Here is a 72,089-nt window from a genome sequence, read left to right on the forward strand (position 1 = left end):
CTGATTAGGTTGGCCAGAGGTTTATCTATTTTATTGACCTTTTGAAAAAACCAGCTTTTTGATTTATTGATCTGTTGTATTGTTCTTTTGTTTTCAATTTCATTTAGTTCTGCTCTGATTTTGGTTATTTCTTTTCTTCTACTGGGTTTGGGGTTGGAATGTTCTTCCTTTTCCAGTTGCTTGAGATGTCCCGTTAAGTTGTTAACTTCCTCTCTTTCCGTTCTCTTGAGGAAGGCTTGCAGTGCTATAAATTTCCCTCTTAGAACTGCCTTTGTGGTGTCCCAGAGGTTCTGATAGTTTGTGTCTTCATTGTCGTTTTGTTCCAAAAAATTGGCGATTTCTTTCTTAATCTCATCTCTGACCCAGCTATCATTCAGCATAAGGTTATTTAACTTCCATGTTTTTGTATGAGTATGCAGATTCCTGTTGTTACTCAATTCAAGTTTTATTCCATGATGGTCCGAGAAGATGCATGGAATAATTTCTATTCCTTTAAATTTACTGAGGTTAGACTTGTGACCTAAAATGTGGTCAATTTAGGGGTAAGTTCCATGGGCTGAAGAGAAGTATGTGTATTCAGTTTTGTTGGGATGAAATGTTCTGTAGATGTCTGCTAAGTCTAAATATTGGATGGTTAGGTTTAAATCTAAGATTTCTTTGCTCAGCTTCTTGCTGGAGGATCGATCCAGCACTGCCAAAGGAGTGTTGAAATCTCCGACGATTATGGAGCTGGAGGAAATCAAGTTACTTATGTCTGTTAGAGTTTCTCTTATAAATTGAGATGCGTTCTGGTTGGCTGCATAGATATTAATAATTGAGATCTCATCATGTTGAGTATTACCCTTAACAAATATGAAGTGACCATTCTTGTCCTTCCTTACTTTTGATGGTTTAAAGCCTACTGTATCTGCAAATAAAATTGCAACACCTGCTTTTTTCTGATTACCATTTGCCTGAAACATGGATGACCATCCTTTCACCCTGAGTCTGTATTTGTCTTTTAAATTAAAATGTGACTCTTGTATGCAACAAATTTCTGGCTTGAGTTTTTGTATCCAGTCAGCTAACCTATGCCTCTTTAGAGGACAGTTTAAGCCATTCACATTGATGGAGAGTATTGATAAGTCTGGTGGAATTTTGGGTATCAAGTTTTTCAAAGTTCCAATGGACATTTTTAATCCTTTCGCCAGTGTGAAAGTTGGAGTTTGATCTGAAGTTTCTGAGTGAGTTTACTTTTGTGGTATAGGATTGGGTTGGTCATTGTGGAGGATAGGTCTGAGAACATCCTGAAGAGCTGGTTTACTTATGCAAATTTTTTCAACATATGAATGTCATTGAAGTATTTAATTTCTCCATCATAGATGAAACTCAGTTTAGCTGGATAAAGATCCTGGGTTGAAAGTTATTTTGCTCTAGGAGATTAAAAGTTGATGACCACCCTCTTCTGGCTTGAAAAGTTTCAGCAGAGAGATCTGCAGTTATTCTAATATTCTTATCTTTGTACGTAATAGTTTTCTTTCGCCGGGCTGCTTTGAGAATCTTCTCTTTCATGTTAACTTTAGTGAAGCTAATTATGATATGTCTGGGGGATGACTTATTGGGGTTGAATCGTGCTGGGGTTATGAAGCTGTCTGCTATCTGAATTTCAGATTCTCTAGGCATGTCTGGAAAATTTTCTTTCATAATTTCATGCAGAAGGGCCTCTGTGCCCTTCGAGGCCACTTCATCATTCTCAGCAATCCCAATAATTTGTATATTGCTTTTTTTTCGAATTATCTGAGAGCTCTCTGAGTGAGTGATCCATTTTTGCTCTCCATTTCTCTTCCTCTTTGAGAGATTGGGAGCGTTCGAAGACTTTATCTTCAATGTCAGAAATCCTTTCTTCTGCTTGCTCCATTGTGTTGCTGAGGGATTCTACTGTATTTTTCATATCTTTGAGGGCTGTAAATTCTTGCTTCGGTGTGTCTAAGTCTTTGGTGTTTTTGTCTTTAAATTCGTTAAATTCTTGAGACAATTTTTGAATTTCTCCTCGAATTCCTAATTCCATTTTATTAATCTTGTCTGCAATCCAAATTCTGAATTTGATTTCTGACATCTCAGCCAGTTGTTTATGAATGGGATCTTCAATCACATCTGCCGTATCTTTTCTTGGGGGGGTTGACCTATTCTGGTTATTTATGTTACCAGAGTTTTTCCGCTGATTCCGCCCCATGGTTATTTTACTCCCTTTGATTTTTCCCCTGGGGCTTTATCAAGGGCCCGTACAGTGTTGTGTCCTGAGAAACTGGGGCCCTGTCTTGTGTGGTGGAGCTAAGTGGTTCTGTCTTGTTTTCAGCTGGTTTCTGTTCGATCCTATTGCAACTTCTACTCTGGCTTGAAGTCTCAGCTGTGTGGAAAAATCAGCAATTAAGTCACCCTGCCTGCCCCCCTCTGGCCCCAGTTGGAAAAGGAGAATCAAACCTTCCTACAGCCGCACACCCAGGGCACTGCCTGAAAAGTTCTCAGTCTATTAGCCCAGTTCAAAAGGTCCAAATCAACTGTCTCAATCGGCACCTGTCTCGGGTGGGAGAGTTCAAGAGCTCTCTGGGAACTGGATCACAGGGGCCTGGTGACTCCTCTGACACGGCTCATCCCAGTGCAGCTTGGAGTCAGGAGGAGCCACCCAGCAAACAGAGTAGTCTGGGAAGGTTGACATCTCCTTCCCCCCTTTGCCCCTCCGTCGGACCCAGTCACTGGTATCTCTGCAGATGGCTAACCCAGTTGCCTGCAGTGAACAGACACTCCAGGGGTTTGCACCTGCCTGAATCGCAAGGAAGTCTGCCAGGCCCCCGCAGACTGCCGCTATCTAGCGGGAGGAGATGGGGCCTGACATCTTTGAGTGCTTGATGCAGGTGATGGGAAGGAGGTGTTCACTCAGGCTTAGCCCCGTCCCTGATGGATGCTGCTAACAGAACAGAATAGAACAGACAACTTTGTTGGGTTCTGTCTCTGTTCCTGCCAAAATCGCCTACAGAGGACAGGCTGTTCTGAGTTCAAACGTCTTTGCTGCTGGAGGTTTGTGTCCTCTTTGCTGCTGAAGGTTTGCGTCTGATCACCTCTCTGGGTTGGCCCTGCCCTGGAAGCTTCCCGGGTTTGTGAACAGTGTCAGGAAATCCCCCGCTCACCGGTGGCCTCCTCTGGTTGCCCAGGGAGACAGGGGATATTCTCTGTGGCCTCAGAATATCCAGAAGTGAGCCATTCTGCCGTTAAAGAAAAAACGGCTGTTGCTCTGCCTCCAGGGAACTGCCACTCTGGTGTGGGCACTCAGCCGACCCTTTTCACCTCTGTCTTGCGCCCCAGAGTCAGCACTGAGTAGCCGCAGTTTATGCTGGGTCCACATCCCTCGAGAGATCCCCCAAGAATCTGAACTCTTGGGGGACAGGCCCCCAGACCCCGAGTGGGAGTGGGGGGGAAGCTAGAGTTTCATTCAATTTTATGCCCGGCCGTATTGTTGCCCGGGGAGGGTTGCTGCACCGCACCGCAGGGAAGTGCTGCCAAGGCTTGATTTCCCCTCAGCAGAGTGCCCTCTCCTCGCTCACAAGTCTCAGAGTCAGCGCTGACCTGACGCAGCTCGGGCACTGTGCACTCCCCTCGAGAAATCACCCAAGGATCCGAACTCCTGGGGGATAGGCCTCCAGTCCCCAAGTGAGAGTAGGGGCGCTCAGTGGGGAAGCTAGAGTTTTATTCAGTTTTGTGCCCAGCCGTAACGTTGCCCGGGGAGGGCTCCTGCACCGCACCGCAGGGAAGTGCCGCCGAGGCGTGACTCCCCCTCAGCCCGGTGCCCTCTCCTCGCTCGCGTGTCTCAGAGTCAGCGCTGACCAGTCACGGCTTGGGCACTGTGCGCTCCCCTCAAGAAATCACCCAAGGATCCGAACTCCTGGGGGACAGGCCCTCAGACCCCGAGTGAGAGTGGGGTGAAGCTAGAGTTTCATTCAGTTTTATGTCTGGCTGTATTGATGCACGGGGAGGGCTGCTGCACCGCACCACAGGGAAGTGCCGCCGAGGCGTGACTCCCCCTCAGCCCGGTGCCCTCTCCTCACTCGCATGCCTCAGAGTCAATGCTGACCAGTCGCAACTCGGGGACTGTCCACTCCCCTTGAGAAATCACTCAAGAATCCGAACTCCTGGGGGACAGGCCTCCAGACCTCAGTGGGCGGTAGGGGAGTGTTGGAGATTCAGGGTTGCCAGCAAAGGATTTTTAAAGTTTTATTCAGTTTTATGCCCGGCAGGAGAACGCCACGGCACCCCAGTAGGGGAGGTAGGTCCAGTTTTTAGAAGGTCTATCCCGTGGAGTGTAGTGGAAGGGCCTTTAATTTCTGCCCGTTTGTTTAATTGTGGGGCTCTTGAGCCGGTCTCATGGGGGAGGGGGACTCCCGTCTGCTTGGTGGTGGATTTTGTACCTTTTGTTTGCGTCCTTGTGATCACAGCTTGCCTCAGCGGTGTTGATGTGCGTTCTTCAACCTTCTCTCTTGGTGTGGCTCAAGTCCACCAGGATACTTACTAAATTCCTGTCCCTTAACTCTCCTTCTGGACGGTAGCCTCTGTTGAAAGCTGGCTTCAGTCCGCCATCTTGTCTCCTCCTACATCATTGTATTTTAAAAAGACTTCTGATTCCCCACTGAATTACCTTGGCAGTTTGTGAAAAGTCAACTGACTGCACATGTATGTCTCTGTTTCTCTGTTCTTTTCTGTTCCATTGATGTTTCTGCTTATCTTTACACCAGTACCACACTGTACTGATTACTGTGGCTTTGTAACAAGTCTTGAAACAAGTAATATAAGTCCTCTCACTTTATTGTTCTTTTTCGAGTGTTTGACTATACAAATCTTTTGAATTTTCATACAAATTTTAAATCAGCTTCGCAATTTCTACAAAAGAAAAAAGACTTCTAGTATTTTGATTAGGATTTCATTGTATCTATAGGTTCATTTGAGGAGAAATCTCACTTTGAAGACTCAATGTTGAGTCTTCCAATCCATGAACATGGACTATTCATTTATTTAGTCCTTATTTAATTTCTCTTGGAAATGTTTATAGTTTTTAGTAATTAGGCCCTCCACATCTTTCATTAAATTTATTTTTAGATATTTATATTTGTTGATGTATTGTGACTGGTGTTGCTTTTTACAATTTTATTTCCCAATTGTCCTCAGCTGATATGCAGAATTAAGTTGATTTTTGTGATTGACTGATCCTCTAATCTTGCTAAATGTACTTATTAAGTCTAGTAATTTTAACTTTAGATTCCTTAGGATTTGCTTTACATAATTATACAGTCAGAGTGCCTGCAAAAGTTTAAGAGCTTTACTTCTTCTTTTCAACATTTTTTTGCCTTTTGTTTTTCTTGACTTGCTACAATAGCTAGGATACCCTGTACAGTGTTGAATAGAAATGGAAAAGACAGCTACTCTTGATGTTTGTAATTTTATGCAAAGTTTATTGACATTGGCACTACAGACGTTTCGGGCACGATGGTTCTCTGCTGTGTGGCGGTACCGCGTCGCAGCTTGTTTAGCAGCATCTCCGCTTCCTGCCCACTAGAGACTGGTAGTGTCCTCTCGTCCATTGTCTTAGGAAGAAAATGTTTAATACATTATGATTAAGTATAATATTCATTGTAAGGATTCTATTTTTAAAATTCTATTATGAAAAATTTCAATGATAGAGAATATTACATTGAACATTATTATACCCATCGCCATTCTACAATAAATATTTTACTATATTTGATCTGGTACATATCTGTCCATCTATCTATTCTTCTGCACATTCATCAAACTATCTTATTTTTAAACTTATTTCAAATTAAGTTCCAGGCACCAGTATTTAAATACTTTAAAATACTGCAGCATGCATATTATTCCATGAAGTTCAATATTTATATAGTATTTGCAGATTTTTTTCTTTTTAGGTAACATTTACATATAGTGAAATGCATAAATATTAAGTGAATATTCTCATTTCTTTTTTAAAAAATTGATACATAATAGTTGTGCATACTTATGGGTGTATTTTTTTTTTTTTTTTTGTAGTTTTTGGCCGGGACAAGGTTTGAACCCACAACCTCTGGTATATGGGGCCAGCGCCCTACTCCTTTGAGCCACAGGTGCCGCCCGGGTGTATATGTTTTTTATACATGTATACAATTTATAATGATCAAATCAGGGTAATTGGGATATCCATCACCACAAACATTTATAATTTCTATTTGTTGGAAATATTGCAAATCTTCTCCTTTAGTTACTTTGAAATATACTATAAATTCTTGTTAACTATGGTCCCACTACTGTACTACTGAACACTAGAATATATTCCTTCTATCTATTTTTGTGACCATTAACCGAACTCTTAATATCCACCCTCCCCTCTACCCTCTGGTAACCTCCAGCCTCTGGTAACCATCATTCTACTCTCTACCATGAGGTCAGGCATTTTTTAGCTTCCACATGTGAGTGAAACATGCAATATTTGTCTTTCTGTGTTGGCTTATTTCACTTAACATAATGGCCTGCATTTCCATCTATGTGGCTGCAAATGACAGGATTCCATTTTTTTATGGCTGAAAATTGTTCCATTGTGGATGTATTCATTTCCTCTTCATCCTCACCAGCATCTATTATTTTTTGTCTTTTTCTTTTTTTTGACAGTTTCTCACTATGTTGCCCTTGGTAGAGTGCTTTGGCATCACAGCTCACAGCAACCTCAAACTCTTGGGCTTAAGTGATTCTTTTGCCTCAGCTTCCCAAGTAGCTGAAACTACAGGTGCCCACCAAAACATCCGGCTATTTTTGTTGCAATTGTCCTTGTTTAGCTGGCCTGGGCTGGGTTTGAACCTGCCATCCTCGGTGCATGTGGCCGGTGCCATAATCACTGTGCTACAGGTGCAGAGCTGATTTTTTGCCTTTTTGATAATAGCAATTGGGATGAGGTGATGATCTCATTGTGGTTTAGATTTGCATTTTTCTGATGATTAATGATGTTGAGCATTTTTTATGTTCCTGTTGGCCATTTTTATGGCTTTTTTTTTTTTTTTTTGAGACAGAGCCTCAAGGTATCACACTGGGTAGAATGCGTGGCATCACAGCTCACAGCAACCTCCAACTCCTGGACTCAAACAGTTCTCCTGCCTCAGCCTGCCAAGTAGCTGGGACTACAGGTGCCCACCACAACACCTGGCTGTTTTTTGATTGCAGCCGTAATTGTTGTTTGGCAGGCCCAGGATGGATTTGAACCCACCAGCTCAGGTGTATGTGGCTGGCGCCTTAGTTGCTTGACCCATAGGCACCAAGCCATTTTTATGTCTTTTGAGAAACATATATTCATATCTTTTGCCTCTTTTTTTCCTGTTGAGTTCCTAATATTTTCTGGTTGTTAATCCCTTGTTGGATGGACATTTGCAGATGTTTTCCTTCATTCTGTAGATCGTCTCTCCACTCTGCTGATTGTTTGCTTTGTTGTTCAGAAGCTTGTTAGCTTGGCATAATTCCATTTGTCAATGTTTGCTTTTGTTATCTGTGCTTTTGAAATCTTATTCAAAAAATCTTGCCCAGACCAATGTCCTGTAGTATTTCCCCAATGTTTTCTTCTAGTAGTTTTAGGTCTTACATTTAAGTCTTTAATCCATTTGTTCTTTGATTTTTACACAGGGTAAGAGATAGAGATTTAGTTTCATTCTTCTGTATATGGATATTTAGTTTTCCCAGCACTGTTCATTGAAGAGGTGTCCTTTCACCAGGTATGTTCTTAACACCTTTGTCACAAATGATTTGGCTATAAATGAATGGATTTATTTCTGGGTTTTCTATTCTGTTTCACTGGTCTAGGATCATTCATTAAATTTTGACAGATGTATATGTCTGTATAACCCAAACACCTACCAAAATATAGAACAGTACTTTCCCATAGACATATCATGCAAGCCCCGTACATCATTTCAAATTTTATAGTAGGCACATTAAAAACTAGAAAAAAAAACTGCAAAAATTTATTTTACTAATATGTTAGTTAAGTCAGTTTTCTAAAATATATTAACAGGTAATCAATAGTAAAATAATATTAGCTATTTTACACTCTCTTTTCCCTAGTAAGTCTTCAGAATCTAGTGTGTTTCATACATAGAACACATCTTAACTCAAACTAGTCATATTTCAAGTGCTCAAAGCCCATGTGGCCTATGGACCTTCACTGGACAGTGCATACATAGGACATTTCCAACTCCCCAGAAAGGTCATTTGAGCACCTTAAGTGATTCTCTTGCTGCAGCCTCCCAAGTAGCTGGGACTACAGATACCCACCAAAACGCCTGGCTATTTTTGTTGCAGTTGTCATTGTTGTTTAGCTGGCCTGGGCAGTTCCATCTATGTTGCTGCAGTTCCAGTCAGTCTCCAAATGAACCCCACAGTGCACCTGTTGTTCTGGTTGCCCCTCCCGGTATTGTCTAGCTTTTCCTGACCTAGCATTCCATATAGATGGAATCATGCAGTAGGGAGCCTTTTGGTCTGGTTTATTTCACTCAATACAGTGTTTCTGAGATTCATTCACGTTGTTGCCTTTTTATTGCTGAGTCATGTTGCATCGTATAAATACAGCACAAGATATACATAACACATTTAATATCAAAACCATAAAGGGTATTGCATTTTGTTGAGTGTCTTTTCTGTATTTATTTTTAAAATCTTTGACTTATTCTACCTCTAAGTAAGAGATATGAACAGAATCTTCTCCAGTAAAGACAGATGAATGGCTAACAAGCATTTTTTAAAAATGCTCATTGTCCCTGATCATCAGAGAAATACAAATCATAACCACCCTGTAATATTACCTAACCCCAGTGAGAATATCCCACATCATAAAATCTCAAAGCTGCAGATGCTGGCGTGGATGTGGAGAGAAGGAAACACTTTTACCCTGCTGGGGGACTGAAAACTACCTTTTGAAATGCAGTGTAGAGAATCCTCAAAGAACTCAACTTCGACCTCCCATTTGATCCTGCAATCCCATAACTAGGCATCTACCCAGAAGAAAAAAACCATCATTTTATTATAAGGACACTTGCTCTAGACCGTATGGCAGCTCAATTTACAATTACCAAAATGTAGAAACAGCCTAAATGCCTACTAACCCAGGAATGGATTAACAAGCTATGGTATATGTATACCATGGAATACTATTCAGCCATTAAAAAGATGGAGACTTTACATGTTTTGTATTAACCTGGATTGAGTGGAACACATTCTTTTTAGTAAAGTATCACAAGAATGGAGAAGCAAGAATCCAATGTACGCAATTCTGATATGATGGCAGTATATGAGCTAATACATAACCTCGTAAGAGAAAAACTCAATTGAAGGTGGGGGGCAGGAAGAGGAGAGGAGGGAGGGAGATGGGGGTTTATGGTGTATGGCACACTTCTTGGGTGTGGGACACAATTATAAGAAGGACTTCATCTAACAAATGCAATCAGTGTAACCTAATTCTTTGTATCCTCAGTGACTCTTAACAATGAAAAAAAAATAACTTTGGCTTATTTACATATATTTTTTAGAGCATGCTCAAAGCAACAATTCAAAACAAATTTAAGAGTCTTTGCTTATTCACTTTAATTTACCCACAGCCATTACCATGGCACCAAGTGGTTTTTGCACAAGATCACCATCTGGTTCATAAATGGCAGAGATGGACTCAGCCACAGACCTTCTACTTTAAAGCTCCTATTCTTTTACCAGCCACCACTGTCTCCTTGGACTAGTCAAATAGAAGAATTCTCACATGTTTTTAGTTTTTTCTCTTTATTTTTATGGAAAAAATGGAATGTACATATTCTACTTAACAATAGGGAGGATGGGCGGAGGGTAGGTGACAGGTGGGATTACACCTGCAGTGCATCTTACAAGGATACATGTGAAACTTAGTAAATGTAGAATATAATTGTCTTAACACAATAACTAAGAAAATGCCAGGATGGCTATATTAACCAGTGTGATGAAAATGTGTCAAACTGCTTATAAAACCAATGTATGGTGCCCCATGATCACATTAATGTACACAGCTATGATTTAATATTAATAAAAAAAAGTAAAAAAAAAAAAAACAATGCAAGATGATGGGACAGACCAACCAATATTAACTTTTGAGACCAGATAAAACGTAAAACAATGACATTTTCTAGTGACATAATTTTTTAATCAAATTAGTTTAAGTAAACATTTGGAAAATGCTGTTAATTTTAAATTATGTGTGTGTCAAACTCTTGAAAATACTTGTCATATTATTTTTTATTAAGTGACATTTTACGGCAAGCAGTTAAAAATTGCCCATCAGTGGAACTATCTAATCCCACAATATATAGTCTTTTAAGGCATGTGGACCATTTGTGAAGAATAGTTGAAATGTGCCTTCTAGGAAGAAGGGACATTTTAACCTCATGTGACTTTCCAGTCAAGTATATCACATGGACAGCAGTGGGAAATACCCAAATGAAAAGATGAGTTTTAATTTCTATTCCTAAAAACCTACATCTCCACATGGTTAGAAACACAACGACTAAGGGACATGAATTCTATCAGCGTATACCCCAGATCACAGTTACTGAGTATTTTTGGTTTTAAAGCTTTGGCTAAAAATATTTTACATCATTAAACGCATATTATTAAATTACATTAAAAGCTAACTTAAATAATAAAAGACAGTTTGTAACAAAAATTGTTAAAGTTTATTAATTTTTTTCCCAAGAAAAGCAAGTGAGATAGTTTATACTGTGTATACATTGTCAAGTTGATAATCCAGTTTGTTCAAGGAGTGTTGACTCCAAGAATCATATTCCCAAGTGAGCTGCTTAACAAAGGGGTCCTCTTCTGCAGTTTAGAGGTAAAAATGAGCCATCTCTAGGACTTTTTATGAATAAATGTTTCTAAATACTTCCTCCAATACTTCTCTGGGCACTATTTTCCCAGTTGTTTATGCAGAGCACTAGAGATGAGAGAACGAGAAACTAGGATAGCATGCGGAAATACGGCATCTGCCCTTCTGTTTGCAAATGTATGATTCATTTTTGTGGATTATCGAACTTTTAAAAAACGAATCTTGATAAGGCAAAAATTCCTTCAATATCTAGGTGATAGGCATATAAAATTTTTTATTTCAGGAGTTTGTTTATTCTTAAAAATGAAGTTAGTAAAAATAGCTTCTTTAACCACACAAATGAGTCCATGTGTCTATTAATTTTTTTCTCTAATCAATTAGGTAACCCTATGACTAAGAAGAGTAGTTACATCCAAGATTGGTATTGACATAGCCTTCCATATTTTATAGTTATATAAAAGTTGTCACACTCGAATAAACCAAAGTGATTATAGTTACTGACTCAGTTAAGTCAGTGAAGAAGAGACAGTGGAGAATAAATATGCATTTATTTGAAAATGGTGATAAGTTGCAGTAAATCTTAAAACCTTTAGAACTTATGAATAGATTCTAACATATTTTGTCAATAGAAAAACCCTCAAAAAAGTAAACGGATCTATGAAATTTTGATATGAATGCAAAAATATTTTACTGTTTGAGATAATATATGAGAAAAATTTGTTGGTTTTTACATAGAAGTATAAGGTGGCTATTCAAAGACTTTCTTCCATATATGGGCATAAATTACTGCCATCATATAGGTTTGGCAACTACATAAAGTAAACTGTTGTTGTTTAAATGGAAAAAATGATAAAATCATTCTTTTCAGACTCCAGAAATTCATTATGTAAACTCACATGCCACAAAATAGCCATTTATTAAGAAGTGATGAAATGTATGAATAAATAGAAACCTTTTAATGAGTTTTCAGGCAAAGAAATAAAAATAATCAAATAAATCCAATAAATGGATCTTTGTGTTTTATATAAAAAATATATCGAAGTCCTAGAGGTCAAAACCACAATTATCTACATGTTGAATATAAGCAATGTTTTGTATGGACATCAAAGCGTAATCTAGCATACAAGAGATTTTTTTCTACATATAGACTTATAGTGTTATCACATTATGTTTGGAGGCTTGATAAGTAGACAAAAGATGTATTCTGGATTTGTGAGCAACTTTGTTATTTGAGTTGCAAGAGAATCATTTGGGCCTTGGATCTCATTAAATGTGACATAAACTTATCAAAACCTGAATCTGTGGATTCCAAGCTGAAGTATACATCAAGGGTAAATGAGAGCTCTGTCCCTGCTTCTAACTAACTGTATCTGTAGTCTCAATCCCTCGGCACATTTTGTATTTGCTCTAAATTAGAAATATGAGGTCTATGTGTTCTGGCTAATTGCAGGTCTAGAGAATGTCTCTGTAGGGTTTGACAGCAACTTGGTTTCAGCTTATCCAACATGCATCTGATTTTAAAGCCTGATACTAATCCACAGCAGTTAGCCATGTGGATTTATGGACAAAAGCTTGGATAGAACAGTATTTTTCAGCACTCTTGGATAAAACAGTTCTGCTTTTTAAAATTGGGGCTGAAGAAGTAAATATTCTACATTTATGAAATACACACAAAAAATGACACATTTGATGGGAAAGGAAATCTGTGCCTGGTCGATGGAAAGACAATCACTGAGCACCACAGCTGTGATGAGAAAATAGAAGCTCTGTGAAAGCTGACTGCAGCGGAGGTCAGGAGAACACAGGGCACCCTTTGTCAAACTGAGCTTCACTGGAGGGACCTGTGAGAGTAGGTTTTTAAAAATCCCAATTGTCAATGGGTAACAGAGACAAGTCCCTTTGCACCAGAATGCTCATAGTCATAACAGTATGATGCACATTTTCTTTACACAGAAGTTCTTGCTCCTCTAATTCAGGAGTGAAAGCATAAATGCTGTCGGTTTCATTCTAGAAACCGTCTGATTCTCTTTGGAAAGCAGATCCAGATTATTCTGCAGGGGAGAAGTTAAGGCTATTCTGACATTCTTGCTCAAGAAGGTCAATATATGCATATAACATAAGCATAGAAAAAGGGCCTCTTTCACCTCTAGTGTTCACAGCATTGGCTATAGAAAGAAGCATTGCTGATCCCCATGTATATGGGGCCAAGTTCATTTCTGCTATGAAGTCAAAATACTAGAAATGATTAGAGTTCCATGTTCTAGACTGGCCTTTCTTTTGGAAAGACCAAGTCCTCTTTACTTTTATCGAAGAAATGACACGAGGAAACTTCAGTTGTAATGGAGAACCACGGTGCTCCCGTTCCATAGTTTACGTTGGCGATGCCACCACGGAGGGCCAGAAACAGGGAGAGGGCCTTGGGGACAAATGGGCCAAAGCAGTGCTGTCTTCTCCCCACTAAACGGAGGAGAAGTGGGCATGCAATCCATGACAGCTGCCATTGTGAGGGTGTTTCAAAGACTTGCTTGGGGCTTAATCACCCACTCTGCCTGAGGATTTACATGATATACATCCAATATATAAGCGTCTGGATCCAAGCAATGCTGTCCTAAAAGAAAGACAAAAATCAATATTTTGAAGAATGTACGTCACTTTGTGTTTGCACGTGAGCACACAGTTTCTTTAAAATTTTTTTTTTTTTTAGTTTTTTATCTCAAAAAATAAGGGGTAAAAGTGTTTTTTTGTTGCCTGGATAAACTGATCATGCTGAACTCTGAGCTTTCAGGATACCCATCATCAGAATAGCATACATTGTACTCTTAATAAAAGTTTTCCTCCCCTCCCTCCCTTCCTTCCCCTTTCTTTCTTGTTTCCCTAGCTTCACTATGTCAATTAGAAAAGAACTGTTTTGGGTACAAACTCATCACATTAATGCAAACACATCCTGGAATGGTTTTACAGACAGTAACCTGACCGCTTACAGATGACCCAAGTCAAGCTCATTTTAGGAATGGTCATTTGTTTCTTTTTGTTTACTATGGATGCAATATATCTAGGGAGGAGATCCAAAATGTTAACAACAAAAAGACCATTCCAGAGGACAAGTATATTTTGAAAGCCTTCACGTGTAAGCGCACTTGAAATGTAAAGTCTCAAACAAAACTACCCAGATTTGCTTGCTTGATTTATTAATGTATCAAAAATAAATTTTGTAACTTACTATATGCCAGGCCCTATTCTTGGGGCCAGAGCTACAACAATGTATCAGACAGTCAAAAACATTCTACAGGGACTAAAGGCTAATACACATGTATGATATAAAGTAAGTCCAGCAGTTGTAAGGATGGTAGAAAAAGCAAAGGGAGGTCTCACCAAGAAGGTGACCTACTGAAAAAGACCTAGAAGAGGAGTGAGAAATGGGGATATCTAGAGGCAGAGCATTCTGGGAAAAAAGAGCACATGCAAAGGCCCTGAGGCCTAATGTGCCTCATGGCTGGGTCTGGAGGTGTGGTGTCTTGAGAGAGCCAAACATGCCCAGTGGCTGGGTCTGGAGGTGTGGGGTCTGAGAGAGGCATCAGTGCGCAGGAGGGTTTAGGGAGAGCAGTGAGATGCACTGAGCCCACCATGGGAGCTAAGTGTAAAGAGGAGGGAAGTCCACGGACTCAACCCTACAGCTCAACCCTCGTCCTCTCAGCCCAGCGGTGTGAGGCTGAGAGGACGAGAGGCAGTGGGCATGAACGGCTCTCAGGGAGCAGCAGTGAAGTGGAGCAAAGGCAGAGCTCAGGGTGTCCCTGAAACCAGGCAGAAGGATGTTGTTTCATAAAGAGGGGAATGATCCACTCAGGCAGCTCTAAAGACACCTGAATAACAGGATTTCACAACATGGGAGCCTGGTGACCTCGACAAGAAAATGGTTCTTGTGTGAAGGGGGAAATCTCAGCTGGAGTGATTTCCAGAGAGAAAGCCCAGAAAGTGGAGTGTAGACAACTGAGTCAAGTTTCGGTTCAGAGTGAAACAGAGAATTGGAAGTAGACTGGAAGAGGGGGTCAGGAGAGAGTTTTGTAAAGATGGCAGAAATTACCGGAATTTTTTTTGCAGATAAAAACACTGCAGTTGAGAGAGCAATGGAGGGAGTAGAGGCCCTGTCTGGGCAGGGGAGATCTGAGGGGAGGCAGGGCCCTGGGCAGCAGCACGGGGAGTGCGGGCACTGGGAGGGCTTTCACGGATGGGGAGAGCTGTCTTGCACTCCTACCCCCACCCCTCATCAGGGATACACGAAGAATGAACTTAGGGTGACGGTAAAAATAGAGAAAGTAAACAAAAAGACTGGCACACTTGTGGAAGTTCTCCTAACGTCCTCTGCTTTGCTTTGCGTGTGTCCCTGGGAAGAGCCTTTCCAACTTAATGGTCACACTGAAAAGGCCCCATACTCTACTCCATTACACTAAAATATTCTCATTTAAGTTTTGAAAATATTTTAGAATAGTCATGTAACTATTCTTATCTCATATTAAAAATATCTGAAATGTATTGATTTTGAATTATCTGAGAAATATGTAAAATATATACAGCATTTTTAATAATAGAAGCATTTTTTTTTTAGGGTAAGCAGAAACTTTAGGAGTGGAAGCTACTACAGAAAGCTTACCTATATTTCCTCCAATCTCATAGAGCCTGTGGTTCTGAATCTTAATACAGTCTGATGGACCATGACTAGAACAAAAGAGAAAGCATGTAATTTTAATCCTCTTTCATGATCTGCAACAATTCATTCTGCCTTAATGAAATACTCTCCACAAACTTTCTTATGACTGAAGTTAGGATAAACACAATTGTCTTTCCTGTTTGCCACAGGTAAGAAGCTGAGGTCCAAACAGGACAGGACGGTTCCACATGACCTGTGGTGCTACAGTGCTCCATGACAACCTAGGGCCTGTTCAGGCCACGCCATCAGCTCCGTCTGGGGAGGTAATTGTTACTTATTCATCAAGGCCAGCCAAGGAGCCTTGTTTATTTGTTTTGATTTTTTAAAGAGACAAGGTCTCACTCTGTTACCCAGGCTGGAGTGCATTGGCCTAACAATAAGTCATTGCTGTCTCCAATTTCTGAACTCAAACGATCCTCTGCCTCAGCCTCCCAAGTAGCAAGGGCTACAGGTACATGCCACCATGTTTGGCTAACTTTTTTTTTAATGTTTTTGTAGAGACAGGATTTTCCTATGCTGCCCACCAGGCTGGACTTGAACTCCTGGCTTCAAACAATCCTCCAGCCTCAGCCTCCCAATTGTCAGGATTACAGGCTGAGCCACTGCACCTGGCCGACAGCTGCATATTTAATATTGCTTCGTCATTGGACACATTACCCTTAAGTTTCATTTCTGCATTTGCCAAAATGTTGAAAGGAATTCTCTCCTCAGCCGCTGCCACATTTCTAAGTTTACCTAATGCTTTGCAAACTGGCCAAGGCTGACTTCATCTCAAGTCTATGCTCTACAGAAAAAGCAAGTCAGAAAAAAAAATTGGCCAATTTAATTTGTCCATCCCAGACTAGAATGCTGGGGTAGGAGAAGCCATCACTAATTTCAATTCCCACGACTTTCAATGTGGGTCTTCAAAAAGATTATGAGGAAGAAGCATGTGTGCCCCTCTTTTTTTATTCTTTTTTTAATGTTTACCATTATTCTATTATTTTTTAAGTTCAATATACAAATATCCATTGTATACCATTAACAATTAGAGAAAGTCGCCATGACAACACAAAATATGAAATACAGATATAGTATTTTATAGGGTGAGTAACTTTTTTTTTTAGTTTTTTGAACCAGATTATGTTGCTTACATTTGTTAGGTAAAGCCCCTCTTATAATTTTGTCCCTTCCCCCAAAGGTGTGTCACACACTGTGACCCCCCTAACCCCTCCCTCCTTCCCTTTCTCTACTCTCCCCCCCCCGTGTACTAGGTCATTAATTTTCCTCATATCAGAATTGAGCACATAGGATTCTTGCTTCTCCATTCTTGTGATGCTTTACTAAAAACAACGTGTTCCACTTCCATCCAGATTAATACAAAAGATGTAAAATCTCCATCTTTTAAATGGCTGAATAGTATTCCATGGTATACATGTACCACAGCTTATTAATCCATTCCTGGGTTGGGAGGCATTTAGGGTTTTTCCACATGTTGGTGATTGTAAATTGAGCTGCCATATGGTCTAAAGCAAATGTCCTTATGATAAAATGATGGTTTTTTTTTTTTCTTCTGGGTAGATGCCTAGTAATGGGATTACAGGATCAAATGGGAAGTCTAAGTTGAGTTATTTGAGGATTCTCTAATAAACTTGCTTCCAAAAAGATCGTATTAGTTTGAAGTCCCACTAACAGTGTAAAAGTGTTCCCTTCTCTCCACATCCACGCCATCTTTTTTTGTTTAGTTAAACTTCTTATTTTAGATAACTGTAGATTCACAGGTAGTTGTAAGAAACAATACATGCAGGAAATGTGTGTCCCATCTTGCAAAGCTCTAGTGCAGGGTCAGGACCAGAAGGTTGGTGCTGATTCAGTCAAGACACAAAGTGCTTCTGTCACCACAAGGGTCCCCTGTGGTTGTCATGTAGCCACATCTGCCTCCCCTCACCCAACCCTGGCCCCATCCCTAAGCTCTGGCAACTATTACCCTTTTCTGAGGCTTTTCCCCAACTCAGCATAAATCCCTAGAGATTCACCCGCATTGCTGCATTTTATTGCTGAGTCATGTTCCACAGTATGGATGGACCACGGTTAGTTTAGTCACTGACCTGTTGACAAGCACCTGGGATATTTCCTCCTCAATTTTTGACTCTATAAATAAAGCCACCATAATCATTTGTGTACAGGTTTTGTGAGAAACTAGTCTTCATTTCTTTGGATAAATGCCCAGGAGTATGAATATGGTAGCTGGATATTTACTGTCATAAAAGAAACTTCTCACCTGTTTTATGGAGTGACTGTGCTATTTTCCATTCCCACCAGCAATGAGGGTTCTGGTTTCTTTATGCATTCACCAGCACTTGTTATCTCATAAGGTTTTCTTAATAACAGCCACCATAATTAGTGTGAGAATTCTCTCTACCCTCAGTTCCTTGAATAAAAATCACATGCATTAAAGGAGGACCACTGGTGCATGTACAGATTTCATTTTTAAAGTAGAAAAATAATCCTGATATTCTAGTATAACTAAAATTTATCTATTTTTCTCTAAAATTATTTTTACCATTGAAAAGTAATTATTATTATTATTATTTTCAGTTTTTGACCAGGGCCAGGTTTGAACCCGCCAGCTCTGGTATATGGGGCTGGCACCCTACTCCTTTGAGCCACAGGCACCACCCATAAAAAAGTGATATTTTTTTTTAATTGTGGGACCCTATAAAAATGTTTTAAACAAACTTTTAATTTTAGAATGCTTTTAGATGTACAGAAAAATTATAAAGATCAGTCAGGTAGTTTCCATACACCCCACACCTTGTTCCTCCTATTATAAACATCGAACATCAATGTGATTAGAATTAATGAACCAATATTGTTAACATTATGCAGTAAGGTCTACATGTTATTTGATTACTTTCATTTTTACCTAATGTCCATTTTCTGTTCAAGGGCTCCATCCAGGGATTCCGTATTTGGTAACCACAGCAGGTGAACAGTAGCTCCTGAAATTACACCCACCTGGAAGTTCATAACTTGGCTATAGTTTGAAATGGGGTATTTGTCACATATTAAGTATCCTGAGATGAAATCATCCTGGAATTAGCGGGCACCTAAGATGAATACAGGTGATGATAAGGTGGAGGGACAGAATTGGAGTCTTCAAGTCATAGCAAATGCCAAGGTCACCAGCAACCACCAGAAGCTACAGGACAGCCACGGAGATCCTCCCTCAGAGCTTCCAGAAGGAACCCACCCCGCCAACACTGCTATTTCAGATTTCCGGCCCCTGAACTGTGAGAGAAAACATTTCAGCTGCCCAGTTTGTGGGGAAACTAACACTGTAGTCATGTGTCCTGAGACTGCTCTTGGCTGCCACCGTGTCTCACACTGACCTTGGTTTTTGTGACCTGGATAGTTCTGAGGAGCATTGCTCAGGTAGGTATTCAATGTTCTTCATTTGGGGGGTTGTCTGCTGTTCTTCTCATGTTTAGGTTGGAGTTATGTGCTCTTGGGAAGAGGATCACAGAGACAATTTTCATCATGTCTTATCAGAGGCACCAGAATCATCAGACTTGCCATTGGGAATGTTAACGCTGACCACCCGGCTGAGGTTAGAATTCTTTAATAGAAAGTTATGTTTCCCCTTTATACATACTGTGCCATAGAAGAATGTCATTCTGCACGGGCTACTTGTTAGGACTGGGGGCCCCACCCACCATTTAAAAATGTAATTGTCAAACCTACAATACTAGCATTTGGGGGCTGAGGCAGGAGGCTTGCTTGAGGACAAGAGACTAAGACCAGCTGGAGCAACATGGTGAGACTTTGTTCCCACAAAAACATAAAATAGAAAACAGTAGCTGGGTGTGGCAGCATGTGCCCATAGCCCTGGCTATTGGGTAGCTGAGGCAGCAGGATTGCTTAAGCCCAGGAATTTGAGGTTGTGTTGAGCTATATGACAAAGCCACTGCAGTCCAGACCAGGCAACACAGCAAGGCCTTGTCTCAGAAAAAAGGCAGTTGTCTCAAGTGTGTCTTCACATACATTGAGTTCCAAATATTACTAAATGGTACAATTTTTGCTCTACAATCAAATGATTTAAGATATGAATGCAAAGTAAGATGGTTTGTTGTATTTAGACCTATTTTTACCCATTCTGAAATTCTTTTCTTTTTTTAAAATAGTACCTTGAGTTCTTCCCTGATGTTCCAAGGCTTGCTGTCATCTCCTTTCTGTTTAGAGAACTTTCTTCACCCATTCTCTACAGGTAGTTTTGTTAGCAGCAAATTTTCTTAGTGTTCCTTCATCTGAGAATGTCTTTATCTTCCTTCCATTCTTGAAAAATTATTTCTGCTGAATACAGAATTCACAGTTGACAGTTCTTTTCTTTCAGTACTTGAAAAATGTTGTATTATTTCCTTCTGCTCTTCATGGTTCCAGATGGGAAATTCACTGTAATCGGAATTTCTCTGGATGTTTTGTCTTTAATATTTACAAGTCTAATGATACTATTTTGGGCATGGATTTCCCATGTGGGTTTGCTTAGCTTCTCGATTATGTCGGTTTATATATTTTCCTGACTTGGTTAAGTTTTCAGTCATTAGTTATTCAAATTCGTCTTCAGTTTCACTCTGAGTTTCCTCTCCTTTGGGGGCTCTGATATGAAATTTAGCTACCTTGTTACCGCCCCACAGACCCCTGAGGCTGTGTCCATATTTCAAGTGTAGATTGTTTCTGTTGTTCAGGATATTCCATTGAAATGTCTGAAGTTTGCTAATTTTGTCCTTTGTTCTCTCTACCCCATTACTGAGCCTGTTCAGCAAGCTTTGTCTTTTGATTTCTGCTCAGTTCCATGGTTTCCATTGGGTTCTTTTTATACTACAATGAGATTGTGCACGTTTTCGTTTGTTTCAGAATTCATTATTGCTTATGGAAACTTCTTTTCTGTCAGATAATTCTAACATCTGATTGAGATGAGTGTTGGCATCTGTGGATTGTCTTGTCTCATTCATATTGTGATTACTCTGCCATGAGGGACTGTACATTGTACCCTGGACAGACATTTAGCTATCATGAGACTGTAGGTTTTATCTCCTCTGCATTTCAGGGCATGTGGGGCTCCTGCTGAGGATAAGCACGTGGTCATGTATGTTTAGCTTCTTTCTGGGCCCTGGTGAAAAGGGGGCACCAGCTGGTGCTGCCTCACTGCCTTCAGCTGGGGGCATGACATCAGCTCCCTGCCAGGCTCTGCTGCCACCAGGTTGGGGAAATAGAGGCTGATTGTCACTGTTGTGTGGCTGCAGGGTGAGGATGAAGCTCATCTCCTCACTGAGTCCCACTGATCACAGAAGAGAGGAGGGAAGGAAGCAGTGTCAGCTGTTACTGCCTCCTGCCACCACCTCCAAGAGGTAGTGTTAGGAGTTAGCTGGATACTCGACTCCCTGCTGAGCCTGACTGATCCCGGGGGGAGAGACAGAAGCTCCACCTTGTTCAGTTTTGCTCATGGGGGTGTAAGCTCAGCTTGCAGTAATAGCCTGCACTGTGCTACCTCACTGCTGCTAAGTGTCACTGCTGCTGGGCAGAGGTGGAGACTCAGCTCACTGAGTGGGACCCTGCAGTCACCACCCAGGCTGGGGATCAGATCACCACCTGGTTTTACTGGGAACCAGATGGCAGATACATTCCCTGCTTGGTCCCCCTGAAAACATGGGGATTTTTTTTTCCATTGGTATTTGGTTGGAGCAAGGAAGTAATTGTCACAAAGGTTTGTATGGTTAGGCCATACCTTTTCCTAATCCTTTGGCTGGTGAGAATAGACGTTTCCAGAGCTCTTTTTTCACCCCTGTCTGTTGTCAGTCACAGGGTGGAAGTCACTTTGTCAGGGATAAAGGGGAGATGACAAGGAAGCTCCCAGGTCTCACCTGCATCATTTCTCAATGTCTCTTCTCCCTCTCAGAGTCTCTCTCTGCTTGTTGTTGTGTCAGCGGGAGGTTTTTAGTTTGTAAGAGGGAGGACCTACAAAGACTAGGATTCTCCCACCCTTTTTTTTAGAGACAGAGTTTTAAGCTGTTGCCCTGGGTAGAGTGCCGTGGCCTCACAGCTCACAGCAACCTCCAACTCTTGGGCTTCAGCTATTCACTTGCCTCAGCCTCCCATGTAGCTGGGACTACAGGCACCCACCACAACCCTCAGCTATTTTGGTTGCGGTTGTCATTGTTGTTTGGCAGGCCTGGGCTAGATTCAAACCTGCCAGCTCCTGTGTATGTGGCTGGTGCCCTAGCTGCTTGAGCTACAGGTGCTGAGCCACTTTCTTTTTTTTTTTTTTTTTAAACTTAAACTCAAGAAGCTATGAGCAGGTGGCCAGAGAACAAGCCTCTGGTGAAATAGGCAAACTTGGGAGCAGTTTACATTTTAACTGAAGTAGTCATAGTTCTAACCAGTAAAGGGATCAGGCAGGGCAAGATCTCTCTAACTGTTATAAAGGATTTGGGTCTATCTGCCAAGTCATTGGTTCTAATTTATTTTTATTAGAAACAATTTCTTTCAACAAAAGATCTACTAGAGAGTACAGAGCCAGTTTCACAACACATTGTGAGCCATCTGCCCCGGCAAGCTCCGCCCTCAAGGTCGTAGAGCTAGAATCGGGTGGGAGCTGATAACCCAGTGACCGAGTAGCCTAAGGGTGGGGTCTAAGCCGCCTTACAGCCCTAACCCTCAGGGGCAGAGTGAGACCAGTTTTGGCACACTGGGTAAGTGGATAGCCACTTCAGCAGTGAGTCCAGCGACAAGCACTTTCCTGGGAAAGCTTCTGCTCAGCAAGTTTACAAGTTCAAAGTGCCTTTTAAGTGGGCTGAAGAGAGATTTAGGGTGTCTACCTGCTGGGGTTTGAGAAATCAGCAGCCTCTAGTCATATCAGAACTGTGATTAACATCTCATACCCCAGAAGACCACGTGTTGTCCAGACAATATTCAACAACACATACATACTGCTTTGTTTTTGGTTGTGTTTTGTTTTTTCTATTTTTTTTTTTTTTTTTGGTTTGGTTGTTTTCTTGTTTATTTTGATGTTGTTGATGTTGTTTTGTTTTTTAATTTCAACCTTTTCCTTACAGAACTTTTTCTTTCTTAATTTTTCTAGTTTAATTATAATTTCCCATTGCTGCCTTTTTTAATAACTAGAACTTCATTTTTGTTAGTGTTTCTACTGCTATTATTTGTTTTTTCACCCAATTTTATCCCATAAAGTTTTCTGTTTGCTTGTTTTGGTTTGATTTATAGCATTTTTGTCTCTACTTGGTGGAGGTGGGGTACTGTGTCTGATCAGGTTAGCAAAGAACTGCTGACCTCAAGGGAACCACCCAACAGGGCACCCCCAGAAGGTGGTTTTCTTTAAGGTTGTGTCAAAGTACCCTATTGTACACCTGTATCGCTCTGTCTCCCTCTTTCTGTGCCTCTCTTCTTTTTGTCAATATTCCTTTTACCCACCCCTTCTCCTTTCTCTATTTTTTTTTCTTTTCACTCGATCCTCCTTTCTTTCATCCCTTTCTTGCTCTTCAACCTTCTCACCCTTCTGGTCCTGTACCAAAAGGACTCATCTAACCCTTAATCCAGAACTTAAAGAGCAAGAGGAAGTAAAAGAAAACTTAGGGCAAGGAAACAGATAAAAGAAATCACTCATGAGGAAGAATCAGCAGAAAACTCCAGGCAACATGAAGAACCAGTCCAGAACAACCCCGCCAAAGGACCATGAGGTAGCTACTGCAGAGGACTCCACCTATAAAGAAATGTTAGGTGGGTGGCACCTGTGGCTCAGTGAGTAGGGCGCCGGCCCCATGTGCCGAGGGTGGTGGGTTCAAACCCAGCCCTGGCCAAACTGCAACTACAAAAAAATAGCCAGGTGTTGGGGCAGGTGCCTGTAGTCACCGCTGCTCAAAAGAATCATGGAAGCCCAAGAGTTAGAGGTTGCTGTGAGCTGTGTGATGCCACGGCATTCTAGCCGAGGGCGGTACAGTGAGACTCTGTCTCTACAAAAAAAATAAATAAATAAAAGAAAAGAAATGTTAGGAATGACAGAAAGGGAATGTAGAATACACATGTTGAAAACAATGAAAGAAATGATGGAAACAATGAAGGAAACTGCTAATAAAGTGGAAAATAACCAAAAGGAAATCCAAAAACAGAATCAAATCAGAGGTGAATGATATGAAGAATATAAAAAGGATATAGCAGAGCTGAAGGAACTGAAACAGTCAATTAGGGAACTTAAAGATGCAATGAAAAGTATCAGCAACAGGTTAGACCGTGCAGAAGAAAGAATTTCAGAGGTAGAAGACAAAGTTCTTGAGATAACACAGATAGTAAAAGAGGCAGAAAAGAAGAGAGAGAAAGGAGAATGTTCACTGTCAGAATTATGTGACTTTATGAAGCGTTCCAACATACGAGTTATAAGAATCCCAGAAGGGGAAGAAGAATGCCCCAGAGGAATGGAAGGCATACTAGAGAATATTATAAAAGAAAATTTCCCAAATATCACCAAAGATTCTGACACACTGCTTTCAGAGGGATATCAGACCCGAGGTCGCCTCAACTCTAACCGAGCTTCTCCAAGACACATTGTGATGAACCTGTCCAAAGTCAAGACAAAAGAAAAGATTTTGCAAGCTGCCAGGAGTAAGCGCCAGTTGACCTACAGGGGCAAATCCATCAGAGTGACCACAGACTTCTCTAATGAAACTTTCCAAGCATGAAGACAATGGTCATCTATTTTTAATCTACTTAAACAGAACAATTTCCAGCCCAGAATTCTGTACCCTGCTAAGTTAAGCTTCAAAATTGACAGAGAAATCAAATCATTTATGGATATACAAACATTGAGGAAATGCACCACAACAAGACCAGCTCTACAGGAAATACTTCAACCTGTTCTGCACACTGACCACCACAATGGATCAGCAGCAAAGTAAGAACTCAGAAATTATAGGACAGAACCTAACCTCCCCACTGACACAAAAGATAAAACTAAGCAATGGACTCTCACCAAATAAGACGAATAGAATACTACCAAGCTTATCAATTATCTCAATAAATGTTAATGGCTTGAATTCCCCGCTGAAGAGACATAGATTGGCTGACTGGATTAAAAAACACAAGCCATCCATTTGCTGTCTGCAAGAAACACACCTGGCTTCAAAAGACAAATTAAAGCTCCTACTCAAGGGTTGGAAGACAATTTTTCAGGCAAATGGAATTCAGAAGAAAAGAGGAGTTGCAATCTTATTTTCAGATTCATGTGGATTTAAAGCAACTAAAGTCAAAAAAGACAAAGATGGTCACTTTATATTGGTCAAGGGAAAAATACAACAAGAAGATGTTTCAATTCTTAATATTTATGCACCCAATTTAAATGCTCCCAGATTCTTGAAACAGACCTTACTCAGTCTGAGCAATATGATATCTGATAATACCATCATAACAGGGGACTTTAGCACTCCTCTTACAGAGCTGGACAGATCCTCTAAACAGAAATTAAACAAAGATATAAGAGATATAAGTGAGACCCTAGAACAACTGTGCTTGATAGACACATATAGAACACTCCATCCCAAAGATAAAGAATATACATTCTTCTCATCACCCCATGGAATATTCTCCAAAATTGATCATATCCTGGGACACAAAACAAATATCAACAGAATCAAAAGAATTGAAATTTTACCTTGCATCTTCTCAGACCATAAGGCACTAAAGGTGGAACTCAACTCTAACAAAAATGCTCGACCCCACCCAAAGGCATGGAAATTAAACAATCTTCTGTTGAATAACAGATGGGTGCAGGAAGAGATAAAACAGGAAATCATTAACTTCCTTGAGCATAACAACAATGAAGACACAAGCTACCAAAACCTGTGGGATACTGCAAAAGCAGTTTTGAGGGGAAAATTTATCACTTTAGATGCCTACATTCGAAAAACAGAAAGTGAGCACATCAACAATCTCACAAGCTATCTTATGGAGTCGGAAAAAGAAGAACAATCTAAGCCTAAGGTCAGTAGAAGAAAAGAAATGTCCAAAATCAAATCAGACATCAATGAAATTGAAAACAAAAGAATCATTCAGAAAATTAATGAAACAAGGAGTTGGTTTTTTGAAAAAATAAATAAAATAGATAAACCATTGGCCAGACTAACGAGGAATAAAAAAGTAAAATCTCTAGTAACCTCAATCAGAAATGATAAAGGGGAAATAACAACTGATCCCACAGAGATACAAGTGATCATCTCTGAATACTACTGGAAACTCTATGCCCAGAAATTTGACAATGTGAAAGAAATGGATCAATATTTGGAATCACATCCTCTCCCTAGACTTACCCAGGAAGAAATAGACCTCCTGAACAGACCAATTTCAAGCAATGAGATCGAAGAAACAATAAAAAATCTTCCAACCAAAAAATGCCTTGGTCCAGATGGCTTCACACCAGAATTCTATCAAACCTTCAAGGAAGAGCTTATTCCTGTACTGCAGAAATTATTCTAGAAAATTGAGGAAGAAGGAATCTTCCCCAACACATTCTATGAAGCAAACATCACCCTGATACCAAAACCAGGAAAAGACCCAAACAAAAAGGAGAATTTCAGACCAATCTCACTCATGAATATAGATGCAAAAATTCTCAACAAAATCCTAGCCAATGGATTACAGCTTATCATCAAAAAAGTCATTCATCATGATCAAGTAGGCTTCATCCCAGGGATGCAAGGCTGGTTTAACATATGCAAGTCCATAAACGTTATCCACCATATTAACAGAGGCAAAAATAAAGATCACATGATCCTCTCAATAGATGCAGAAAAAGCATTTGATAAAATCCAGCATCCTTTTCTAATTAGAACACTGAAGAGTATAGGCACAGGTGGCACATTTCTAAAACTGATTGAAGCTATCTATGACAAACCCACAGCCTATATTTTACTGAATGGAGTAAAGCTGAAAGCTTTTCCTCTTAGAACTGGAACCAGACAAGGTTGTCCTCTGTCACCTTTACTATTCAACATAGTGCCGGAAGTTCTAGCCAATACAATTAGGCAAAGCAAGGAAATAAAGGGAATCCAAATGGAAGTAGAGGAGGTCAAACTCTCCCTCTTTGCTGATGACATGATCTTATACTTAGGGAACCCCAAAGACTCAACCACAAGACTCCTAGAAGTCATCAAAAAATACAGTAATGTTTCAGGATATAAAATCAATGTCCCCAAGTCAGTAGCCTTTGTATACACCAGTAACAATCAAGATGAGAAGCTAATTAAGGACACAACTCCCTTCACCATAGTTTCAAAGAAAATGAAATACCTAAGAACATACCTAACGAAGGAGGTGAAGGACCTCTATAAAGAAAATTATGAAATCCTCAGAAAGGAAATAGCAGAGGACATTAACAAATGGAAGAACATACCATGCTCATGGATGGGAAGAATCAACATTGTTAAAATGACTATACTTCCCAAAGCAATCTACCTATTCAATGCCATTCCTATCAAAATACCAACATAGTACTTTCAAGATTTGGAGAAAATGATTCTGCATTTTGTATGGAACTGGAAAAAACCCCGTATAGCTAAGGCAGTTCTTAGTAATAAAAATAAAGCTGGGGGCATCAGCATACCAGACTTTAGTCTGCCCTACAAAGCCATAGTGGTCAAGACAGCATGGTACTGGCACAAAAACAGAGACATAGACACTTGGAATCGAACTGAACACCAAGAAATGAACCTAACATCTTACAACCACCTAATCTTTGATAAACGAAACAAGAACATACCTTGGAGGAAAGATTCCCTATTCAATAAATGGTGTTGGGAGAACTGCATGTCTACATGTAAAAGACTGAAACTGGACCCACACCTTTCCCCACTCACAAAAATTGATTCAAGATGGATAAAGGACTTAAATTTAAGGCATGAAACAATCAAAATCCTCAAAGAAAGCATAGGGAAAACACTGGAAGATGTTGGCCTGGGGAAAGACTTCATGAAGAAGACTGCCATGGCAATTGCAACAACAACAAAAATAAACAAATGGGACTTCATTAAACTGAAAAGCTTCTGTACAGCTAAGGAGACAATAACCAAAGCAAAGAGACAACCTACACAATGAGAAAGGATATTTGCATATTTTCAATCAGACCAAGTTGATAACTAGGATCTATAGAGAACTCAAATTAATCCACATGAAAAAAGCCAACAATCCCATATATCAATGGGCAAGAGACATGAATAGAACCTTCTCTAAAGATGACAGACCAATGGCTAACAAACACATGAAGAAATGTTCATCATCTCTGTATATTAGAGAAATGCAAATCAAAACAACCCTGAGATATCCTCTAACCCCAGTGAGAATGGCCCACATCACAAAAATCTCAAAACTGCAGATGCCGGCGTGGATGTGGAGAGAAGGGAACACTTTTACACTGCTGGTGGGACTGCAAACTAGTACAACCTTTCTGGGAGGAAGTATGGAGAAACCTCAAAGCACTCAAGCTAGACCTCCCATTCGATCCTGCAATCCCATTACTGGGCATCTACCCAGAAGGAAAAAAATCTTTTTATCATAAGGACACTTGTACTAGACTGTTTATTGCAGCTCAATTTACAATCACCAAAATGTGGAAACAGCCTAAATGCCCACCAACCCAGGAATGGATTAACAAGCTGTGGTATATGTATACCATGGAATACTATTCAGCTATTAAAAAAAATGGAGACTTTACATCCTTCGTATTAACCTGGATGGACGTGGAAGACATTATTCTTAGTAAAGCATCTCAAGAATGGAGAAGCATGAATCCTGTGTACTCAATTTTGATATGAGGACAATTAATGACAATTAAGGTTATGGGGAGGAGGAAAAGCCGAAAGAGGGACGGAGGGAGGGGGGTGGGGCCTTGGTGTGTGTCACACTTTATGGGGGCAAGACATGATTGCAAGAGGGACTTTACCTAACAATTGCAATCAATGTAACCTGGCTTATTGTACCCTCAATGAATCCCCAACAATAAAATAAAAAAAAAGAAAGAAAGGAAGGAAGGAAGGATGGGAGGGAGGGAAGAAGGAAGACAGGGAAGAAGGAAGGGAGGAAGGAAGGGAGGGAGGGAAGAAGCAAGGGAGGGAAGGGAGAGAGGGGAGGAAGGAAGGAAAGGAGGGAGGGAGGGAAGAAGGAAGGTAGGGAACGAAGGAAGGAAGGAAGGAGGGAGGGAGGGAAGGAGAGAGGGAGGAAGAAAGGAAGGAAGGAAGATTCTTTGTACTCTTTGCCCAGCTTTCTCTAGCTTTCTCTCATGGTTAACATTCTGCAGAACTATAGCATAATGTCACAATCAGGATGTTGACATTGAGACTGTCATAGTCCACTTACCTTCTTCAGATTTTCCCAGTTGTACTTGCACTCACAGTGTGGATTCAACATACTCACATAGAAGTTCATTTATCCACCACAGTCACGATTCCAACACCCCAAGTCCTACCATCTCCAATATCCTTTTGTAATCGACACCTGTCTCCTTTCTGAATAATCCCTCCCAACCTCTGGCGGCTGGTCTATTCTCCATTTATACCAAGTTGCCACTTCAGAGACGGTATGGGAATGGAATCATGCAAGGTGTGAACTTCCATTTGCTTTTCGTGCTCAACAAGGCTTCTCTCTCTTCAGATCATTAAAAAGCTGCTTTGAAAGGCTGTCCATCAGAGTTGTACTAGAGACCATCAAACTAAACCTGTTCTTTGATGATTTAATGTAAATAAGCACTTCTCATCTTTTAAAAACCTCAAAGGAAAGGTTCATCCTTAGACAAAATTATTATGTTCATGCTCTTCTAAGATAATGATGGCAGATATACGAGAATGGTTAAAGGGAAGCAATAATTATTTTGTTCCCTTAACTACATAAACTCTATCTGATGGCAGAGTTGTAAAGCCCAAGGAAGCCTAGAATAAGGATATTCCTGGAAGTCCATCAAGATATCTACAAAATTAACTTGCTATATCCTTTGTTCTAGTAAAAGGTAAGATTCTTTTATTGAGTAAAACAACTTCCCAAGACATACAAAACCTATTAAAATTTCCACTTGTAGAAATTCCTTTAAAAAACAGCTTTTGTTATTGGTAATTCTATTTCTACTAATTTTTTTCTCTACTTTTTACTCTAGTAATTTACTGATAAAGTCTCCAAAGTGATAGACTCTAACTTTTCAGAAGTCCAAATTTGTAAAGTCCTGGAAAATTACTCGTCTGAAAGATGCATCTTCCCCTGCAGAGACGTCCAGTCCCACAAGGTCACCTGTTCTCACACTGAAACTTGGCCAGAATGTATTTGGCTTTGGTTTGACTGTTGAGCTGAATGGCCATGGACCCCTTGGAGAGAAGCGGAGCATGGATGCGTATGACTCCCTCCAGCACGTCAGACTGCCAATGAGGAGAAAGTTGGTACATTCTGTCAAACTGGGATGAATGTCAGCTCAGTGATGCACTTAAGAGATACAAAAATCAGTGGTGCTCTGAATTAGGGAATCATGTAAACATGACCTGTATTTAACCAGAACAAAACACTGCTTTCTTCCTTTTGTTCCTGGAGACTCACTTATGGCTGGACCAGCCTGGGATTTTACTGTTGCTACATGATTAGGCCTTGATAGAATGCCTGGAAATCATGAAAGGGATAAAACTAGGTTATGACAGAAATCAAATGTTTCTGTCAATGTACTTATTGAACCAAGTCCTAAATGAGTCTACTTTAAGCAGAATTCTTTATTATATTTATCATACTTTATGATATTTTAAGAAACTCAACTTTCTGAATGTTTTAAGGATCAATTAGAAGACAGGGCTTCTCTAATACCCTCTTTCTTTCATTCATTTTTTTTCTTTTGAGACAGAGCCTCAAGCTCTCTCCTTGGGTAGAGTGCCCTGGCATCACAGCTCACAGCAACCTCTAACTCCCTGGGCATAAGCAATTCTCTTGAGTCAGCCTCCCAAGTAGCTGGGACTACAGGTGCCCACGACAATGCCTGGGTATTTTATTTATTTATTTATTTAATCGTAGCTGTGTACATTAGTATGATCATGGAGCACCATACACTTGGTTCATAGACCGTTTGACACATTTTCATCACACTAGTTAACATAGCTTTCATGGCATTTTCTTAGTTATTTTGCTAAGACCTTTACATTCCACTTTTACTAGGATTCACATATTCCCTTGTAAGATGCACCGCAGGTGTAATCCCATTAATCCCCCTCCCTCCCCTCATTGACATGAAAGCTATAACCCAGTTACAACTTAAGAATAGGCATTTTTTTGGTTGTAGTTGTCATTGTTGTTTGGCAGGCCCAGGCTGGATTCAAACCCACCAGCTTTGGTGTATGTGGCTGGCGCCCTAGCCGTTTGAGCTACAGGTGCTGAGCCAAATACCCACATTCTTTAGTTAGTGGCCATCAATGTTCAGCCCAGATTGAATTACACACAGGCACTTGAAACATGGTCCCTCAAAGTGTGACAAGACTGAGCAGAGCCCAGTTTGGGCCACTGTTGGGAAGATAGTGACTTTGCTTTTCCAAAACTTGACTGGCCTGGGGACCTCCAACCATTCTTTCACCTAAATGGAATATTCATTTTTTTTTCTTTTAGTCTAATTGGGATAAAACTAAGTGGGATATTTAAAGAGTGATGCTGTCTATTAATAGAAATTTCCATTTTGTTATGATTGTTTGGAAAATTCCTCTTTCTCAAAATTTTGAATATTTTAATCTTTTAATTAATTCTGAAATTAGGAAGAGAACAGACAAATTTCTATTTCTTTGAGAATGTGGTTACTCCTCAGGTAATCATTTTAAAATCTGTACCTTCTCAAAGAATAATGCTGTCGTGATGTAAGGATTATGTGAACTGATGTCATAGACAGCCTAGAATGACTGTGTCTCCCCCAAAAGAGGTTGTGGCCTTTTTTGGAAATAGGGTCATTGAAAGTGTAATTAGCTAAGAGGAGGTCAAACTGGAGGTCAAGGGGAGGGCCCTTCAGCCAGTGTGGCTGGAGTCCTTTGAAGAGAAATGACATAGACACAGACACACACAGAGACAACCACGTGACAACGGAGGCAGAGATCTGGGTGACACATCCACCTGCTGAAAAATGCCCAGGACCATGGGCTTCCCCTCTAGGCTCCAAGAGAGGTGAGAAACAGGCCCTTCTCTCAGCCCTAGGAAGGACCCAACCCTGCAGACACCTTGAGTTCGTATTTTAGCCTCCAGTTTTGTGAAGGAATAACTTTTCTTTTTCTTTTCCTTTTTTTTCTTGCAGTTTTGGCTGGGGCTGGGTTTGAACCCACCACCTCTGGCATATGAGTCCAGTGCCCTATTCCTTTGAGCCACAGGCACCACCTGGGGGAATAACTTCATTGTTTTAAGCCATTCTTTTTATGGAAACTTATTATGTCAGTCCTAATACAAAATTTTGGAAAAGCGTCATTTCTTATAGCACTTTCCTAATATTAAAGAACCATGAGAAGCCGTCAGGGGAGAGATTCTGAGGGGCTTGGGTTTAGGAGGAGGCAGAGCCCCTGGTTCATTGCAGTCAAGACTGTACTCCTAAAATACTCCTTTGACCATGTCATTTCTCTCCCCTCCTAGAAGTTTCTAGAACAGTGGTTCTCAACCTTCCTAATGCTGCAGCCCTTTAATACAGTTCCTGTGGGTTGAGAACCACTGTGCTAGAAGGTCAATTCCATGCTCTTGACATTATTGGACCTTTGATCATAATAATCACTTTTATCCCAGAACTTTCTACAGCTGTATGCAGGATTCCTGAGCACATGTTTGGAGCTATCCCTCATCGAGTCCCTGTACCACTGATTCCTTCAAGTGCCACACTGAAAATGTCACATTTGCAGGGTAGATGGTGACCCAAATTGTACACAAGCATGTGGATGGAGACCCTGAAGAGTACCATGTGGGGAGTCAACAGTTATGAGAGGTTTTCTTACCATTCTTCTCGAAGAGTGTGATTTTTGTAGTACCTTTGAAGTCTTTGGGCTTTTAATCTAAAGGAAACACATTTAGTCTTTAGGGTTAATATTGAGAAGAACAAGTGTATTCTGCTTTCGGAAGTACAAACTGGTGCAATTTTTATGGAAAACACTGTATGGGGATATTTATCAAATTATATTTATGCACTTTGATCCAACAATTTCATATCTATAAATTTAAGCTAGAAATATATTCGTTTGTTAAAAATTATATATAGTATATGTATAATTTATTCCCTGAAGCAGACATTGTAATAGCACAAGATTGCACACAATCTAACTGTTGGACAATATGAGATTACTCAAACAATATCATAAAAATAAGCTGGTTTCATAGACTGATATGGAATAATCCCTATGATTTCTGGTGTCAGTAAAGCAGGACAGAGGACAGTGTCTCCTGTACACTACATTCCTGTGAAAAGGGGAGGAGTGTAGATTGCTTGTATGTGCACAGAGCCTGTCTGAGGGTCCTGTGCACACAGCCCTGTTATGGGTGACATTACTGTCCCCAAAAGAGGAAGCCAGAGTTGTTTCATTTTTATTCTGCAGTCTTTGCTAACTTTTGAATTTCTAACTTGTTAATGAACTATTACAATTAACAGTAAGCATGAAAACCACTGTATAGCTCAATAAAACTAAAGGAAGACTACTTCTGTATCAAGTGTTGCTTCCACAGTATTTATAAGCTTTGAATTCTATCTTGCTTCTATTTACAAGTAAAACATTAAAATAAATGACATTCATATATAGTAGTGTACAGTTTACAGTGTACAGAAGGTGCTTTATGCTTACCTGATGTGATTCAATCCAAATGACAACTCTGTGAAATAGATATATCATTACTTTCCCCACAAACTTATAAGAACACAGAGGCTCACAGAAAGAAATCTAATTTGTCCAGGCTCATCTGGCAAAGGCAGACCTGACCTGGGTTCCATACTCAGGCCGTTGGAGTTTTCTAGGAGAAAGTAACAGTAAGACACTCCAAAGGTCTGCCCCTCCATGAAAGATACAAAGTGGCAAAAACTATCAGTATTGATTTCTTCAGAGAATTCTGGTTACTAACTCAGATGCTGCAAGCAGGGGAATGCACAGGTAAAACAAACAGCTATGTGGTGTTATCATTTTAACCTATGTTTTACCCATCCAGTGATAGCCTTGAAAATCACAGCCTGAATTCCCAGCACAGGCACTAGAGGGAGGGAGCAGAACAGACCTTACTCACAAAGAATTCTCATTATTTGTTCTCACCTACCCGATGGCTTGCCTTCATCTTGCCTAACTTGGAATTTGACCAGAGCTAATGATGTGTCAAAAATATTAATAGGAAAGGCTGGGCAGGTGGCTCACGCCTGTAATGTTAGCACTCTGGGAGGCTGGGCAGGTGAATCACTTGAGCTCAGTTTGAGACCAGCCTGAGCAAGAGAGACCCATCTCTACTAAAAATAGAAAAACTAGCTGGTTGTAGTGGTGGGTGCCTAGAGTCCTAGCTCCTTGGGAGGCCAAGGCAGGAGGATCTCTAGAGCCAAAGAGTTTGAGGTTGCTGTGAGCTATAATGCCATGACACTCCACCTAGGCTGATAGAGTGAGATTCTGTCTCAAAAAAAGAAAAAGGAAAAAATAAAAAAAGAAAGAAAATAAAAGAACAAAGTAAATCCCAGGTATCTCTGCATCCTGCTCCAGTTTGAATGCAAGGCCTGGCATTTGTGGTCATCCTCATATTAAATAAAAGCAATAAAGACAATTCTTCTAAAATATATTTCCGTTATGTACCGTCACACAAATAACAAAACAAAATTCCAAATTCTTTGGAGTGTGATGAATTTCCACTAAACAACCTGAGGATAAGCTATTCCATTAATCTTCCATGTACAAGACATCCTGGGTACTAGCCTGCCCAGCTTTTGTGAGGCCTTCAGGTGAGGACTCAACAGAATCTCAATCTTCATGATACAGATATTCCAAGAACTTTAGCCAAAAATCACGTAATTCAACAACATGGAAGGACCACGGTCATCTGTTACAGACCCACTTTCCACACTGTTGAACTTCCCAAGACTGTCTGATACTTAGTGATTATACAAACGTTTTGGTTCTAAACTACAAACTCTTCGTATCTCCCTTTGAGAAGTGGCCATCTGGGCAAGGATGGTCCTGGTGCCCTCGCTGTCCTCACCTCACATTCTATGGTCTTCCTCCGGAGCAGCTTCTGTACACTTGGCAGCTGTTTCTTTAACAACATGGTGGCTTCATTCATCCTTCTCACTTGAGTGATTAAGAAAGATGGAACCTGGAGAAGGAAAATAGCTTCGACTAGAGGGAAACACTTGAATTAAACCTCCCTGGTGGATTCTGTCCTCAGTTATGACAAGGCCTTCCCGCCACTCAGTATCCTGGAACCAGGACAGTGGCATGTGCCCTTGTAAAGCTTAGAAAAAACTGAGAGGAATTCTGTTTTAAAGGGAAAGCATGTTAGAGAGCGGCCCTTACAGACCAAGTAAGGATGCAGCATGTTGCAACCTGGGATTCTCTTCCCACATTTCCTCCCAGCGACTAAGGGAACTGCTTGAGCGTGGAGTCTTCCCAGTTCCCAGGGCTCTGGACATCCCAGGAGAGCCTGACAGTCATCACACTGCCACTCACCAACCACAGAATTTTCTGGTTCTTAAGCATTAGGCGGATGATGTGGGCTGCAGTGTTTGCTAACAGTAATTCTTCAATATAAGAATGTTTCCTTCTGCTGAAGAAGAGGTTTGGTGTCATGACCATAGAAATGTTCCACAATCTCATTCGGTTTTTGGATTTATCGGCAATTGCTTTATTGAAGAATGTCATGAGGGCCTAACAGAAAACAGCATTGTTGTCACATGCTCGTAATTGATCAAAAATTACCACTAATCACTACCTTCATTTTATATTTAGTCGCTGTGCCCCTGGAGAACTGTTGGAAGTACAGAACGGTCATATGTGCCATATTTCTCCTTTAATTGCTTAAAAATGGTTAGAAGAAATATGAGCAGTTTATTCAATTGTCTGCTTCATCAAAGTAATAGCTTCATTTTTAGGGGTTTAATACATTAGAGTCTTTATAAATAATAGTTTTCATTTTCTTATTTTCTTTACCCTAAACAAGTTTTACAAATATTAAACGTAAACCAGAAAGAGAGAGCACTGCAGCTCAATAAACACAAAAGGTGGTTTTGTTGTGAAGAAATAAAAGTAATTACGAAAAACACCCCAACTTAAAGCATTATGGTTGAAAACTATTTACTGTTTCCAAGGGAAAGGAAAACCCATTTAAATAACATGAGTATCTCTTCACTCCTCAGCCCCAATGTAAACTCAATTGAAATATCAAAAAATGTAGTTTTTGCGTGCTATTTTTCTATTGCTTTTCAATTTTGAAATCTTCAGCCAGCCAAAGGCAAATGTTTATGTGAGTTTTTGTAAGCATTAAAAAAAGAAGAAGAAGAAGAAAGAAAGAAAGCCAGATTTAAGAAAGTTTAATAAAAGTTTGCTGAGCCACTATAGTAAGATACTTATCAAAATCTTCTGAAATTAACCCAGGGGACTGAAATCTCAAAAGGAAGTACTTTGGTTTTCCATGTTTAAACTCTACTATATAGTATCTGTAATGAGAAAATGTATAGCACAGAATAGTAACAGTTAATATTTATTTGAGGGTTTATTATGAGCCAGGCATTATTCTTAGTACTTTATACCACGTATACATTCACTCATTATCCTGCCAAACCCTGTGTGGTGTGTGCTATTATTGTTATTTTGCAGATAAGGAAACTGAGGTAGAGAGGGACTGAGTAACTTTGACCAATACCAATTAATTATGTGGCAGGGCCAGATTCTGGATGAGGAGACCAACTCTTGAGCTAGAGTTCTTGACCTCTACCGTATGCCAGCTTCAATTTTAAGTCCAGTCCTAATACAGAATGGAAAAAGAAGTGCATGCGCAGCTTGCATGTGTGTGTGTGTGTGTGTGTGTGTGTGTGTGTGTGTGTGTGTGTAACATGTTCGTCAGTCCTGTGATGTGTTGGGGGGATCTTTTCTTAGAAATGTATTGGGGGGTAGGGAAGGGGAGTCATGGTGTAGGGTACACCTCTTGGGGGTGGGACACAATTATAAGAGGGACTTTATCTAACAAATACGATTAGTGTAACCTAATTCTCTGTACCCTCAATGAATCCCCAAACAATAAAATTTTTGATATCAAAAAAGATAAATATATTCAATTATCTAATAATCTCTGTATTCTCAGTTATATGGCAGAGTAGATGACATTTCTGACTCAGATATTTGATACCAGATGGTTTTTTTTTTTGACAAAATAATATTTTTGAGACAAAGGCAAAAAACATGCTAATAAATTTCTAGCTTTTGGAAAACTAGTTTATATTAGACATTTTGATGCCATGGCTAATCCTCATTTTTGCCTGGAGAACATAACATAATTGACATCTATTAATATTGATGTAGATCTTCTCATCGTGTAGGAGGAAAGATCGTCCCCACCCTGAACTGTCTGATGAGAGGTGGCGCTAGGAACCGTCTTTGCTTTCGGCATTGTTTACCAGCCTCCAAATTGCAGACTCTTTCCAACTCAGCCTTATCTCAATTTCATTTCAAAGACTCCAAATACCTGCTCTACTTGTAACAAATTTCCTATTCCATATATAATGATTATCCAAATAGCAAGAGAAACTTCAATACAGCAAAGATATGAATTGAAAATAAACAAAGGGGTATCTGGGATGAAGAACTATGATTCTATGAGATGTTCTATCATATATTATAGTGGAGAAACCACTTATCTGAGCTTTATTTTTCCAATCTGTAAAATGATCAGATTCTATTAGGTGATTGCTAAAATCCTGAAATTCTAGAATTATTTAAATTAAATTATCTTCATAAATTTTAAAACACAAACATTTTAGAAATTTAATTTATATTAGTGATTTCAGTTTTTGGCTGGGGCTGGGTTTGAACCCGCCACCTCCAGCATATGGGGCTGGCTCCCTACTCCTTTGAGCCACAGGCACTGCCCCTGTATTAGTGATTTCAATGGACACTCATCAGACTACTTTCTGCCACCTTCCTACACCAGTCTGAAGCAAGCAGTGGAGGACCAACAGTCACAGAGTGTTTTATTTTCTGGGTCACCAAGGTCCCCTTTCCTTGTGACATTGTTCAGGCCTCTCCTCCTGCTAACATTTCACCCAGTGCCTGGCACAGGGCAGACACTTAGTATTTCTTGAGTGAATGGAATGCACGAAATGGTAACATTTGAAGAAGACTCCCGGATCCTCATTCCTTCTTGTCTAGGGGAGTGACAGGGGAGCTTGCAAAGGCAGTGTGTCTGCGGCCTGCATGGGTGGATCCGTGAGGGGCAGTCTCTGTTTCTGTTTCTCCACCTAAGCCATTTCCTCTGAGGAGTAAGAGCCAGTGACAGAACGTGGGGGTGGCAGGACGTACCTGGGCTGTGTCCCTGTTGGCATCAGGCAGTGCCATGACCATGAGGTGCGAGGCTTGAAACTGCACTTTGATGTGAGGTCCTCCTAACAGGAAAACACAAAAAAATCGTGCATTTTAAATAACGCTGATGCCTTCTGACAGCATTCCTTGCTAGCATCTGGTAGCACAGGAGGGCTCCTGACAGCTTTCAGCAGTAAGGACTCAGGTTTTGTGCCCAACAATGTCAATTTGTTCACTTGGACAGGAGCCTCCATCTATCAGCTCCCCCCTCACATCCCACAGTGCCTCAGTCAAAGCAGGTGGCTGGCGAGATGCTCCCACTAATTCTGAATCTGTATCACATTTCCTTTTTGAAGTACTTTGACAAACCTGGCCTTCACTTTTATACTATAAAGAGAAGAGAAAACCTAAGTTCAACTCAAGAGAAAATAAACTTTGTTTCTACATAATGAGGCAGCAAAGTGTAATTGTTGGAGCATGGATTCTAGAACCAGGTTCAAATCCTGTGTTCACCACTTAGTCACAGTGTAGCCTTAGGCAGGTTATTTAAACCGTTGTGGCTTCTACTTTATTATCTGTAAAGTGGGAATAGTCATCAGAGAAACCTCGCAGGAGTGTTGTGAAGAAAAGATGAATACATATATGTAGACCGTTTAAGGCAGTATCCATACATCCTTGTCTTTCTGTGTTGGCTGTTTTTTTTTTTTTTTTTAGTTTTTGGCTGGGGTCAGGTTTGAACCCGCCACCTCCAGTATATGGGGCCAGCACCCTACTCCTTTGAGCCACAGGCACCGCCTGGCTGTTTTATTCAAGGTCTTCTGTGGACATTTAGGGAAGGTGACTAGTTTGGTGTTTGGGAGACTGTTAACTATTTCATTCCTTAATGATGACACAAAATGGCGCCAGAGGGCTGGCGGTTATTCTGAGGGCTTCCCTGCACAGTCCAGTGATTCATAATCACTTGTGCTGGAAACTTAGGAGTCACTGGAGAATCCAGACTTTCCTGTGTATCTGTGTTCTCCTTAAAATGGTTTCTTGGCGGGGAATTCCTGGAGGAAAGTGTAATGTTCTGGAATCCTTAGGAAGCTCTCAAGTTGATGGAAAATCTATTTACATTTAATGACTGGAAGGTAGTCAGCTAGCCACCTGCAAAGTTATTATAACAGAGCTCCAAAGTAGTGGGAACACGCCTGTGACAGGCTGCCAGTCAGGGAGGTTGTGTGCCCCAGAGTTAGGGGGTAGAGGACAAGTGTATACAACCATGTGATGAAGCACCCGTGGGAGGAGCATTTATAGGATGGGATCCTGATGCCTCAAAAAAAAAAAAATCCACATATAGATTTTTAGATACTCATGTGTTGAATCTGTAAACAAAAATGGCACAGGTCCTAGGTTTACTGAAAATGGCTAATACACACAGACATGAGCTTGCCTGAATAAGAGGACCTGTTAAGAGCATGTCTCAATGCAAAGTACTAAGGAGTAGATGGAACAATATTTGATCTGTAAACTGCAGGCTGAGGGCTGTCTCTGATCTTCCAATGCAATCCAAAAAAAAAAAAAAAAACTCTGGAAGAAAAACCAAGAGATGTAGATGTAGGTTTGGTACCTCTCTAACTCCATCAACTTCAGAGAATTATGAAGTTCCCTACAATGAAAAATCTGATTTGGCAAATAATCCATTTTCATTGCCTTCAGAAAACTGGCCCTAAGCTGTTTTATAGTTAATCATTTTGTAGTTAATTCATTTACTGCATCCTAGTTGAGAGTATTATTATTTTTTTTGCAGTCATTATTTTTCCAGAAAATTATTAAGCTTTTCATGAAAGTATCTAAGGCTTGATTGATAAATCATTAGTTCTTTACTTTTATGGACAATTTTTAAACCAAGGTTGAAAAGGGAAAGTAATTACACTAGCGGGAAAGACAGTACATTCTGAGCTCCATTTTAGACTATGAAGGGAGACAGCTTCAACACACAAGTGCATGTGTGTACAGTTTCCCCCTTCAGAAAATCTCGTTACAGGTAGAGCTTACTTTAGGTGGCAAAAAGGCAATTATTTCCTACTGGTAGCAGGCCAGAACCTTGGGCTTCCTGCAGAGTTGGCTGGTATCAAATCAATCACCTGCAATATAGTATTTTTTCACTTTCAAAGTCATGCAAAGAAACAAGGACTCCTTGTGAACCCTTTCTCCTTTCACTGAAGGGTACTTATCACAGTCTGGTAGGGGTCAAGTATAATAAGAAAAGCTAGTATTCCTATAGCTTTCTTACTTATGATTCTCTGAATAGGCCTGGCAATGGAGGTTTGAATCCTCATGTAATTCATAATACCAATGAAACCAAACCAGAAACACCTCTGTGGCAGCAGTTCATTTTGATAGACTGTTTAGCATATAAATCACAGATCAATTGAAATTAATAATTCTGTAGCATATTTTCCAGAGAGCAAACTTCACAGAAAATCCTGTGGAGTTTTTTTTTTTTTTCTTCAAAAAAAAAAAAAAAAAAAAGGAAATCTGTTTCTGGTACTGCTGAGTAAGCTCCTACCAGATCAACCATGCTGATGATAACACTCTCTGGCCAAAACACAGAACACAACTCCCTGGGGCTGTGGAAAGTGAGCAAAAGCAGGCATGTTTAGGAAAGGATGGACATTTGAAACCAGGAAATGGTACTGGGAGAGTGTCCCAGTTTCTGGTTTTCACTCTGAGGTCAGGACACAGTGCTGCACAGGGCAGTTAAACTCGAAAAAGTAAACCCCAGTCTTTCTGCTCTGAACAATCAGAAGAGAGGGCTCATGGTAACAACACCCCATTGGAAAGTTACGGGGAGAATTCCAGAAAGGAGAGGTCCAAAGACAGAAGGCCCTAATTCTGGTATAAACTCCACCCAAACCTTTGGCTAACCCACAGACCACGCATGTGGGGGCAACACAGCCAAGGATTTAATAACTGAGCTGAGAGTTAAACTGCTGTCCAAAAGACCACTGGCAATTTCAGTCCAGCCAAGCAAACTGCCTGCTTGAAACAGCAACCACAATAAAAGAAACCAAGCAACACTCTTTGGAGATATATTACAGAATCCAGAGTCCCTAAAATAATATCCATAATGTTCAAAATAGGCCTGAGATGTACTTGAAATACAAAGTAACAGAGAAGTATAACCCATTGTCAAAGACAGAGAGCAAACCTGAGATGCCCCAGAGGTTGGAACTCGCTGATAAGGACTCTGAAGCAGCTATTAGGACTATGCTCAGTGATGTGTTTCCTTCACATTAGTCCTTTACTAACAGGACTATCAGTAGGTAAATAGAAAATATTTTAAAAGCACCAACTGGAAATTCTAGAACTGAAAAAAAATATTAACACAGTATTATAAGAAACGAATGAAGGGAATTTGTAGCTCTTTTCTTTTTCTCAGTAAGATTTCATCATAAAATGAAAACACTCGATCTTACAAAGAAAGGAGATCCTGTCACAGCATCAGGAGAATTAAGGCTTAGAAAATGACAGCCTTGCTACCATAGTCTCTTCTTTGAAGATATAAAACACTCTTTTATGAATCCGATTTAGTTAAAAATTTCACAACTTTAGAACCCACTAATTTTTAGGGCTGATTTTGCCTTTCAAATGAGGATCTACTATGTTCTTCCATTTTGGTTTTAATGAGTTTATACTTCTCGCCAACTTGCAGCAGTTGTCAACTGGCAGGTACAGACAGCACTTATTAACCTCGCACAGCACTTTACAATTTAAATCTGTGGATGACATTTTCAAATAGACCGGCACAGTTGCAGACACCTGCAGATCCACCTCCTCGGGAGGCTGAGGTGGGAGGATCCCTGGATCCCAGGATTTTGAGGTTGTGTTGCAATGTGACTTTACCTATAAACAGCTACTGTACCCAGCCCAGGCATAGTAAGACTTCACTTCTCTAAAAAATAGACAAATCAAGAAAAATTATCTCAAAGAGTCCATTAATGCCAGGATTTAGTTGTCAGTCCTACATGGCAACCATTATCTAGAGCTGGGCAGTGGGGATCTCTCTAGATAGGACACGTCCTGTCAGTTTGGCTACAGCCCTTTCCTCTCCATGTAGAATCACCATTTACTCAACAGGCTTGTACATACTTAGGTTTGTGACCCCTGAACTTCCTAGGTTAGTAGTTAAGACCCCCGCTATCTAGCCTCCCTCTACTTCTCTGCATTTTTTTCTTGCCATATCCGCTACAATATTCAACCCTTAAGCTCAAACCACACCAAAACAGTCCTTGACTACCAAATACAACGCATGCTTTAAAGTCTTTCTGCTTTTACCCAGCACCTCATTTAAAACCTAATCTACATGACTTCGTAATTTCAGAAACCATGTGATATTGTTATTTTCAGTGACAAAGAATCTTCTGTGTAGCATTTATTCCACGCTGCATCATAAGACTCAGGGGCTCAGATTTAAGGAAGGGAGAGAGAGACCTCGTATTTTTTGATGATGATTACACACCAGGCACTCTTCTAGATGACTTTATTCAATACCCACAGCAACCCTGACAAGTATTTATTTTCTGTAATTTACAGATGCAGCAATTGAAGCTCAGAAAGTTTGATTGCATGGCTAACAGATGGTCATGCAGAAATTCAAATCTCAAATGCCTGGCCTTTCTGTAAATCCCTCCACATTTAATTTATAAAACCACCTACATCATATCTCTGAGACTTAAATATAGAAGCATGTAAATATAGGTGACTGAATATTTCACCAGCCATTGTTAGGAAGCAACAGATCTATATGTGACCAAACTCAATCCCATCTCTGTTCTGCTGTCACTTAGATCTTAGTCCACCCACCTTCAACTCCTTCCACTTACTTTCCATTAGAGCGATGAAGGCAGGTATGTATTCCACAGGGAAGAGAGATGTGGGCAGTTCTCGGAAAAATGCTTTCAATATTACTGCAGCTTCTGTCCCATTTAAATTTATCAGCATTAAACTTGGCATCCAGTTGTTCATGGTATTGCTGCAAATCAACGAAAACAGTTAATATTCAGGGAATTTTTCACTACCTTAACCCTTTTCCCCTTTGAAAACTATCATCACACAAACTATTTTTGCCAGTAGATTAAGGCAGTATCTTCTGAGAGTTTTTCTTTTTTTTTTCCCAACATGATTTGGGGGATTAAAATAGCTATTTTGCAAACGAATTTTTTGAAGTTATTTTCTAAAATGTTTTTAGAGTAATGTTAATCTTGAAATTATGTTAACCATTGTGATGAAAATGTGTCAAATGGTCTATGAAGCGAGTGTATGATGTGTATGATGCCCCATGATTATATCAATGTATACAGTTATGATTTAATAAAAAAAATAAAAAAATAAAAAATAAATAAAAGTTCTCCACTCAGATCATAGTTTCCTTTCTGTGGTTTTGGCAAAATCCCTCTATTCCCACATGACACATGCGCTGCTAGATTTTCGCAAAGCCTCTAATTCCCCTTCTTTTTCATAATCCCTTCTGCCATCCTCTCTTCTATTTATAAAGTCGATCAAGAAGGCTTGCCTCTCAGCTATTCACATACAGAATGAGGAATAATCCCACTCAAGTAACTGACCTCGCTGCAAAACACAGCCCAATGACATCTTCCTGGAACGGTTACAACCAAGTTTGATTCCAGGACACACACGTCTCCCACATGTTTGCAGGCCTGCCCAGTCCTCCGTAAGGTTTGGAACACTGCGCAAATACTTAAAAAAAATCACTTAGCCTCTGCAAGTTCTACTTGGCTTACAAATATTACATTATTAATTCATCTGATTATCATTTTCACCCACAATCCCTGTTTCTTTTTCAAAGTCAAAATCATTTTCTGCTGCTCCTTTGAACTAGAACGTTTACCTACAATACCAAGCAGTTACAGGCAGTTCCCAGACTGGCACCACATGCCCCACAAAGAATATTGAGGGAGGTAACAGTGAAGACCCTCAGATTCTTTAAAGGGCTCAGATTCACTCTCATGAGAAGCCTAATTCTTCTGGCCTTATGCCCGCACAGCCAGAGTCAGTTTGTACATCTGACCCTTTCCTGATGGAAGGGTCAGCTCATTAATCAGCCAAACACAATTGCTGTCACGCATGCAGAGCTTGTGAGATGCAGGGCCCTGGCAGAGATGCACGTGATTCTGATCCATGTTCTGGCCCCTCTGGATGACATTAAAGGAGATTTCCTTATTCACTGGAGAAGCTGTCAATGTTACAGGAACACTAATGCTAACCCAGCAATCCTTGGCTAGTAAACACTTTCTGAAGCCTTAAGCATATATATAAGTTCTTCCTAGAATAAAAGAGACTGCCCCAGACTGGGCTCTGCAAAGAGGCAGTGCCTGAGATTGCTCCCCTGCCTGGAGGCGTCCAGCAGTCTAATGGATGGGACAATTTAATGATCAGACAATACTAATTCAGGGTGCAAAGGCTATCGGGCCATGTACTGGTGCTGTGAAGCCATGAAAAGAGGGAGCTAATCCCAGCTTGAACCAAGTCTTGAGGGCTGCTGAGGAGCCTTCAAGGAAAGAGGAGAAATAAGGGCATCCTGGAGAGAAGACACAGCTCATGTGGTGACAGAAAAGCCCAGCCATCCTGCAGTCTGCCAATAGCCCTGCTGGAGCACGGGGCAAGGAGGAAGCCTGCGGGCAGCCCTGCCGGCCTCGGGGACCACACCTCACCCTGCAGGCAGCGAGGCAACCTGGAACATCTCCAAGCACAGGGCCTGCAATGGCAGATCTATCTTTCCTGTAGCCAGATGGAAAAGTGATTTGGGGGTGTGTGGAGCTCGGCCTGGGCTGGGCGGGGGCAGATAAGAGGCATCATTTCTGGTGAAATTGTCCCATTCACTAGACTGCTGGCACCAGCTGACCAGAGAGTGAGAGCTGGATAAGCAACTGGAGGAGGGAAAGAAGAGGGGGCCTTTAAGAAATGCTAAGGAGGGAAAATGCTCACGAATCAGCGATGGACTGAACAGGAGATGGGGGAGAGATACGTCCAAGGTGAGTCCCCAGTTGCACTGGCCAAAGGAGGTGCTGTTAACAGGGAACACAGGAGGAGCCCCAAATATTTTCTACCCATTCCATTGCCCAGTGCCATGGTGGCAAAGCAAAGGGGAAATCATCCTCTAAATGGGCACGGAGCACAGACAAGAGAAAAATTCAAATTCATTCCCACATAACTCCGCCAAAGGAACGCATCTAAATAATGAATGTGACTGTCTTTCTTACCTGTGAGTGGTCTCCAGTCACCCAAGGCAGCAGTCCCCAACCGTTTTTGGCAACAGGGGCCAGTTTTTCCATGGATAAGGGGTAGATGTCAGATTCTCGTAAGGAGCACACAACCCAGATCCCTTGTATGAGCATCTAGTGCCGCTGCCTACCTGACAGCAGCTGACGCAGTGATAAGAGCCCCGGGAGTGGCTTCATTGTTCATCCCACACTCACCTCCTGCTGTGCGGCCTGGCTCCTAACAGGCCACTGGCGGATACCGGGACCACAGACATAAGGGACAACACGGTGCCAGAGCCAAGGGCAGGCACTATAACTGGATGCCTTACACTTTTGTCCCCACGCTACACCTGACTAGTGGTATGGTATGTGCCTCAACCTTCTCAGCATACAATGGGAGATATGGAAATGACCCTTCCTGAGATTAAGTCAGTAACATCATGTAAAGCTCCCAGAGCAGGGCTGGCCACTCAGGCCGCTCTCAATGAATGCTGTGCTCTCCCTCCTGTGGGTCAGTTCCAGCCCATAGTGTCATTACTATGGGGAGCCCATGCATACGTGGTGTGACGATCTGGGTAATAACACCACATCATCTCGTCCAGATGGCCGGTATAGAACAACACTCAGGGAAAGATCATCTTTTTGGGGTTTGAGGTGGGCTGACATTTCATCGGTAGTTCTAAATGCAAAAGCATGTCACCAGGTGTTACCTTACCTTGCCAAAGACCAGGAGCACTTAGAGGTTAAGAAAGTTATGTTGTGATTTTTGGTCTTCTGGGTATATGCCCAGCAGAGGGATTACAGGATTGAATGGCAGATCTATTTTTAGATCTCTGAGTGTTCTCCATATATCTTTTCAAAAGGAATGTATTAATTTGTATTCCCACCAGCAGTGCAGAAGTGTTCCCTTTTCTCCGCATCCACGCCAACATCTCTGGTCTTGAGATTTTGTGATATAGGCTAGTCTCAGTGGAGTTAATGTAAATGTTTTGGCACAGTAACTGAGATAACGCTGGAAAGGCTATGTTAACCATTGTGATAAAAATGTGTCAAATGGTCTATGAAGAGAGGGTATGATGCCCCATGATCATATCAATGTATACAGTTATGATTTAATAAAAAAAAAATAAAGAAAGTTGTGTTTTTCTGTCTATTGTTAATGAGAACACTAAGCATGTCAGGAAAGCTCCTTCAGTTTCCAGATGGCTTTATACATATGCAAACTAGCAGCTTCCCCTGGGCTCAGGGAGGGAAAAAGCCAGGTAATGTAATTACAGAACACAGCAGCCTGAGGATGACCGAAACCATGGAGAAGAGAAAACCTCACATGTCATTCAGCCTCCTTCCATAAAATAGATCCCCTAGTGTTGGGCTCAAATTTCTGTCATTTTTGAAAAGAAAATAATTGGAAACATTAAAGCATTAAATTGGTTCCAAATGAGCTGAGGCTGCAGATGTGGGACTTGGCTCTAGAATTGTGTGTCCCCTGCTCAGCTAAAGCCAGCAGCTTCCTCACAGGGCCATCCTACTGAGCGCTGAAAGCACACAGCCAGTCCAGCTGTTCCAATTGTGATAACAGCAGAGCCACAGCCTTGGTGTCATCAACTGGCACAATTTGAGGATAATTAACAGAATTTTTAGTAGTCTAGCAGATGAATTACACCCCCCTAAAAAAAAAGGATGGTTTAAAGTTTGAATAAAGGAGAGAGAAATAGCCCCCTCTAACATCTCACCTTTCCAGGCCTTTCCAACTGCATATTTCTCTGTCTCTCTTCGCTGGCCCAGCCTTCTTTCGCATTAGCTTTCTTGAGAGAGCTCAAACCATGAGAACATCTGGTTTACATTTTCCAGACTAATAAGCAAAGAAATAAATCGGCTGAAACTACATGCAACTGATTAGGGGATGAAGAGACTTTGACCTAAATGTGGTTCAGGAATGCACGTGCCTATAAGGACATTTTGAAGGAATTTCTAGCCTTTGATATGCATTTTTTTCAGCCAAAAATTAGCTAAAGAAAAGTAACTTTTGCTATGACATTAAATGTCGTGCCCTCAAGAAATGTTCTATGATGATTTCTCCTTTTGTTGATTTACGGAAAGTGGTTTTAAGTCAGGCACATCATACTTTCCATGTATATCCACACACCCCCACACACACACAGGAACCAGTAAGAATATGTTCAGATACAGCTTTCCAATCACGGAGGCAGGTTTTAGGAGATAGAATCTGAGTAGGAAATTCATTTCTCTGATTTCACTTTTGTTCTCAACTCTACTGGTATAATCAAAGATTTAACCAAAATAAGTGATGGCTTTTATCCTCAGATTTAGTATACATTTATTGAAAAGTATATGTAGGAATCAAACATATGAGAGACCACGGCAAAAAGCTGATTCAATTTGGAAATTTAGAGCCATTGGAAATCTGCCTGCTTTCCAGATAAACTTGTGCCAGGATTTAGCCAACTCCGTTCTCTGGTAAGTCATAACTCTCCCATATGCCCTAATCCCTGATGCACCTGGGAACATCTCTGATCTACCCTCAAAAGAGGATTTTGCATTCAGGAGCAAAAAGCCCAGGTGGCTCATTCTCTAGCTGTTCACCACCTCTGGACCTGCCTCAGCCTTGCTCTTGGCAGGAAGCGGCAGTGGAGCTCCAAGTACCACGTGGTGCCGGGCCCTGGGCCCTCCGTGTCAGGAACTGCAGACTTGCCCCTTGTCCTGCACTCACCCTGCCCAAGCCCACTGCCTGCCCCTTTATATTTCAGAAGCACTATCCCATTAACCCTCATCTGTCTCAGCATCTGCTCTCTGGAAGATCCAATAGACACAGCCTATTTATTCTCAGTTTCCACTTAGAAGAACTCATTGCACTTCTATCTAAAAGCACCAAGTTCTGATACAAACAGAATTTCCCCAAACATGTACCAAAGGAATTAATGAAGAGATGCTTTTCTGCCTCTATGTATTTCTGTTCTGTAGTTCCGAACACTACCAAATTCATTTTTCCTTCACCTCTCACCCTGAGACTTTTTTTCTCAGGGATTCATCATTTAAAACAGGTTCAACAGGCCAAGGAGTGATTCCGCAGCAGGAACGAACCCACCCTTGTGTATGCTGCCAGTACACACAGTGCAATATTTCACTGGAACAAAGCCTTCCTTTTCTAGGATTCTTTCCTTTATTGTATTGTAGGGTTTGCCACCTTACAGAAGTAAGAAAGCAAAGGGAAAGCATTCATACTACACAGGTGGTTTTCTGTGGACACCAACAGCACTGTAAATGGAACTGGGTTTAGAATGGCTATGTGAGTATTCTAGTGGTTACGGCCATTACTACAAATTCCTGGAAGAACTTCCTGTAAGAAGAGCCAAAGATTGCTTCTAAGATTAAAGCAACTGACACTGGAAATATAAGGGCTTATGTACATGTAATATTGATTCAGTGAGTTACAAACTTAAGTATTTAAGCCCCAAAACAGAGATGGGATGTCTCACATTTTCCAAACTGAAGGCAAGTAGCAATTTTTTTTTTCTTTTATTAAATCATAGCCATGTACATTGATATGATCATGGGGCGTCATTCACTAGCTTCACAGACCATTTACCAAGTTTCACATATACCCTTGTAAGATGCACCGCTGGTATAATCCCACCAATCCTCTTCCCTCTACCCCCTCCCTCTCTCTCCCCTCCCTTTCCTCCTTCCCCCTATTTTTAGGTTGTAACTGGGTTATAGCTTTCATGTGAAAACCCTAAATTAGTTTCATAGTAGGGCTGAGTACATTGGGTACTTTTTCTTCCTTTCTTGAGATACTTTACTAAGAAGAATATGTTCCAGCTCCATCCATGTAAACATGAAAGAGGTAAAGTTTCCATCTTTCTTTAAGGCTGCATAATATTCCATGGTGTACATATACCACAATTTATTAATCCATTCGTGGATCGATGGGCACCTGGGCTTCTTCCATGACTTAGCAATTATGAATTGGGCTGCAATAAACATTCTGGTACAAATATCTTTGTTATGATGTGATTTTTGGTCTTCTGGGTATATGCCCAATAGGGGAATTACAGGATTGAATGGCAGGTCTATTTTTAGATCTCTAAGTGTTCTCCATATCTCTTTCCAAAAGGAATGTATTAATTTGCATTCCCACCAGCAGTGCAAAAGTGTTCCCTTTTCTCCACATCTGCGCCAACATCTCTGGTCTTGGGATTTTATGATATAGGCTAGTCTCACTGGAGTTAGATGATATCTCAAAGTAGTTTTGATTTGCATTTCTCTGATGATTAAAGATGATGAGCATTTTTTCATATGTCTGAAGGCCGCGCGCCTGTCTTCTTCAGAGAAGTTTCTCTTCAAATCCTTTGCCCAGCCTGCAATGGGATCCCTTGTTCTATTCTTGCTAATGTGTTTAATTGATGTGTTGTTTCACTGTTGTTAGTTTATTATTGTTGTAGTTTTGTTTTAAACAACTTGGGATCATGGAACAAATATTTAATCATGGGTACCAAGAAATATAAGGTAGTGAAAGTATCAAATAAACAAAAACATAGAGCTACCCCCCTGACATTCATATGAACTGGGTCTGGCTAGCTTAGAACTCTAACTGGGAAGGGAGAAAACATTCAGTACCTTGACTTTGGCAGTACATCTTGAAAGTTGAAAAATTCCTTCAGATTCCAGACCCGATTCCTCAACTTTCTCAAAAAACTAGAAAGCAATGACATGTTACAAAATAAGTACCTCCATAGGATGAAAAACATCTGAAATAATAATGATGACATCAACCAATAAATCGCCAAGCGTGTACGTGCCTGGCCCTTGCATGCTTTGTTGAGTGTTCCCAACAGCGCTGTGAGGTCAACATTGTCCTCCAATTTGCCAATGAGGAAATAGAGACGTAGGGCAGTGATATAACTTTCCCAGATCAACCTCAACACTAACAGCACTGATGCTCTCAATGTCGTGTTCTTAACCAATATCATATGCTGCCACTTAACAATGTTAAGATCCGATTGCTACATCTCTTTCTGCAGACTTTCTACATTCTCTTTTGGAATCTACTGTCGGTGGTTGCAACCACCTTGGCTAAGAGATTGTAGGAACTTTAGAGTCTGACAGTTTAGAAATGGTAAAGGTTAATAACTTTCATGAATTCTCCTGGTGGATGGGAGTTAAATGTAACAACAGCAACAATAATAAACACTGCCATTTATTGGGCCTTCGTGGTGTTTCAGATCTGATTCCTCGTACTTTACCTGTATTAACTCATTTACACTTCACAATCATCATACAAGGTGGGTATACTATTATCCCCATTGTACTGCTGAGGAGACTGAGGCACACAGTTTGATTCACTGCAATAAAGCAGCTAAAATGCATCTCTGGAAAGGGTACAGAACTTCCCCAAGTTCGCACAGTAAGAAGGGGATTCAGGGTCTCTGCCATTTTCCTTGCAAGAAATAATGGTTCCTGGAACTAAGGTAGTTCTCATAGGTATGGAGAGAAATAGATATTTAGGAAGAATAGCCACAGGGGAGTCCATAAGAAAAGATGGATATAGGATGGAAGGGGACTGCCTCCAATTGTCTTAAAAGAGGAACATTAGCTTTGATAGTAGTGACAGCTAACAGTTATTTTATTTTATTTTAATTTTTTTGAGACAGAGTCTCACTCCTTTGCCATGAGGTAGAGTGTTGTGATATCATCACAATTCACAGCAACCCCAAACCCTTGGGCTCAAGCGATCCTCCTGCCTCAGCCTTCTGAGTAGCTAGGACTATGGACATCCCCACCACAATGCCCGACTCATTTTCCCAATTTTAGTAGAGATGGGGTCTCACTCTTGCTCAGGCTGGTCTTGAACTCCTGAGCTCAGAAGAACTGAGTTGCTTCTTTTCGTTACATCCTATGGTAGGTTTTTACACCTACGATATAATATAAACTCCTGTTGAATCTTCTGTCTTTGACTTTTTATAGATTTTTGTCAAACTCTGTCCTTTACTTAGAGGACAAAGGGCATAATTTTGGTTTTAAATTAAAGAAGGAAAGAAAGTCTGAGTCATCGGGTACTCTGGACTTGGATCCGTGCCCTGTCCCCTCTCTCCCCTCTGCCTGGTGTGTGTTCCTGGTAAGTTATCTCACCCTCCCATCCTTCAGCTGCCTCATCAGTAAAAGGGAGATGATGGCACCAGTATCCTCAGGCTGCTGATAAGATATGATACTGTATGGATGGCATCAGTGTGCCATGCCTGGGAAGGTGCTCCAACAAAAGTCCTGCACAGAAGCATCCCTGGCATTCTCTGGCTATCTGGCTGCCCTTCTCCCTGCTCCCTTCACCAGGCCATCAGTCAACCTGATCTGAGGAGTGGCTCAATTTGATGCATTGGTAACAAAATGCAGGAAGACAGAAAAAAAGAGATGTAGAATTGTTTGAGTAAAGTGGTATATCTTTCCTTAATCAGTATTCTCATATATAATTTAAAAACTCATTTTAAAATTCATTAGGATCTATGTTAAAGGCTTGGAATTTTAATCATGCCACTGGATGTCACTGTTGACTAAATGCTCATGTAGGTAAAGCAGTGTAAACTGTTGGTTATAAAAAAAAAAACATGACTTAAAAGCAAATCAGCTATTCAGCAGCTGTTCAACTCAGTGAGAGTTGCTGAGATAACTCTCAGCAACTTTTCATAGTCGAGATAATAACATTTCCAAAACTCCTTTCCAGCAAAATTTTTCTGTTTGTCTAAATGTATTCTATCTGCTCAGTCACACCTGAAAACCACCTCTGATTTTTAGACTTTACTCTTTGTTTGGAAAATTCATAAAATGCTTACACACACACATTTAAAGAAACTAGCCTAAGATACAGCTCAGCAAATAGTTGGATGACCATATATGTGTACTGTTCTTCAGCCACACAGAATAACTGAATACACACACAATCACAAAAGCACACATACCATTTGAAAAAAAAGTAGTAGAACCTCTGCAAGTCTACTCTACTGATACATGCATGTGGTACATGGCTGGTTTATAACAATTAGGTCAACTTAAGGTGATGGTCAATGTAGGAAGATGGCCAGATATGGAAATTCCACTGTGTTAGGAAAAAAAAATAACTGGGGAATGCCATGGGTCAGACCATCTGTGTTTATCCCCTGATGTTACAGTAAAATGATGAAACGGGCTCTAAATGCTGCTTCAAGGCTGGTTGGCCTGATTGCATGTAGACCATTACAGGACATGGGGAATGAAGCTGTAAATCACCCCTAAAGTCCTAACAGGGCTTTGGTGTCTTTAAATCCAAAAGAAAATTCATTCATTCATGACTTTACAAAGTATCACATCGCAAGCGCAAAGTCCTATGAAGCCCTCATTCTCTTCCATCTACTCACTTTTTGCAACACCGGGGAACTTTGATGTCAGGGTCTTTCCTGCGGTCATTTTCCAAGAGGACTGTGAGTGGAACTCCAAAAATCCCACTGTCTTCATTGTAGAATCATCAGCAGGAAAGAAAAAAGAAGCAGAAAAGCACAACTTTATCCCAATCTGTCAGAAAGCGTGAAGACAAGAAGCAAGCAGCCCCTTTAGTTACCTCGTCCTTTCACTTTCTCTGTTTTGTTTCTTTTCAGTTGAATTCCAAAGGCATCAAAGAAGGCGCAGTCAGTTCAATCAGAGAGAGGTGGCGGATTTTCTTCATGTCTTCAGCAGACAGATCTCTTGCTTCAGTTAAGCCAAATCTGGTTTTCTGAACAATAAGTTTCTGAAATGCAAAATTAAAATATTTTTAACAGCAAAGGAAAACTGTTATACTTTTATTCAAATGCCATCTGAATGTTCTAAATCTATATAGCAAAACATGCCATTTGTGAAAAATCTCTAAGGAGCATACTGCATCATAGAAATATTACAAATATGTTTTTTAGAACATTTGCAGATCAGTACTGTCCTAATTAGAAACAAAACAATAAGTCTGAAGTATACAATAACACCCCCGTCAAAACTGTGGAAACTACCTTGTTGCAAGGAACATCCGGTATTGTCAAACAACATACATTCCAGGTACTATATAGAATGGACATATGCAGCCTGACAATTAAGTGTGCAAAGTCATCCTAGAAAAAGTGCTCCATACCCTACTGCTGAATATCATTATAATCAAATTACTCCCCTTGGGAAGCTATGCACTCACGCTGGTATCTAATCCACCCCTCAAAGCAATTTGGGAACTCTTTTTTTCTGGAATGGCCATCAGAGCTGTCTTGGTATGAGGTCTGACAATTAAGTTCATGAATTTACTACTGTGTTCTTACACTGGAAGCACCATACAAACAGCTTGGTAAGGTATCATAACCTTGATATATCAGTATCACACTGCTATGTTTATGTTGACCTGTGATGGTGTCTTGCTGAGTGGTGTTCATTATTGTTGTTGGGGGTTTTGTGTATCATTTGAGGATGGCTCTGATGGTCATTCCTAAGTGCTTTCCTAGGATGAGATCACAAAATTAATTGTCAGATCTCATAGCCTGGCCTTTAATCTGGATCACACATGACACAAACACACCAGGCAACATTTCTAGGTATATCTCAGGACAGCTTTAGACACATCTGTTTGTTTTTTTGTTTATTTGTTTTTGAAGGTCAATCCTTAAATCAGGCTTCATCTATTTCATTTTGCATACCTGAAGACTTTACTAATCTCCCAATTTAAATTGATCACGCCTGCTTACTGAGACAGTTATTCTAATCAAATTCAGATAATTCCAAATTCTTTAAAAAGCAAAAATGTACATTACTGCAAATAATTTTATGATTTTGAGGACAAAGATACCATGATATTCTCCATTTCCACACTAAGAAACAAAATATAGAAACAATAACAACAAACCCTTCAACAATCCAGAAATTTCAGGAAGAATCTAAGCAGCAAAGCAAGAGAGTTTTCTTATCTAATATCCACAAGTACCTTTGCTGAAAGAAATGCTGAAGTAGGCAATAGCCCATAGCTATTCCCATTACTAAACTTTACATAGACATTCTGCACAGGGTTTCCTAAGTTAGAGCTTCCTTGAAGCTTCTGAACAATCTACTCATCCATTCATTCACCATCCAAGAATTGTTCCTTGGAACCCCAAGCATTTAAAGGAAAAATACAAAATGTAGAATGTAGTTTTGGGAATACCTTGTGTTATTAAACATGTATTTTACCTTCCTTCTGACACCAATGCCCCACAATACATAACAATATAAGCAAGAACTGCAATAACTGGTTGAGCAATTGCTGTTGAGTCCTCTGAGCAGCCTTCCTAGGAGGCTGACCTGCATCCTGGGTGAGCTGGACCTCAGGAGGTGACAGCTTTGGCAGGCAGACCCGGGGGCCAGGACCTGTTCTTGGTTGATTCTCTCTAGAGACAAGGAGGGCTCCTCCTGAAACCAGAGTCCTCCTGGATTCCTTCTTTGCTTTACAATACCACTTTGCCCTCTAACCTGGAAACTGCTTAGGGACCAGAAAGGGTTTTGGAGTTTGACACACTTAGGTCTAAATCCTCTTTCTGCCTCTTACCATCTGTGAAGGAATGTTACCTAGCCTCCCTGAGGCTCAGCTGTCAAATGTGAATATTCACTAGAGCCCAACCCATAATTAGAGCCCCTCCCACAGTGTCAGGCCCACCCAAGGTGCATCTTAGAGAATCCGTCCCTGTCCTCTTCCTCTCCTCTGTCAAGGGCTAGTTTTCTGGGAATGGTCCAGGTCCCCTGATGCCAAGAGTCTGTTTCTAGATGACTCATTCCTTTAGCTCTGAAACTGCCTGGGGCCTGCTCATCATGCCTCCAGCCCTGTTCAGCACTAAGTATTTGGAATTCCACAGAAGAAACTATTCACACATGCTTTAGTGAATAGCAAAAAGATCAGTGTAACCTTGTTCTATATGAGGCTTCCAGGATTATAATATCCTGAATAAATATAATGAGGCTTTGAGGCTAATGTTGTAGAGCTCTCCCTTTGCCAAATGCATAACAGTATCAATTCTTGAATTGGTTTTGTGAGTTTTTAGTGTCTGTCCTATGAGCTCTAACTCTTTGTTATGACTGATTTTCTGTCATACTTATTCTGATATGTGGCTTATAGGGGCACAAATGCAGAAAGTTAGGGTCTGTATTGACTTATATGAAGTAAGCAGGCAAAGCTCAAGAAAGCTCACAAGCCAGGTGGAAATCCTATTATAAGACAGTATTTAAGCACACGCCCTCACAACTTTTCCTAACCATGACCACCAGGCACAGTCGGGTAGGCTGTGTACTGCACAACAAATGACAAATAACAGCCCAAATGGTGGTGCCCAGCTTCTCCAATCCCCTTTGTACATACACAGAAACACTTAGAAAAAAGAAATTCATGAAGAAGTCTCAGAAAGTTAATGGAACAATCTTGAAAGTTTTTTTTTTGTTTGTTTGTTTGTTGTTTAAATATAAGAGTCTCTGCTCAGCACCTGTGGCTCAAGTGGCTAAGGCGCCAGCCACATACACCAGAGCTAGCAGGTTCGAATCCAGCCTGGGCCCACCAAACCATGACGACGGCTACAACCAAACAATAGCCAGGCATTGTGGTGGGTGCCTGTAGTCCCAGTTACTTGGGAGGCAGAGGCAGGAGACTCACTTGAGCCCAAGAGTTGGAAATTGCTGTGAGCTGTGATGCCACAGCACTCTACCCAGGGCAACAGCTGGAGGCTCTGTCTCAAAAAAAAAAAAAAATATATATATATATATATATAGATTATATATATGAGTCTCAAGCTGTTGCCCTGGGTAGGTTGCCTTGGCATCATAGCTCACAGCAACCTCCCACTTGGGCTCAAGTGATCCTCTTGCCTCAGTTTTTCTATTTTCCGTAGAGACGGGGGTCTCACTTTTCCTCAGGTGGATCTCGAACTCGTGAGCTTAAGCAATCTACTCGCTCTGGCCTCCCAGAGTGCTGGGATTACAGGTGAAATTACTCTATTTCCCTGCCACCCAGATCCCTCATGTCATTCAGAACTGGTTCACCACCCTGGCTGTTGATGTGGTAAAAAGAAACCATTCTGCTATTCAAATTGCCCACATGTGGCTGCTTATTAATTCAACCAAGGACCCTAGGAATACACCAGGTTTCTCTATATTTGATTACTCTAACTCAGGCTTACATATCTTTTCTGATGGTATCCAAAGTCCACAAGATTGAGGATTTTGGTTTCTATGAAAGGCAGATTGCAGGAAATAAGTTCATAGTAACTTAGAAGTGGGAAGCTGTAAAGCAAAGATGGTCTGGAAGCATTAGTCTGCCTCTCCGACTTTGGAAGTCCTGGATTTGCAGGATTATCAGCCTCTCTGACTTTGGAAGTCTCAAATTTGCAGGATTATGCAGCAACTCTCCTGGTTTGTTCCCTGCTCTTATTTGCAAATAGATAACTTGAATGCAAGCGTGCAGAATGAAGTTGCCAACGTGCAGCTCAGGTTTTGCAGCACTGCTTCATTTTTGGATATCCTAATCTAAGAGAACTTGCATTATTGTGTCAGCCTGGTGGGTCAGAAAATACAGGCAGTGTATAAAGCCATCCAGGAACCCCCACTGATGATAACATGTCATGAGCAAAGTAAGCTTCCAGAGGATCGCGAATAATCACTTGATCATAGCCTAAGCACTGCCTAAGAAGTGATAAAATGCTAAATTTAGTTCTGCATTTGATATACACACGACAGCCAGAATTTGTATTCATTGTGTGTAAGGTATACGTGGGTATACATGGATACATGGATCTCTCTCTCTCCCACACCCTACTCTGTGGTCACCACAGCCAGACTAGGTAGAGCCAATGACTCTCATGCCAATGTGGTCATGAGGGCCAATGGAGCTCTCTGATCCAGCCTAAGGGGGTGAAAGGGACAATTATGGCTCCTGCTTCAGGCAGCAATAATCCCTTCCTTGGGAAGTACCTTCAAGGCAGCACAGGGAAAATGGCATCCAGCAAAGCCCTGAGTTTGTGCACATTCTCAGCATCTTTGCAAGCCAGCCACTTCAGCAGGAGTCTCCAGATAAAACAACCTTAACTCAAGTCCAAAGTGGCATCTCAGCTATCTTCAAACCTGGACTACACTCTGTGGTCCAGCTGAGCCTTCTAGGGTTTGGTTCTGGCTCTATGCAATGCTCACTCGCCTTTGTTCCTTAAAAGAAGTTTGACATACAGAAATTATCCTCCAGAAGCCAAGAATTTCCAGTAAACAAAAATAATGACAGCAACAACAGTAGTGACCCAGTAACATAATAAGAGTAATAGCTGCCAGTGATTTCCGGGGCAAATTTCATGTATCTCCTGTTATGTCAACCAATCATCCTGTTAACTCCATTGTTCCAATGGAATTCTGACTTTACTTGTAAGGAAAAGGAGCTTTGGCAAAGTTCAATACTTTGTCCGGTAGGGATCTTGGGAAACTTGCCCCGTCCCCGAAGTTTGCTGAAAGATCAAGTCACAATTAAGGCAGATTAATAAATACCATGCACATGGGGGAAACCACATGAGTGATTACGCAGTGTCTCAGAGATGGTCAGAGACCTTTTTAGATGCATTTTGAGGAGGGGAAGGAGGCTGCAGAGTACAGGGGCAGCAAGTGGTTGCTAAGGAGGATGAGGTGGGGGAGGGATAGGTTGACTTTTAAGTTAACCTGGGAGACAGGTATTGTGCTTTGAATGATTTGGGCCAGGTCTTCCAGAATTCTGGAGGTGGAAAGAAAGTTGGGTGCCCCTTACCCCCTTGATGTTTTGATCAGGTCAGTCTGGTTTTATGCAGATAGAGGGAAATTCCCTTCCAAAGCTTTCTAACTCTGAATGGCCTTTGACTCAAAATATTCTTTACCTCAAATAGGCATGTTTGGGAATGAAACTTCCTTAGTGCCTTCATCCCAGAGTCTCACAGCCAGTAAATTGGAGAGCTGCCATTTAAGTCCAAGTTGGCCGGTTCCAAGTGCCTTCCTTTACTTTGAGAACACCATGAACTCAGTATAGACCAGGGCTGTATTAATTTAGCCTCAGTCTCCTAGGTCTCGGCTTCCCATCTGTAAATTAGAGGAACTGAATGAGATTTGTTCTCATGGGGCTCCAGCTCAAAAAATCCATGGCATGGGTTAAAGTTACAGGGGAGGATAGAACAGGAAAGGGAAAGCAGCAGTCGAGAGGATGGTAGTGTGTAATTCCAGAGTATGGCCACCAGGTGACAGCATTGTACTTTGTTTTGATGTGTTTACTGCAGACTGATTTTTGTGTTTCAGGTAACTCCACCACGTATATAAGGACAACAAGTGTCTTTTCCCGAGGGGCTTTATGCCTAGCACTGAATTACCCAAAATGCGGACTGTGCATATCTTGGGGCAAAGTGATACAATCCCGTACCCCTCTCCCAATTATTTTTTAAATAATTTTATATTTTAATTTAAAAAAACACTTGAAAAGAGTCATTTTGGGGAGAAGAAAAGAGTTAGAACTTCTTTGACTTCCCTGCACTTTTTTTTTTTTACTATTTAATATTGATTTCATATTAAATTGCACGTGTTAGGGGTTGGGTATAGACATTGGATTGTCTTAGGGCCCTTTGGAGACCTCAGTCTGGCTTTGCTGGTGAAGTCCATCAAAGGGTTAATAAACATAGCTTTTGATTCTTTCAGAAACGTGCTACTTTTCTACTAAAAATTTTTGACATATTACCGTGTATTGGGAGCTTTTTCAGCTTTATGGCGGGAAAATTGTGAAAATGCTGTTTATTGGGACTGGATCCTCATAACAGAGCCAAGACTTTCTACCTGCTAGGAAACTCTGAACAGAAGGAAGTGACCACTTCATTTGTTCAAAGACCAGATTTTTTCTCCCTCTGTTATCAGTGAAGTCTAGACCCTAAAACCTCCAGGTCTGGGCAATGGCCACATCAGAAATGAGGATTTCAGGGACCCCTTCATCTGCGTTTGTCATTAATCTGCAGCTGGCAGCGTGGAGCCTCCACTGGCTCAGCTCCCACCTGATTCCGGTGAGGCTGACAGGCGCTGCCCACGCACAGCGACCCTGGAGAAACTGGATGCAAGATTAATACTGCATAAAATGTCCCCACGGGGAAGTTCCCTCCAAGGTTCAGGATTTCTGCAAATAGAAGGGAAATAAGACCTGAGAGTCATTTTCTCTCACTGCAGAATATTAACTAAGAACACACCAAACATAAAAAATGTGTCTGTGATAACACAGGATTATATTCAACAGGGAGAGAACATTTTACTCCACACAGTAAAGGCCTTGGAAGCTCTGGAAATTTTGTGAGGAAAGAACAGCTACCAAATATATGAGTTAAATTTATAGGAAAGCTACTTAAGAAAGGAAAGATCATAAACAATGTAAACGAGAGTGGCAGGTTATTTTTAACATCCCTATATGCATTACCTATATCACATAAGTTTTCTTATGTTTTCATTTTATGTGGCTCAAATACATTTTGATTCCCCTTGAAACTTCCTCCTCGACACAAGAATTTTTTATAGAAATGTGCTGTTAACTTCCATGTATTTGGAGATTTTCAGCTGTTACTTTGTTAGAGTTCATATAATTGTACCATAACCACCAACATTCAGAACAAAGGCACCATGGGAAATTCATCTTTGTTCAGAATTTCAGTGGTTATGTTACACCTCTTCTCAGTGCCAGCTATTCAGTTAGAAACGAGAACCTTTCCTTCTTCTAGGACATAATTTCTGACCTCAGCCAGCACTGATCTTTTTATTGCCTTGTGGATAAAGTGTAGTGTTGTTGTTGTTGTTGTTGTTGTTGTTGTTATTGTTGCAGTTTGTCCAGAGATGGGTTCGAACCCACTACCCTCAGTATATGGGGCCAGCGCCCGATTCACTGAGCCACAGTGCCACCTAAGTATTTGTGTATTTAAACATATCTACAAATAAGAAGGTACAGTGTAACGTGCCATTGGACCCCCATCGTGTCTGTGGTCTGTCATTTCCTGAACTGTTCTGTGATGCATGAGTGTTCATCTACTACTTCTACATTGTTTCAACTTTCCTGCAAAAGCCTCCACTCTGTAAAGTGTTTCTATTCTCAGTTCTCCAAACACTTATGCTCAAAGTCTGAAAACACTTGCCTGTTCTCCAAATCTGGCTTTCCCCTTACTTGCACTGACACCCCAGTTTTCCTTCCCTTTTATCTCCTCTGGCCTGTATACCACCATTCTTCCAGAGAATAAACACCATCTCATCTTCTCTTCCCAATCTCTTGGACCATTCATGACTACTCCTCAATCAAAATTTTACTACAGTATTTTCAACTGAAATGAAATTTCCAAACCATAATCTTTACATGCCTTCTTTTGTACCTCTAAGTACTCTGAGAACAGAGTTTGCTGCAGGTGACAGGTTCTGAGTGAAGTTTTGCTCTTTTTGCTCTTTTCTACTATTGATTTGGTGACTGCTTCCCCTCCCCAAAATGAAAAGTAGATAATTATTTAACCACAGAGTCTTTGCTAGATAACACAAGATAGCATTGCCCCAAATGTGTGCATGAGAGGCTAATTCCAATGGAAAACACAAAAGGGTTCTGATTTTAAAAAGTGTCATGAAATAGTGTGTTCTGATCAGCTCCTATTTGCCTCATAGGTGAAAGAGGGACTCCCATGTCATATGGTTCGAGATGCTCCAGCACACAACTCCTGACCCCAGTTGGATGATCCCCACATCAGGTTATGAGTCACATATACTCATGGCCAGCAAAGGACATCACTCACCATTCAGGGACACAAGAGTTGTACTTGTGAGCAGAGTGAAGCAGAGGGGCTGTGGGAAGAGGGGGTGTGTAAGAATCAGGAGGGTTAGGGGTGACCCTGTTCCTGTGGGAGGGTATGATGAGCTTGTCTAAGCAATTTTGCAGCTGGTCATGAGATGAAGCCCATTAGATGGAAGATCATTTGCTGTGTAGCTTTCCAGCTGAGAGGAATGGGAAAGGGGTTCCTGCTGGTGGGGACATAGCTGGTGAGAACAGAAGAACACGGGGTTAGGCCTTTGAGGCCTTGTAAGGCTCAAAGGTGCCAAGTCATCACTGGAAATTGATAAACAATGCTGAATAGGTTTATTTACTGCAGAACTTCTTAGAAACTTCTATAAGTCGGTGCCAATGTAAGTTCAAGAGAGGAATAGCATAAGTGTGGTTATTAAATCTATTTCTTGATGGCATACTTTTTAAAGAGGAACATTTTGTGGATTAGCATTTAAGAGGACTTATTTTCAAAAATGCTGCCTTAAAACATTGATGAACCCAACATAGTGACTAAAGTAGTCATGACTAAAGTCATTGCCATTTAATTAACTTTTTTCCTAAGGAGTTTTATAGAGAAATAAAATGCTACTATGTACTTGTTTTTTTTTTTTTTTTAATATGTGAACTCCAAGCATTTATTTATTTATTTTTTATTTATTTATTTATTTATTTATTTATTTTATTGTTGGGGATTCATTGAGGGTACAATAAGCCAGTTACACTGATTGCAATTGTTAGGTAAAGTCCCTCTTGCAATCATGTCTTGCCCCCATAAAGTGTGACACACACTAAGGCCCCACCCTCCTCCCTCCATCCCTCATTCTGCTTCCCCCCCCATAAACTTAATTGTCATTAATTGTCCTCATATCAAGATTGAGTACATAGGATTCATGCTTCTCCATTCTTGTGATGCTTTACTAAGAATAATGTCTTCCACGTCCATCCAGGTTAATACGAAGGATGTAAAGTCTCCATTTTTTTTAATGGCTGAATAGTATTCCATGGTATACATATACCACAGCTTGTTAGTCCATTCCTGGGTTGGTGGGCATTTAGGCTGTTTCCACATTTTGGCAATGGTAAATTGAGCTGCAATAAACAGTCTAGTACAAGTGTCCTTATGATAAAAGGATTTTTTTCCTTCTGGGTAGATGCCCAGTAATGGGATTGCAGGATCGAATGGGAGGTCTAGGTTGAGTGCTTTGAGGTTTCTCCATACTTCCTTCCAGAAAGGTTGTACTAGTTTGCAGTCCCACCAGCAGTGTAAAAGTGTTCCCTTCTCTCCACATCCACGCCAGCATCTGCAGATTTGAGATTTTGTGATGTGGGCCATTCTCACTGGGGTTAGATGATATCTCAGGGTTGTTTTGATTTGCATTTCTCTAATATATAGAGATGATGAACATTTTTTCATGTGTTTGTTAGCCATTCGTCTGTCATCTTTAGAGAAAGTTCTATTCATGTCTCTTGCCCATTGATATAAGCGATTGTTGGCTTTTTTCATGTGGATTAATTTGAGTTCTCTATAGATCCTGGTTATCAAGCTTTTGTCTGATTGAAAATATGCAAATATCCTTTCCCATTGTGTAGGTTGTCTCTTTGCTTTGGTTATTGTGTCCTTAGCTGTACAGAAGCTTTTCAGTTTAATGAAGTCCCATTTGTTTATTTTTGTTGTTGTTGCAATTGCCATGGCAGTCCTCTTCATGAAGTCTTCCCCCAGGCCAATATCTTCTAGTGTTTTTCCTATGCTTTCTTGGAGGATTTTTATTGTTTCATGCCTTAAGTTTAAGTCCTTTATCCATCTTGAATCAATTTTTGTGAGTGGGGAAAGGTGTGGGTCCAGTTTCAGTCTTTTACATGTAGACATCCAGTTCTCCCAACACCATTTATTGAATAGGGAGTCTTTCCCCCAAGGTAAGTTCTTGTTTGGTTTATCAAAGATTAGGTGGTTGTAAGATGTTAGTTTCATTTCTTGGTGTTCAATTCTATTCCAAGTGTCTATGTCTCTGTTTTTGTGCCAGTACCATGCTGTCTTGACCACTATGGCTTTGTAGTACAGACTAAAATCTGGTATGCTGATGCCCCCAGCTTTATTTTTGTTACTAAGAACTGCCTTAGCTATACGGGGTTTTTTCCGGTTCCATACAAAACGCAGAATCATTTTTTCCAAATCTTGAAAGTACGATGTAGGTACTTTGATAGGAATGGCATTGAATAGGTAGATAGCTTTGGGAAGTATAGACATTTTAACAGTGTTGATTCTTCCCATCCATGAGCATGGTATGTTCTTCCATTTGTTAATATCCTCTGCTATTTCCTTTCTGAGGAGTTCATAGTTTTCTTTATAGAGGTCCTTCACCTCCTTCGTTAGGTATATTCCTAGGTATTTCATTTTCTTTGAAACTAAGGTGAAGGGAGTTGTGTCCTTAATTAGCTTCTCATCTTGACTGTTATTGGTGTATACAAAGGCTACTGACTTGTGGACATTGATTTTATATCCTGAAACATTGCTGTATTTTTTGATGACTTCTAGGAGTCTTGTGGTTGAGTCTTTGGGGTTCTCTAAGTATAAGATCATGTCATCAGCAAAGAGGGAGAGTTTGACCTCCTCTGCTCCCATTTGGATTCCCTTTATTTCCTTGTCTTGCCTAATTGTATTGGCTAGAACTTCCAGCACTATGTTGAATAGTAAAGGTGACAGAGGACAACCTTGTCTGGTTCCAGTTCTAAGAGGAAAAGCTTTCAGTTTTACTCCATTCAGTAAAATATTAGCTGTGGGTTTGTCATAGATAGCTTCAATCAGTTTTAGAAATGTGCCACCTATGCCTATACTCTTCAGAGTTCTAATTAGAAAAGGATGCTGGATTTTATCAAATGCTTTTTCTGCATCTATTGAGAGGATCATGTGATCTTTATTTTTGCCTCTGTTTATATGGTGGATAACGTTTATAGACTTGCGTATGTTAAACCAGCCTTGCATCCCTGGGATGAAGCCTACTTGATCATGATGAATGACTTTTTTGATGATAAGCTGTAATCTATTGGCTAGGATTTTGTTGAGAATTTTTGCGTCTATGTTCATGAGTGAGATTGGTCTGAAATTCTCCTTTTTGTTTGGGTCTTTTCCTGGTTTTGGTATCAGGGTGATGTTTGCTTCATAGAATCTGTTGGGGAAGATTCCTTCTTCCTCAGTTTTTTGGAATAATTTCTGCAGTACAGGAATAAGCTCTTCCTTGAAGGTTTGATAGAATTCTGGAGTGAAGCCATCTGGACCAGGGCATTTTTTGGTTGGAAGCTTTTTTATTGTTTCTTTGATCTCAGTGCTTGAAGTTGATCTGTTCAGGAGGTCTATTTCATCCTGGCTAAGTCTAGGGAGAGGGTGTGATTCCAAATATTGATCCATTTCCTTCACATTGTCAAATTTCTGGGCAAAGAGTTTCTGGTAGTATTCAGAGATGATCTCTTGTATCTCTGTGGGATCAGTTGTTATTTCCCCTTTATCGTTTCTGATTAAGGTTATTAGAGATTTTACTTTTCTATTTCTTGTTAGTCTGGCCAATGGTTTATCTATTTTATTTATTTTTTCAAAAAACCAACTCCTTGTTTCATTAATTTTCTGAATGATTCTTTTGTTTTCAATTTCATTGATCTCTGATTTGATTTTGGAGATTTCTTTTCTTCTACTGAGTTTAGGCTTAGATTGTTCTTCTTTTTCCAATTCCATAAGATCTCTTGTGAGACTGTTGATGTGCTCTCTTTCTGTTTTTCGAATGTAGGCATCTAAAGCGATGAATTTTCCTCTCAAAACTACTTTTGCAGTATCCCACAGGTTTTGGTAGCTTGTGTCTTCATTGTTGTTATGCTCAAGGAAGTTAATGATTTCCTGTTTTATTTCTTCCTTCACCCATCTGTTATTCAACAGAAGATTGTTTAATTTCCATGCCTTTGGGTGGGCTTGAGCATTTTTGTTAGAGTTGAGTTCCACCTTTAGTGCCTTATGGTCTGAAAAGATACAAGGTAAAATTTCAATTCTTTTGATTCTGTTGATATTTGTTTTGTGTCCCAGGATATGATCAATTTTGGAGAATGTTCCATGGGGTGATGAGAAGAATGTATATTCTTTATCTTTGGGGTGGAGTGTTCTATATGCGTCTATCAAGCATAGTAGTTCTAGAGTCTCATTTAAATCTCCTACATCTTTGTTTAATTTCTGTTTAGAGGATCTGTCCAGCTCTGTAAGAGGTGTGTTAAAGTCCCCTGTTATGATGGTATTATCAGATATCATATCGCTCAGACTGAGTAAGGTCTGCTTCAAGAATCTGGGAGCATTTAAATTGGGTGCATAAATATTTAGAATGGAAATGTCTTCTTCTTGTAGTTTTCCCTTGACCAATATAAAGTGACCATCTTTGTCTTTTTTGACTTTAGTTGCTTTAAATCCACATGTATCTGAAAATAAGATTGCAACTCCTCTTTTCTTCTGAATTCCATTTGCCTGAAAAATTGTCTTCCAACCCTTGACTTGGAGCTTTAATTTGTCTTTTGAAGCCAGGTGTGTTTCTTGCAGACAGCAAATGGATGGCTTATGTTTTTTAATCCAGTCAGCCAATCTATGTCTCTTCAGTGGGGAATTCAAGCCCTTAACATTTATTGAGATAATTGATAAGTGTGGTAGTATTCTATTCGTCTTATTTGGTGAGAGTCCATTGCTTAGTTTTATCTTTTGCATCAGTGTGGAGGTTAGGTTCTGTCCTTTGATTTCTGAGTTCTTACTTTGCTGCTGATCCATTGTGGTGGTCAGTGTGCAGAACAGGTTGAAGTATTTCCTGTAGAGCTGGTCTTGTTGTGGCGAATTTCCTCAATGTTTGTATATCCGTAAATGATTTGATTTCTCCGTCAATTTTGAAGCTTAGCTTAGCAGGGTACAGAATTCTGGGCTGAAAATTGTTCTGTTTAAGTAGATTAAAGGTAGATTACCATTGTCTTCTTGCTTGAAAAGTTTCATTAGGGAAGTCTGCAGTCACTCTGATGGATTTGCCCCTGTAGGTCAACTGGCGCTTACTCCTGGCAGCTTGCAGAATCTTTTCTTTTGTCTTGACTTTGGACACGTTCATCACAATGTGTCTTGGAGAAGCTCGGTTAGAGTTGAGGCGACCCTGGGTCCGATATCCCTCTGAAAGCAGTGTGTCAGACTCTTTGGTGATGTTTGGGAAATTTTCTTTTATAATATTCTCTAGTATGGCTTCCATTCCTCTGGGGCATTCTTCTTCCCTTTCTGGAATTCCTATAACTCGTATGTTGGAATGCTTCATAAAGTCCCATAATTCTGACAGTGAACGTTCTGCTTTCTCTCTCTTCTTTTCTGCCTCTTTTACTGTCTGAGTTATCTCAAGAACTTTGTCTTCTACCTCTGAAATTCTTTCTTCTGCATGGTCTAACCTGTTGCTGATACTTTCCATTGTATCTTTAAGTTCCCTGATTGACTGTTTCAGTTCCTTCAGGTCTGCTATATCCTTTTTATATTCTTCATATCGTTCATCTCTTATTTGATTCTGTTTTTGGATTTCCTTTTGGTTATTTTCCACTTTATTAGCAATTTCCTTCATTGTTTCCATCATTTCTTTCATTGTTTTCAACATGTGTATTCTAAATTCCCTTTCTGTCATTCCTAACATTTCTATACTGGTGGAATCATCTGCAGTAGCTACCTCATGGTCCCTTGGTGGGGTTGTTCTAGACTGGTTCTTCATGTTGTCTGGAGTTTTCTGCTGATTCTTCCTCATGAGTGATTTCTTTTATCTGTTTCCTTGCCCTAATTTTCCTTTCACTTCCTCTTGCTCTTTAAGTTCTTGTGCCTGTGGACTAAGGTTTACAGGACCAGAAGTGTGAGAAGGTTGAAGAGCAAAAAAAGGGGATGAAAGAAAGGAGGACCGAGTGATAAGAAAAAAAGAAAGATAGAGAAAGGAGAGGGGGTGGGTATAAGGAATATTGACAAAAAGAAGAGAGGCACAGAAAGAGGGAGACAGGCAATATAGGTGTACAGTAGGGTACTTTGACACAACCTTAAAAAACCCCACCTTCTGGGGGTGCCCAGTTGCGTGGTTCCCTTGAGGTCAGCAGCTCTTTGCTAACCTGATCAGACACAGTACCCCACCTCCACCAAGTAGAGAGGAAAGACAAAAATACTATAAATCAAACCAAAACAAGCAAACAGAAAACTTTACGGGGATAAAATTGGGTGAAAAACCAAATTATATCGGTAGAAACACTAGCAAAAATGAAGTTGAAGTTATTAAAAAAGGCAGCAATGGGAAATTATAATTAAACTAGGAAAATTGAGAAAGAAAAAGGGATCTGTGTGGAAAAGATTGAAATTAAAAAAACAAAAGAACATCAGCAACATCAAAATAAACAAACAAACAAAAAAAACAACCAAACAAAAAAAAAAAAAGAAAAAAATACACAACCAAAAACAAAGCAGTTTGTATATGTTATTGAATATTGTCTGGGCAACACGTGGTCTTCTGGGGTATGAGATGTTAGTCACAGTTCTGATACGACTGGAGGCTGCTGATTTCTCAAACCCCAGCAGGTAGACACCCTAAATCTCTCTTCAGCCTACTTAAAAGGCACTTTGAACTTGTAAACTTGCTGAGCAGAATCTTTCCCAGCTTTCTCGCTGGAATCGCTGCTGACGTGGCTATCCACTTACCCAGTGTGCCAAAACCGGTCTCACTCTGCCCCTGAGGGTTAGGGCTGCAAGGCGGCTTAAACCCCACCCTTAGGCTACTTGGTTGCTGGGTTACCAGCTCCCACCCGTTTCTAGCTCTGCGACCCTGAGGGCGGAGCTTGCCGGGGCAGATCCCTGACAATGGATCCGTGTGACCCACCGCCAAACACTATTAGCTCCGTCTGGCTCAGCGGCTCAGACTGGGGCCCTAGACAACGGCCAAAGTTCTCCGCACTCCCGCTCAGGCCTTCCCCAGGGCAGTTCAACTCAGTGCCAAGTCCAAGGACATCAAAACAGTTCACAGGTAAGGCCTTTCTGGTTTGCAGTCTCCCGCTGCTACTGAACTTACAGTTGTGGGCGGGTTTAGACGGATTGAACACACGCGACCACTTGCCGGTTTTCCACTGTTTTAGTCCTCCTCTTGGGGTCCAGAAGTCTCTCGCTGACTCCCTGTATCTTCATAGGAGTGATGATAGGCAGTTCCCACCAGCCAGAGATGCCTGGAGTCCTATCTCCCCAGACTCACAGTGCCCAGATGCAAGGAAGCTGTTACTCGGCTGCCATCTTGCTCCGCCTCCGCTACTATGTACTTGTTAAGGTGAAATATTTCTTTGTGCCTTTGTTTCAGTTGAAACTTCCTGTTCTTATTTATGCTCACCTTGAACTTATGTCTTTGGCGGTTCAGGGCAGAGGGATCCTCTGACAAACAGGCAGGGGCTGCAGTGCTGCCGTGGTGGCACTGGGCGTGAGAGGCAGGGTGAGATCCCAGAGACAGGGTCCTGCTGGGCCAGGTACCACCTGGCTGACCTCCAGCAAGGTTTCAACCTCTCCACCAGCTGTGAGCAGGGATGATGCTGCAGGTCATAGATGTGGAAGTGACGTGTGTTCTCCTATGTGGCACACAGGCAGCAGTCAAGGTGTCCTTGTCTAAGTGTGCATGGCTGGTCACTTCCCCAAAGCTGCACAAGTGCTTGCTGGGGACTAAATGCACAGATGTGTGTGAAACCAAGTGCAAGGACCTTGAGAAGCTTGCACTTCTCCAGGGGAAAAAATGACCAGTTGGTAGAGCTGGGCTGGCCATGTAATTTGTACTCCAAAGGGAGTACAGGTCCAAAAGTGGAAAGATGAAAGTATTCTCATCATGCTGCTGTGGCAGACACCTCCAAGGTGCCAGGCTGCCTGGGTGGCTGGGCTGTGGGGCCACTGTGCCTAGAGCTCCTTCCATAGTTGCAGCTGCCACTGCCTGTGAGGGAGCCCATTGTGGGCTAAGGGGTGGCTCCAGAGATGCTGCCATCCCGTGACTACCCATGCAGGACTGCCCATGCCAAGGGTGACCTGTGCTGAGCCAGCGCTGCCACGGGGCGGGGCTTGAGCTGCCAGCAAGGCCCCTCATAAGTAGGTGGTGTTCTTCCTGCCAGCAGGAGGAGAGGGAGGCTGGAAGATGACAGCCATAGATGGAGGGGTGGTGTCCATGGCATCGAGGTCAAAGGCAGGCATAAACGGTGGTACAGCAGAGGCCCTGCCTACCAGACTGGAGGTGACTGGAGGAGCCATGTTGGGAAGGCTCATCAAGGCAGGGGCCGTGGGAAGAGGGCTCCCCAGCCTGGACCTATGGGTGGGGTGGGGGACCATAGGTGGAGGTGGGTGTGTGGGGACACTATAATGGACAGGGATCCTCTGATCTGTGCTCCAAGGAGTGTGAGGAAAGGGAGGAGAGGTCATGGTAGAGGTTGAGGTAGAGGTGAAAATGCGAGTTGCAGAAGGGGGCGTGGTGTCCATGTCCTCCGGCTCTTCATCAGGCTGCCCGGTGACATGGGCAGATGGATGGCGTGTAATGTTGGACGTGGTGGCTGTAGAAGACCTGGGTGTCTTCAGGATAAAAGGTGGGTTTGGGGTAGGGGGAGGGGAGGACAAGTGGGGAAAGAAAAAGTAGGATGAGGAGGGAATGGAGGAGGAGGAATGGGGAGGGAAGTGGGAGGAGAGGAGGGTAAGGGAAGGGAGGAAGTGGTGTGGAGGGAAGGAGGAGGGGAGTGGATGAAACGGGGAAGATGGAAGGAAGAGGGGAAGGGATAGAAAGGGGAGGTGGGATGGTCAACGAAGGAGGGGGAGGAGAGAAAGGGATGGAGAGGGGAGGGCGGAAGATGAAGGATAGAGGGGGAGAGGAGGATGCAGCGAGGAGAGGAGGGATAGGGAGGGAAGGAGGAAGAGGGATGGGAAGGGGAGGAGGAGGAGGAGGAGGAGGGAGGAGAAGGGAAGGAGGGGAGTTGACATCCTGGAGTTGTGGACCCAGTCTCACAGAGAAGGATCCGAGGCTGCTAAGTGTGGAGGAAGGTGGAGGGACAGGCAGGATGGACGGGAGGTCCAGCAGCAGCCGTGTGGGCAGGGGGGTCAGAAGAGGGAAGAGGAAGTGGGACCGGGGAACAGGAAGGGGCAGGCTGGGCGGCCCTGCAGCTTCCCAGGGACTCTGTCTTCCTCTCCACGGCCTCTGCTTTGTCCTGCCTGATGTTCCTTTGACCCCCTATGCCCCCCTCCACGGTGCCTCGACCTTCCTCTGCTGCTACAGCGGGAAGCTTCGGAGGTGGGGGCAGCTCACCTCTGTCCCATGACAGCGGCAGCGGCACTGGCACTGGTGGTGGCCGTGGCAGCAGTAGCGGCATGGGCAGTTTCCTCTTCTCCCCGTGAAGGTGGCACAACCTGGTCACAGGCCCGGAGGCGGACGGGGAAGCTGAGGCGGCGTGGTTGCCTGGAGGCTGAGCAGTGAAGAGGGCAGAGGCGTGGTCACCCCCAGGCTGGGCGGTGTGGAGGGCAGGAGGCACCAGGACAGGAGGGCCAGGCTGCGACCTGCGGCTGGGGAGGCCGGGCTTACCAAGGGGATTGTCCATCCCGGTGAGTTATGAAGAATGCGAAATGCGAAATGAATGCAATGTGCTAAGTTACTCTCTGATGAGGTGAAGGGACGGAGAGATCTCTCCTGGCATCCACCTCGTCTGGAGACTGAGCACTCACTGGTTAGCGGGTGAGCACTCACTGGTCAGGGGGGCACTTGTGATGTCACAATGGAGCTGGTGACAGACAGAGGCCCCGCCCAAGAGTCCAGGGAGGGGTACAGCCGGGGGCACATAGAAGAAGCGCCAATGGGCAAAGGGCAAGTCCCTGCTTTTGGTGGCAGGTTTGGGGCTCCATTTGAGCCACTCTGTGGGAACTGTATGGGTCCCATGGTCCAGGGCCCTTCCTGACTGGGCGGGGGCTCTGCAGGCTCCAGGGCACCTGATGAAGGGCTCTGGGTCACAGGGGCAGAGCCTCCCCAAGGCAGAGCAGGGACCCCATCCTGCCAGCCTCCTCTGGTGACACCCCCACACACACACTCCATCCCTTCCCAGCCCAGTGCCTGTGGGCTGTGGGGAGCTGGGTCTCTGGCCCAGCTGAGAGGCTTTCCCAGGACGGAACTGCAGTGTCTTGAAAGGTGCTGCACCTGTGACATCCCTTCTTGGCACTCACCTCTTCTCACTTCTTTTTGCATGTTTGGTAAAAGGGCAGGTAAACCTTAGCTCACCACTCAGGTCACAGTGGTGGGAGTGGCTTCATATTAATCTGAAATAAAAAAAAAATGGTAAGAGTGTATTTTAAGAGGAAAGCAATTTCTTCTGTTGATGTGATGATTTACATTTATTGATTTTTGTATGTTAGACTAACTGCATTCTGGGGTCAATCTTACTTGTTCCTGATGTATTATCCTTTTTTTATAGTGCTATATTCAACTTCCCGGTACTTTTTAGAGCTTTCAGTAGCACAGATTTTGAATATTACTGATGCAGCCAAGATGGGAAAATCTTTTAGACTTTTTGAGTTCTGCTGATGAGCTGATTGATAATTATTTATTTTAATTGAGCACAAAGATCCCGGGTGCATGAAATATAGCTTTTACATGTATGTAAAATAATATTTCAGATTACAAATAACAACTCTTAAATAACCTGAGACAATTGTTGATGTGCCAATACTTTCTATTTATTGAAAGAGAGGTTTTCATTTTTGTTTCTAACTTTCTTTTCCCTTAGTATTACTATTCAGTAAAAGACATTTCTGTTGGGGGGATGTGTATTTGTTAGG

At 41.4% G+C, this 72,089-nt stretch overlaps 1 pseudogene; it reads right to left on the reverse strand.

Moving 5' to 3' along the window:
* Positions 1–13,413: 13,413 nt before the first annotated feature.
* LOC128584404 (rho GTPase-activating protein 28-like) lies at positions 13,414–53,173 on the reverse strand (annotated as a pseudogene).
* Between the last annotated feature and the right edge of the window lie 18,916 nt (positions 53,174–72,089).

Source organism: Nycticebus coucang, chromosome 4, assembly GCF_027406575.1.
Source record: "Nycticebus coucang isolate mNycCou1 chromosome 4, mNycCou1.pri, whole genome shotgun sequence".
NCBI classification, from domain to species: domain Eukaryota; kingdom Metazoa; phylum Chordata; class Mammalia; order Primates; family Lorisidae; genus Nycticebus; species Nycticebus coucang.